The sequence below is a fragment of the Cololabis saira genome, chromosome 17 (genome assembly GCF_033807715.1).
Source record: "Cololabis saira isolate AMF1-May2022 chromosome 17, fColSai1.1, whole genome shotgun sequence".
In the NCBI taxonomy this organism is placed as follows: Eukaryota; Metazoa; Chordata; class Actinopteri; order Beloniformes; family Belonidae; genus Cololabis; species Cololabis saira.
Window position 1 is genome coordinate 1,194,020 of NC_084603.1, and position 72,089 is coordinate 1,266,108.

At 42.2% G+C, this 72,089-nt stretch overlaps 3 protein-coding genes across 3 annotated transcripts in view; 2 read left to right on the forward strand and 1 right to left on the reverse strand.

Annotated features, from left to right (window-relative positions):
* The first annotated feature begins 3,205 nt into the window (after positions 1 to 3,205).
* Positions 3,206 to 32,586, forward strand: entpd6 (ectonucleoside triphosphate diphosphohydrolase 6). Its single transcript, XM_061744795.1, has 14 exons — positions 3,206 to 3,310; positions 4,282 to 4,604; positions 8,511 to 8,587; positions 8,681 to 8,824; positions 10,399 to 10,474; positions 15,461 to 15,496; positions 20,871 to 20,959; positions 21,033 to 21,112; positions 23,746 to 23,810; positions 27,252 to 27,353; positions 27,572 to 27,718; positions 30,758 to 30,814; positions 31,061 to 31,191; positions 32,413 to 32,586. The coding sequence occupies exons 2-14, from the start codon at positions 4,301 to 4,303 to the stop codon at positions 32,485 to 32,487; spliced, it is 1,383 nt and encodes a 460-aa protein (XP_061600779.1). The 5' UTR covers positions 3,206 to 3,310; positions 4,282 to 4,300; the 3' UTR covers positions 32,488 to 32,586.
* Positions 32,587 to 33,328: 742 nt separating this feature from the next.
* aifm2 (apoptosis inducing factor mitochondria associated 2) lies at positions 33,329 to 42,155 on the reverse strand. Its single transcript, XM_061744898.1, has 8 exons — positions 42,058 to 42,155; positions 39,172 to 39,351; positions 38,112 to 38,227; positions 37,795 to 38,007; positions 36,359 to 36,467; positions 36,120 to 36,272; positions 34,795 to 34,995; positions 33,329 to 34,396 (listed from the first exon to the last, which is right to left on the reverse strand). The coding sequence occupies exons 2-8, from the start codon at positions 39,347 to 39,349 to the stop codon at positions 34,245 to 34,247; spliced, it is 1,122 nt and encodes a 373-aa protein (XP_061600882.1). The 5' UTR covers positions 39,350 to 39,351; positions 42,058 to 42,155; the 3' UTR covers positions 33,329 to 34,244.
* Positions 42,156 to 57,983: 15,828 nt separating this feature from the next.
* Positions 57,984 to 72,089, forward strand: part of ninl (ninein-like) — a 52,804-nt gene continuing 38,698 nt past the window's right edge. The window contains exons 1-10 of the mRNA XM_061746033.1: positions 57,984 to 57,989; positions 59,798 to 59,908; positions 60,076 to 60,204; positions 61,084 to 61,230; positions 61,470 to 61,676; positions 61,768 to 61,864; positions 62,086 to 62,384; positions 67,586 to 67,646; positions 69,063 to 69,112; positions 69,146 to 69,325. Coding sequence (XP_061602017.1) covers positions 57,984 to 57,989; positions 59,798 to 59,908; positions 60,076 to 60,204; positions 61,084 to 61,230; positions 61,470 to 61,676; positions 61,768 to 61,864; positions 62,086 to 62,384; positions 67,586 to 67,646; positions 69,063 to 69,112; positions 69,146 to 69,325 — 1,287 coding nt within the window. The remainder of the gene's footprint in view (positions 57,990 to 59,797; positions 59,909 to 60,075; positions 60,205 to 61,083; positions 61,231 to 61,469; positions 61,677 to 61,767; positions 61,865 to 62,085; positions 62,385 to 67,585; positions 67,647 to 69,062; positions 69,113 to 69,145; positions 69,326 to 72,089) is intronic.

The window sequence follows — 72,089 nt, forward strand, 5'->3', positions numbered from 1 at the left end:
GCAGGAACACGTTGTTTTTACAACCACTTAAACGCGAGTTTCCTTGTTTTAACCAGAGTTGGTAGTAACGAGTTACATTTACTCCGTTACATTTACTTCAGTAAGTTTTGGGAAATGTTGTACTTTTAGGAGTAGTTTTGAATCACTATACTTTTTACTTTTACTTGAGTAGATTTGTGAAGAAGAAACTGTTCCTCTTCCTCCGCTACATTAGGCTACGTTGAGCTGTTACTTTTCTTTTATCTCTTTTATCCACGTACGTGTCAATCTCATGACATCACTGGGTGATTCTTTGGGAAAAATGTTAGTTTGTGCATGTTTTGTCACATTTACACAGACTCAAACACACACAGAGTTTCTATGAGTTCATGTTTGTTCTAGTTCTGCCTGGTTAAAAAAGAAAAGTACAAAGGCTGGACATTTTGTGCTACTTGTGCTTAATTTATTTTTTTATTCTGTTATTATTTTATTATTTATTAAAGTACTTGAATTTACTTTAAGATTATTTTAATTTAAGCTATTTTTGTATTAATTTTCATTTATTTTATTATTTTATTGATTTAATTTGCCTGAAGATGATTATTTCGTACTTTTGTTTGAATGGTTGTGTTAAAAAAATAAATCAGACGTTACTCAACAGTTACTCAGTACTTGAGTAGTTTTTTCACCAAGTACTTTTTTTCTTTTACTCAAGTAATTGTTTGGATGATACTTTTTACTTCTACTTGAGTCATATTATTCTGAAGTAACAGTACTTTTACTTGAGTACAATTTTTGGCTACTCTACCAGCTCTGGTTTAAACTCACATAAAATCTTTTTTACAACCAAATATAAGTTCATATGAAGTGGACGAATTGGAGAAGAAGTGATTTCACACCAGATCTGCTAATTTAACGACAACATTAGTGATTGATTAATGTCTGATTTGTGTCATAAACAAAAATGTGAATTTCAAAGTTGTGTTTTCAAGACCTGAAAAGTGCTTGAATTTTAGTTTAAGTGCTTGAAATTATAACTGTGTCTTTCACCAAATTGGGATCAGACTGTATAGTTTAGTTATTACAAGGAGAAATAAAACCAGTAAGATGAAACATAACTAGATGTTTACAGCACGATACAATGTACATAATTGTGATAAAAAGAGGAAAAAATAATTATGAGTATACATATCAGAAAATGACCCTTGAAAGTGCTTGAAAGTGCTGGAATTTGACCTTGAAACATGTGTATTTTAGCCTGCAGCACGAGCCGCGTAATTCATCCATTCATCCATTCATCCATTCATCTCTGCTATGATTAACAACTTAGGTGGATTAGTGTCCCACTGCGACACGACTGCGTCTAAATGTCATTTATATGTAAATCTGCAGACGATTAGGATCCGGCGCCGCTTTTGTTCTGACGACAATCAGCTGATGAAAATAAAGAGGCAGAAAAAAGATTAGAGAACCATTAAGGTCAAAGCCATTACCTGATAAACAGCTATTAGAGACAGCTAGCAGAGGATAAAGAGGAAATTACATGAGGAGAGGAGGAAGAGGAGGAGGAGGAGGAGGAGGAGGAGGAGGAGGAGGAGGAGGAAGAGGAGGAGGAGGAGGAGGAGCAGGAGGAGGAGGAAGAGGAGGAGGAGGAAGAGGAGGAGGAGGAGGAGGAGGAGGAGGAAGAGGAGGAGGAGGAGGAGGAGCAGGAGGAGGAAGAGGAGGAGGAGGAAGAGGAGGAGGAGGAGGTTGGAACATGTTTGTGGAGATTACCCAGGTCTCCTCCAGGTGTTGCTCCAGCTCACTTTGTTACAAGTTTAACATCTATTTTGTTAATTCAGTTTCCTTTTTCTGTTTTTGACATCTTAATTCTTTTATTTTTTTAGATTTTTTGTGGCTCTAGTGGCCCTTTACTCCAGTGTCAGACAGGAAGAGGTAGAGAGAGAGAATGACCTGCAGCAGGTGCAGCAGGTGCAGCAGGTGCAGCAGGTGCAGCAGGTGCAGCAGGTGCAGCAGGTGCAGCAGGTGCAGCAGGTGCAGCAGGTGCAGGCCGGGATTCAAACCTGCAACCTGCAGGACTGTGGTCTCAGTAATGATCCGCTGCTGAACCCACTGATCCACAGAGAGGCTCAATCTTCATTCTTTTCTTTTTGTTTCATGAGCTGCATGATCTGCCTCTTCATCTGGGTTTGGTTTTAATTTTCTTTCTTCTTATTATTTTTGATACTTTGACTGATACATTTCTGTTGGAAATTTTACAGAAAGGTAAAAGCAAAACTATAAATTAGATCATTACAGTACAGTTCTTTAAAAACACATATCAGATTTTTTTTATTTTTGTTATCATTTAGTTATCTATTAGTTTATTCTCTTTCTTCTGTAATCAGTGCTGTCTCTGATTGGTGATGATTTGTATTTCTTTAATTTGATTGGATTTGAAGATTTTATTTCGAACATGCATGATAAAAAAAAAGAGTACAAAAAAACAGAATACAAATATATATATATATATATATATATATATATATATATATAACCCTGAATCTGACATACATTCTTACATAGAACAAGAGTTTCAATAAACTTACTTATAAAACACACATATCTACTTTACTAACTATTCAATATAGTGATATAATACTCAATTATATTTATATATAAATATAGTCAAAATCAAACAAATCAAAGCAAACAAAAGAAAACAGAACAAACCCCAGTATTTAGTTGTTACTATGTATGTATGTAATAATAGAAGTAATTATAATTATAATTATAATATTACATTATCATTACTTTACTATAATACTACAATATAATAGAGAACAATAGACAGCAATAATATAACAATATACTTTATTAACTATATAAGAGTAGATATGCTATATATACTGGTTCATATATTTACCTCCAATTATATACATAAAAATTACTATAAATCTATATATCGACATATCTACATATAACTATAAATCAATATATATTAATAGAGATATAGATATATAAATAGATCTTAAAAGATCTTAAAAGGATTACAATTTCAAATTCTTATGTAATTTTCTTTTATTTCACGTTAAAAAAAATATTAAAAATGCAATGTTAAATGTTATTTTAAATTGAAATTAAATCTTTTTTGGAGTGTTGTAAGATTTGTTGTTTGTAATAAAGTTTCTTCGCGGCCGGGGCTGCGTCGGACCGACGCGCTGACGTCATCGAGGACGTGCTGACGCCGTCGCCGACGTAATGACGTCACCGAGGACGTGTAGAGGAGGATGAGGATGAGGAGGAAAGTTGGGTTTTAAGTGAATTAACTGCTCTTCCGTCGTTTTTGTCGGTACGTAAACATTATTCATGTTTGTTTCGTTTGTGGTAAAAGGTTTGTTTCCGTGTAGTTTGTTGATTTCAGCCGCTTTTAACCGGAGAAACCGGTTCAACCAGAAAAACCAGGGTCGTTCAGCTACCTGTACCAATTAAAACTACTGTAATTAAACACATTTATGAACATACTGTTCTCCAGAAACGTCCAATGTAATCATATCAAAGTGTTTTTTATCATTTATGTCTTCTTTTTAGCAGGAAAACCGCAGAAACCTCCGCACCAAACTCAGTTCACAAACTCGCTGTTTTTACAGACACTTTGACGCGGGTTTCCTGGTTTAAAAACACATAAAATCATGTTTGCAATCAAATATAAGTTCATATGAGGTGGACGAATTGGAGAAAAGGTGATTTCACACCCAAATCCGTTCACAGATCTACTAATTTAATGACAATATTTGTGATTGACTTAATGTCAGATTTTTGTCATAAATCAGCGGAAGTCAGGAGTGAAGCTGCTGCAGAAACTCAACAGCTGATGCAAATCAAACTTCATTACCATTGTCTTACTACATTCTCCCTAAAAATAAATGAATGAATAATAAAATAAATAAATAATATTTAATAATTAAATACATAAAATAAAATAATAATACTCATTACAATACAATAAATTAATAATAAAATAAACATAATAATAATAATAATCATTACAATAAAATTAGATAAAATAATAAATAAAAGTTTAAATAAAAGTTTAGATAAAACACAAATAGGATACAAAATGATATTAATTAAAAGCAAGAATAAAAAAAGTGGGTCTTTATCCTTTTATTTAAAAACCTCAACAATCCCTGCTGAAACTCAACAGCTGATGCAAATCAAACTTAATTATCATTGTCTTACTACATTCTCCCTAAAAACATGTTATTAATGTCAAACAGCTGTCCACCGTTAAATGTCAGTATTTTTGTGTTGTTGTTTCAGCTCCACAGGATGATCCGTGATGAAGAGGCCAAAGCTGACGGGAGTTTTCCTCTTCCTCCTCTCTCTGCTCGTCTACCTCATGCTGGTGAAGCATCACTACTCCGGCCCCCGGCCCGGGTCCTACGGACTACCTCCCAACCCCCGGCCCGGGTCGGCCAGAGCCGAGGGGTCGGCCCGGACCGAGGGGTCACCCAGAACCAGAACCAGAACCAGGACCGATACCTCGGCCTCTGCTGACGCACGGTTCCAGTACGGCATCATGTTTGACGCCGGCAGCACCGGAACCAGAATCCACGTCTTCCAGTTCCAGCTGGAGGACACAGGTACTTCCTGTCCTGCAGACGCCCAGCTCCACTCTGCAATGAATGAATGAATGAATGAGTGAATTAATTAATTTCCAACATGTACAGGAGTGTCTCATAAAATTAGAATATTGTGATAAAGTTCTTTATTTTCTGTAATGCAATTTAAAAAAAAACAAAAATGTCATCCATTCTGGATTCATTACAAATCAACTGAAATATTGCAAGCCTTTTATTATTTTAATGTTGCTGATCATGGTTTACAGTTTAAGAACATATTAACATATTGCTGGTATATCAGTGTTAGTTTAAACAAATGTTTATTTTGTATAAAACCATAATTGTCATTAGATCTCGACTGTGGTGACTTTTGACATAGTTTTATTCCTATATTTCATTCATACATTGATGTTTTAGAGGTTGTGTATAGTCATGGAAAAGTCATGGAAACTTGTTGGTTTAAATGTGTCTGAACTCTGATATAAAAAATAAAAATAAACAGTAACATCTTCATAGGTTTGAAAAAGGAGTAGGAAGAAGTTTACACTTTTTCCTAGTTCTACCCCTTTATAACTATGAATTTACATTATTGTTATTATTATATCTACACAATATCCATTTAAATATAGTCTATATCAATACTACGTAAACATGCATATTACTACATAATTATCCATATAAGTATATAGAAAATATAAATATTACATAAATATTATATCAATATTTAGAAAATACAAACATATAAATCTATATAAATATACACGATATAAACTACATAAATATCCCTATATATATATATATATATATATATATATATATATATATATAAATATATATGTGCTACATACATGATAAATATATAACATATATTACATAATTATAACTATCCCTCTCAACATATACTATATACTACATAAATATCCACATAAATATCTAAACAATTATAATATACCATTTTTTCCTATTTTATTTGTTTCTCACACTCCTCGTTAACCCATTTCCTCTTCCATTTACCTGTTTATAAATCATTTTTTGTATCTCTTTTTAAACAGATTTATGTTATTACTTTGTTTCATGTAACCCCAAGACAGTATATAAAGTAATGAAATATAGACAATTTATGCAATTATAACTGAAAACTTTAATGTTTTCATACATTTAAACATATTAAAGGCAAAAACATGCTCTAGTTATTCTAATGTTCAACAAAACATTCCTTTTTTGGGGATAAACAAAAAAATACCAAAAGTTGGAATGTAAAGATGAAAAAAAATCGATCTTTAGACATATGCAGGGTTCCTATGGGGGCTTGAAATCCTTCAAAGTGCTTGAATTTCAATGTTGTGTTTTCAAGGCCGGAAAATTGCTTGAAATTATAACTGTGTTTTTCACCAAACTGGGATCAGACTGTATAGTTTAGTTATTACAAGGAGAAATAAAATCAGTAAGATGAAACATAACTAGATGTTTACAGCACGATACAATGAACATAATTCTGATAAAAAGAGGAAAAAATAATTATGAGTGTATATATTCCTGTAGATATTTTACCCCAGCGATATTAAATTGACCCTTGAAAGTGCTTGAATTTGACCTTGAAAAATGTGTAGGATCCTTGAAAAGTTGTAATGATAAAAAAAAAAATCGATCTTTAGACATACAAATCGATTTTTGAGGAATTAATATGAGAATTATTAATTATTAATCTCCAGTGTTTCCTCATGGGGAGCCTCCATGCTGGGAGTGACTCTGGCCTGCAGGGGGTCGTCCTGGGGGTGGTTCTGGCCTGGATGGTTGTGGAGCTCTGCACCACGGCTTCACCGCTGTGGTGTGGACTCCTCGATCCGTCCGGGCCGGGATGGTCTCTGTGGGCCCCCCCCCCCCTTGTAGCTGCGGACTATGAGACCTCCTGGCGTGGACGGCTCCCTGTTACCGTTTCCTCACCTGGATCCTCTGTGCCTAGCCATGTCTGCACCGTCTGTCTGTGTGTGTGTCTGTGTGTAGAACCTAGGTCAATTGTAGTGTGTTTGTGTCTGCGGGGAGGGGGGGGGGGGGCATTAATAAGTTTTATGTTTATTTGTTTTATGTAAAGCACTTTGTGTTGCATTATTTGTATGAGAAGTGCTATATAAATAAAGTTTTTTTCAACACAGTTCTATTTTTCAGGCTGAAGTGGTTGGTATTTGTCTGCTGTTCCAGAGGAGGATGTTCAGGACTCGTATTAGACTCGTATTAGACTCGTGTTGGTCCTTTCAGAGTATTTACATGCAGAACTGGAGCTTTAATTACCGCTGAAGTGGTTGGTGTTTCTGCTGTTCCAGAGGAGGATGTTCAGGACTCGTATTAGACTCGTATTAGACTCTGGTTGGTCCTTTTATAGAGTATTTAAATGCAGAACTGGAGCTTTAATTACCGCTGGAGTGGTTGGTATTTGTCTGCTGTTCCAGAGGAGGAGGTTGCAGGACTCGTATTAGACTCGTATTAGACTCTGGTTGGTCCTTTTATAGAGTATTTAAATGCAGAACTGGAGCTTTAATTACCGCTGGAGCTGTAAGTCCTGCAGCTCCAGCCAGTTAAAACCACAAACTCATCCAGTTAAGACCACACAAACTCATTAGTGTTTTTAGAGGCTTTTTAGGCTTTATTAGGCTTAGAGAAAGTTTCCTGCCGCGCTCGGCCAAATGCCTTCGTTATCGCATTGAAACGCTAAGCTGTTTAGAAGCTGAGTGCAGTTCTGGCTCCTTTGTTAGCAGCACCGCTACAGTAGCATCACAGCTATAGCATCACAGCTAGCAGCCTAATGGCACCTGGTAGTTGGAGAGATTCATGATGGGTCAGATCCATGATAAGGTCCAGGATCAGGTCCAGGTTCAGCACCTGGCTGCAGGACTTACAGCTCCAGCGGTAATTAAAGCTCCAGTTCCAAATTTATATACTGTAAAAGGACCAACACGAGTCTAATACGAGTCCTGCAACATCCTCCTCTGGAACAGCAGAAACACCAACCACTTCAGCCTGACAAACAGAACTGTGTTGAAAAGATCCATTATCCGATTCTAAATCATTGTCATATTAATTCCTAAAAATCGATTCGTATGTCTAAAGATCGATTTTTTTTTTTTCATCATTACAACTTATGGTATTTTTTTGTTGTAGGGATGAGAATTGATAAGATTTTTACGATTCCAATTCCATTGTCAATTCTGTTTAACGATTTAGTTCTTTATCTATTCCCTTATCGATTCTCATTTGGAAAAAAAGGACAACAATGAGGCAAATGGCACTAATATTATAGGCAGCGTTCGGTAGTTAATTAGTTACCAGCAATATTATTAGCCAAGGACTAGCTAACGTTGCTGCTGCTGGGCTGAGAATTACTGACATTAGTCGGAAGTGGATCAAAAACGCGACATTCGTTGATCATTATTGCTGCTGTGTACACAAATGTTTTTGCATGTTGGTAGTATTTCCTCCTTTAGACGAAATATTCACTTAGCAAGTATTTCAAGTTGCTCTGTTGTCTCTTTTTTACTGAAATGGAACCAGACTATTGAGCGTTTGTATCGCTAGGGCTCCATGTTTACTACTGACTGCTAGCTTAGCAACGTGTGTAATGACGTCGTTCGTTCCCACTGGAATCCAAAAGGGAATCGTTTGCAAAATTTGCAAACAATTCCAAGGAATTGAAACACTGGGAACCGGTTCCGGACAAGAACCGGTTCTCGATTCCCATCTTTACCAGGGTGGGATCCAGGACCTGATCCAGGATCAGGTCCTGGATCAGGTCCAAGACCTGATCCTGGACCTGATCCTGGATCAGGTCCAGGATCAGGTCCAGGATCAGGTCCAGGATCAGGTCCAGGATCAGGTTCAGGTCCAGGATCAGGTCCAGGCTGAACTTCACCGTGTCTCCATGTGTCTCTGCAGAAACTCCGTCTCTGGCCCACGAAACCTTTAAAGCCATCAAGCCGGGCCTGTCGGCGTACGCAGACGACCCGCACAAGGTAGCTTCCTGTCTCCTTCAAAATAAAAGCTCACTTCTAATGCTGATCTCCTGTCTCCAGACCCTTCAAAGTAAAAGCCTGTCCTGTCTCCAGTGCTCTCCAGGTCTCCTGCAGCTCCTGGACGTGGCCCGGTCCAGCGTCCCGTCCTCCCAGTGGAGCAGAACCCCGGTGGTTCTGAAGGCCACGGCAGGACTGAGACTGCTGGACGGAGAGAAGGCCGAGCAGCTGCTGGACGTGGTGAGAGACACACCTGGAACCTTAGTACACACCTGACACCTGGAATCACACCTGGAACATCACACCTCACACCTGTTACCTGACACACCTGGAACACCTGACACACCTGAAACCTGACACACCTGAAACCTTAGTACACACCTGGAACACCTGGAAACAAACACCTGATACAACTCACACCTCACACCTGGAATCACACCTGGAATCACACCTGACACCTGTTACCTGACACCTCACACTACTGGAACTAGGGCTGTAGCCAGAGTGTGAAAACCAGGGGGGTTAATCAGGGGGGTCGGACCCCCTGATTAACCCTTGAGCCGCCCTAGGACTCAAAAGCCAAATTTAGGGGGTCTCAATGTTGTCAAAAAATAAATAAATTAGGCTATATAATATAATGTAATGTAATGTAATATAATATGATAATTTAAAAGGATAATTTGTCATTAATGGTCAATTAAATATGTTTAAGATATCGCCATATCAAGTACCGTATTTTCTGGACTATAAGCCTCACCCGCTCTATTTAAAAAAACATAATTTCAAAAAGTTATATAAGCCACACCTGCATACAAGCCGCATACGCTCCTTTAAAAAAAAAAAAAAAAAAAAAAGGTATACAAGCCGCAGATATTTCTGTTGTTAATTAGATATTTCCTACATGTACAGAAGGATTTTGAACTGTAAATGATGTACATGTTTGTACCTAAATAGATCTTTCCTAACAGTGTCTTTTAACACGGCAGCAACTTTGCTGATTAAAACGGGACAGAACCAAGAGAAAATAACCGCTATTTATTTATCTGTTTATCTGTTTGAAATCTGCTTCTACTTCTATCTGCTAAAGAAGAAGTAGCGTATTCTTCTTTGCATTTATTTTGTCTTAGTTTTTATTCTAATTCTGGTTAGAGCGCCCCCGAGCGGTGGAAGAAAAATCCACAGAATAACCTTTGTATAAGCTGCTGGCTGAAAACTTATAAAAAAAGTAGCGGCTTATAGTCCAGAAAATACGGTATTCACAATTAAAAACTTTTATTGTTTTAACACAAGTCCTGCACCTTTATGTATGCAAATTAGCCATGTCAGTGTTGAACATGAGACAACAATATTGAAGAATTTATGGATTTCACGCTGTGATCGCTGATCGGCAGATATTGATTTTGGAGATCTCAAAATCCTGATCGGTGCATCTCTATTTAATTGAACTGAAAACTAAAAACATCAATTACCCAACATACACGTCTCTGATTGGACAAATTGAATCAAAGATTTGTTGAGAAAATTTTGAATATTTATCGAATCGCCTGGCAAAATATCGCAATATATTGCCATATCAATAGCAATTTAGTCCCCCCCCTACCCTCACCAATCACACCTGGCAGGAATGATGGGAGGAGCTTAAAAGAAAACTTAATCTGATGTAAATGTTGACCTGAACTCACAGCTGCAGCGATTAAAACTCACTGATTAAAAGAATATATATATTTATTTCCCTTTTAATGTTTGGTATTGATTTTGACTTAATTAACTTTAATTGTTTCTTGGGTGACTAAAACTGTGTTCCTTGTGTCCAGGTGAGGGCGCTGTTCCTGGAGTCCCCCTTCCTGTCCAGCCATGACAGCGTGTCCATCATGGACGGCACTGATGAAGGTAACCTGAGCTGGAGCTGGTTAGATTAGGGGTGTGCAAACAAGGGTACCTCACGATTTGATTCGATTTTGATTATTGGTGCCATGATTCTTGGATTATTGTGATTTTTAATGCTTTTTTCCATACAAGATTGATTTTGTCTTCATCTGTGGCTACATTTGTAAATAAATAGCCAATCAATTAACTCAGTTCCTCTAACAACACTCATTAAGTAAATAACAAGGTTTTTTGAACATTTGACATGTATTTTTCAAAGACACAAAATAATGTATTTTATGACTATGTAAACATTTGCTCTTTGACTTCCTTAACTTTGACCAGGGAAAGCTGCACTTGCATGAGAGCGCCCTCTATTGGTGGAAAACACTGAAAACGGTCAAGCCCTGGATTTAATAAGTTCATTAATTCAAGTAAACCAGATATGTATTTAGTGTAAACATATCTGCCATATTTCAAGTGAACAATAAGAAATGTGCATTCTTGAAAATGAAATGATTCAGCAGCTGATTCAGTCTGGAATCTGGATAGGATAACTTAAAAAAAAAATTAATTAAATTTTTTTTTTTTTCAAATGAATCAATTCCAAATCGTCACGTGACGCATCGCGATGCATCGACACATCGATGAATTGCACCCACCTCTAGAAAAGGTGTGGAGGCTGCACCGACTCTGTTCTCTACCCGGCGGTGGCCCTGGCGGTGGCCCCGGCTGTGGCCCCGGCGTCAACTGCGCTCTATGTGAAAGCAGTTTATGAGTGAGTCGTGTCGGTTGCTGTGTGGATTCTGTTCTCACTACAAACAAACCGCTCCAGGTCTGGAATGGAATCGAGCCGAGATCCTAACTGTTAGGTCTAAATCAACATTACAAAAGTTCGTAACGAGGAAAAACACAGAGACTGCTTGAAATGGTTTTAACGCACTTCTGCAGAAGGGGGGAGCAGAGGAGTGCAGAGCAACAAGGCTCTCATTGAGAACTCCTGAGCTTCCCCAAAGTTCCTCCTCCTGCATGATGGTTTTATTGAGAAACTTGACAGGAACTGACCGTTAGGGACAGTGAACAGACAGTGGGTGGAAGTGATAACATGTGATTGAATCATGACATTACAGTAGAGTGATTGAACCAGGACAGTCCAAAACCTGAGTAGATCAGGAAGTGGCTGTTGTAACTTCTGTTAACAAAGCATGTGACAGCAAGGGGAACTTATAACACACTTAATGCAAGCTTGTTAACGAGTACTTATATGTCAAGGGAGAGGCGAAAACCCAGGCTATATGGGGCAAAATTAATCTCCAACCCTCCTAGTGAGCGATCACTCATGGCCAAGACACGTTTAAGCTTAAAACATTTCACAGTAAACAAAATGAAACAGTCTACAATCCAGTTTCATCATAAACATCCTTGTCATGAGTTGGGGTTCGATGGAGTTGTAGCCAGTCAGTTTGGGCTAGTCATCTTCTTCAGGCCCGTGGCTGGTGAGTAGGCATCAGGTGAGTTCTTCAGCGGACAAAGGTTTTGATACCGTCCGACTTCCGGCCTACTCAGGGTCTGGAAAGTTTTCTACTAGCTTTCACTGTAACTGGTGAACCCATGTAGATCGTTCAGCAACCTTTACTGCTGTCGGTGTTGTGATCTGGACAACAAAGTGGCCTTCCCAACGGGGTGATGACCACGTTTTTCATTTCACCACTCAAATCAGGATCTGGTCACCCGGTTTCAGCAGTTCCTGCGTAGGAGAGGGAGGAGAAAGCGGCAGCTTACAAGAACTTTGAACATATTTTCAGCAAACAATTTTTTCATCCACATCGAGAGTGGATTTGCCTCTTTGGTTTTCTCTTGCCATGTTTCCCCTTCACATAAAGGGAGCTGGAACGGGCGACCATGCACTACCCGAAGGGTGTGATGCCTGATGGGTTTGGGATGATTCTCTTGTACATTTTGGCTAATGGGCGGCATTCAGGCCATGGTTTTCCAGTTTCTTCCATGGTTTTCCTGAGCCGTAGCTTAACAGTGCCATTAGTTCGTTCCACTAGGCCTGCTCCTACAAAAATGTTTAAGTATGTATTGGAATACTTATATTTTGTGTACCATACCCTGCATCCCTCCTGTTGAGACATGGGACTTCCCATGGCTCAATTTAGCCACCTGGGGGAACAGGTTTTTTGGGAGTACTGCTTTGTTTCAACAGGGGTGGGGGTCTCGAAAAACCGGTTCTGTAAAGTCTTTACATCATTAGCATCATCTTCATCATCTTCATCATCAGCATCAGCTGCATCATCTTCATCATCTTCCTCTTCAACAGAGCTCTCAGCAGACCCTCTAACTCTCTGACCTCCATTAAAAGCTCTGTAGAAACTGTATCATCTTCATCTTCCTCATCTGCAGCATCATCTTCATCAGAGCTCCCATTAGACCCTCTGACCCTGTGACCTCCATTAAGAGCTCTGTAGAAACTGTATCAGAACAGAATCTGAGCTTTACAGTAAAACTAAGAATCAGTTTTCCAGCGCTGACCGACCCAGGATTCCACCCGGCTCTCGGGTCAGCACTCGGGTCAGGCCCCCGGACCACTCAGAGGTCTCTCCTCCTGGGGGGTGGGGGGTAATCTGACCCGGATCAGGACCAGCAGGACTCTGATGGATGGAGGAACCGGTCCATTAGTCCATTAGGCCATTAGTCCATTAGGCTCCAGGATAATTCAGTAATCAGAAAGACATTAACGAGCTGATCCCACTCAGGGAAAAGGAGAAAACATTTCATCCTCAGAATCAGGATAATCGGGCCGGGGCTGGCCTGGGCCGGGCCCGGTCCCCCCCCCCAACCCCCACCAAGATTAACAGGACATTATCCCACACACGTAATTGCTTGTATGAACTACTTTAAAAGGATTGGATTATCGGAGGGAGGGAGTGGAGGGGGGGACGACACACGCTGCTGCAGGATCTGGATCTGGACCTGGACCAGGACCAGGATCAGGTCCAGGACCAGGATCAGGTCCAGGTCCTGGTCCTGGTCCTGATCCAGGTCCAGTTTTTTAATCATACAAGATACAATACCTCCCCACAGTAAACCCCACCCCATTGCACCACATTTTAAACAAACATGTACAAAAATGTACAAAAATAAGAAGAAGAAAGGGAGGGGTTTTATCTATACATGGGAAATGTCTGAGGTATCTCTTTCCAACCTGATCTAGAACTGGTTTCCATATAGAATAGAAGTTGAGGGCACAGCGTTTTGTAACATATCAGATCTTTTCTAAAGTCAGAAGATTCTGATCCATGGACTGAAGGTTGGAGATCTGTCTTTCCACTTAAACAGTATGATCCTTCTAGACCAGGGGTCAGCAACCCGCGGCTCCAGAGCCGCATGCGGCTCTTTAGCGCCGCCCTAGTGGCTGCTGGAGCTTTTTCAAAAATGTTTGAGCTTTTTTTCCTATTTTTCTTCTTTTTTTTTTTCCTTTTTTCTTTCCTTTTTAATCTCGATATTTCGACTTTTTTCTCGAAATTTTGACTTTTTTCTCAACATTTGGACTTTTTTCTCAACATTTCGACTTTTTTCTCAACATTTTGACTTTTTTTCTCGACATTTCGACTTTTTTCTCAAGATTGTACTTCAACATTAATCTTGACATTTTGACTTTTTTCTCGAAATTTTGACTTTTTTCTCGAAATTTGACTTTTTTCTCAAAATTTTGACTTTTTTCTCAACATTGTGACTTTTCTCAACATTTCGACTTTTCTCGAAGTGCATAATGAATAAATAAATCTCCCCCAGTTATAACTAATATAGAAACATGCAGCATGTGTGTCTTCATTCTAATTCTGATACAAGACTTTTCATTTTTTGCGGCTCCAGACATATTTGTTTTTTGTGTTTTTGGTCCAATATGGATCTAAAACATTTTGGGTTGCCGAGCCCTGATCTAGCCAGTAACACGGCAAAGCTGTCATGTTTCTGCCGTGATGAGGGGCAGAAGTCCTGCGGTGCAAATACCGCTATCATCATGGCATCATCTATGGGTTTTCCTAGCAGGTCAGAAGAGAATTTGAATATAGGTTCCCAAAACTCTGTTAATTTTGGGCAGAGCCAGAACAAATGTGATAAAGTCCCAGTTAGGATCAATGTTTGGTGTTATCTTTGCCAATCTGCATTTAGACCAGGGGTCAGCAACCTGCGGCTCTTCCTGCTCATCGTAGCGGCTCCTTTGGCCTTGAAAAAACCACCCAAACATAAATAAATGATATTTCTGAATTCATTTTTAGTCATATTATTAGTTTATTTTGTAGTTTGAGTTGATGCCATCTAATTTTAAAATAACTATTTTTAATTTCTATATTTCTATATGTATTTTTAAAGCTGCTAAGCTGCAGCTACATTTTTTATTTAGTGGGGTAGTTTTTATTTTGCTTTTACACAAATATAAACTGACATAGTCCTACAGTTCACAGTTTAATTTATTTCAAATTACGCCTACAAATGCACACTGAACTTTTGTTGTTATATTTAGTTGTTGTAACAGCTAAAATAATACATTTTAAAATAACTTTTAAAATCTCTGCTATTTCTTGCGACTCCTGACATTTTTGTTTTTGTAGAAGTTTGGGGTAAAATGTCTCTCTTGATAATAAAGGTTGCAGAGCCCTGTGTTAGACCAGTGTAGCATCTAGAACTGTATCACCTCAGGTGTTAGTGTATCCTGAGTCCTGTCTAATGTGGAGTCCCAAACATCCTCTTTCTGTTGTTTCTGAACCCGAAATGAAACCAGATACGAGATTTAAGCCTTTCAGGAGTTTTCAACACCAGAGCTGTTAACTCTGCCAAGGCTCTGTTCAGTGTTTGATAGTTTCACACCACGATCCTGCAGGAATTACATGATGCTACGACTGGGATTAAAGTTCACCGGGAGAAAATGTTACGATGAAAAAATCAATCTTTAGACATAGTTTTTTTTTGTTCCCTCGTTTATTCATCCCTTTCTTTCCTCAGGGATTTCTGCCTGGATCACCGTCAACTTCCTCACAGGTGAGAATTAAACACTTAAATCACCCTGATCTCACCCTGATCTCTGATCTCACCCTGATCTCTCTCTATATCTATATATATATATATATATATATATATATATATATATGTATATATAGATATAGATATAGATATATATTATATGTTGAGAGGGATAGTTATAATTATGTAATACATGTTATATATTATGTGTGTAGCATATATATATTTATAGGGATATTTATGTAGTTTATATAGTGTATCTTTATATAGATTTATATAATTGTCTAAACATTGATATAATGTTTATGTAATATTTATATTTTCTATAAACTTATATGTATAATTATGTAGTAATAGGCATGTTTACGTAGTATTTATATAGACTATATTTATATGGATATTGTGTAATATAATAATAGCAATAATGTAAATTCATAGTTATAAAGGGGTAGAACTAGGAACAAGTGTAAACTCTTCCTACTCCTTTTTAGAACCTATGTGCATATGAAGATGTTACTGTTTATTTTAATTTTATTTTTATTACAAAATATCATTAGGGCCCAAGCACTAGCAAGGCTTGGGCCCTATTGAAATCACAACGATTATTATTACTATTATTTTATCCGAAAACAATTGCATTTTTGAGGCGCATAACTTACTCGAAAAGTTGTGAAACTGGTCACGCACGTCCCATGTGGCGAGAAATTACGTATTCTTTTTTTTTTTTTTTTTTTTTTTTTTTTTTTTTTTTTTTTACCTTGTCTGCACACATATTATTGATTGATACCATGACGGTAGAAACCAAAAGTGTATATATGTGCATTATTACTATATGTAATATATACATATATATACGCACACATATGCGTACACATACATAAATATACACATACAAACCCAGTGTTTTTTTTTTTTTTTTTTTTTTTTTTTTTTTTTGGGGGGGGAGGGGGTGGGGGGGGGGGGTGACGACATCCACTGCCAATCCAGGAAGCAGGAACACACGGAGACACACGTCAAGCACTGGAAATCTGCAACAAAAAACCACAAACAAAGCACGAAGCCGGCACGGAGCCAACCAAAACACGAACAGCAATCGACCTAAATCTTGAGATCTGATCGCAGTCTGAGCTAAGCTATCGCTACCGCTACCTAAACCCAAAAACTAGAGAGCCAGCATGCAGGTGAACAAGCCAGTGTGTATGTCTATGTGTGTGTGTGTGTATGTATATGATCATGCGTGTGTGTGTGTGTGTGTGTGTGTGTGTGTGTGTGTGTGTGTGTGTGTGTGTGTGTGTGTGTGTGTGCATGTGACTAAATGACTATATGTGTGTATGTGTGTGTGTGTGTGTGTGTGTGTGTGTGTGTGTGTGCGTGTGTGTGTGTGTGTGTGTGTGTGTAATAAACCAAACAAAGCTCCACCTGAAGTGTATCTATAGTGGGGGAGGGGGGGGAGCGACCCCGCCACCCGCGAGACCAGAGGCCGACAAGGAAGAGCCCGGAACCCAGGCCACCGGCAAACCCCACAGAGGGGAGAAGTAGGAGGGAGGCAACCCACCGCCCGCGAGGCCCCCCCCCCGCCCGGCGGCGGCCGAGGGGGCCCGCGGGCGGGGCCCCCACAGCGCGGAAAGAAGCAGCCAGGGACCCCGCGGCGGCGGACCGCGACCCAGGCAATCCCCGGCCACCCGGTCTGGGCCGGACACGCGGCCAGGAGGCCCTCACCCTTCAGGCCAACGACCCCCACCCGGCAGGGGGCCAGCCTGCCCGGAGAGACAGAGCCGCCCCGGCCGCCGACGCGGGCAGGCGCACCCGTCCCCCACGAAAGTGGCCCTCCAAGACCAGAGGGGCGCCCCGCCGTAGAGGCAGCGGGGGGGACCGGAGACGGGCCCGGAGAGAGGGAACCCCCCAACAAGGCGACACCCGCGCAGGCCCGACAACGGAGGGCCCCAGACCCAGGCATCCCATTCATTCATCCATTCACCTATCCGATACCTATACTAATAATAATATAATATACTATACATAATAATAATAATAATAATAATAATACTAATAATAATAATAATAATAATAATAATAACCATCTTTGTATAATATTGATAATTTATTAAATTTTGTTGTCCTGCCAATGGAGGCTCAAATCCTCCATGGCAGGACCCTTCCATACCGCATTCTCACCGACACAGACATACAATCACGCACCGTTTCCCCCTCCCCGGGGGGGTCCAGCACCGCCAGAAGGCACCCCAGGCTGCACGGCGGGCCCCGCCAGGCCCGGGTAACCCGACCCACCCGTCCGAGGCCCAGGCCGGTGAGGGAACGCGGGTGATGTGGGACCCCCTCCCGCCCCTTGTGTTGAGTGCATGTGATTAATGCCATAAAAACAGGGAGGAGGGAGGGCCAAGTATCGATTGACACCGACCCCCCCCCCTCCCGAACTACGTGTCCTTGTCGAGTGTATTTATAAAGTGTTGAATGTGCAGTGTCTAGTTTGCTGTTAAAACCGTGAGGCGGGGAGTGCCGGGCCACGCGGGACAGTGCCCCCCACGACCCGGACCCCCCGCCTTTCGCCTATGTGCGTATGAATCGTGTAGGGGGGACAAGAGGGGGAGCGGAGGCCGAAGCCAGGAGGCAGGACCAGCAAAGCTGGCCCTGATAAGACACCCGCGTCCCCCCACCGGCCATCCAGTAGACGGGGGCCGGCCCCCCGAGCCGGGCCAGGGCCCCACCGTACCTCCACGGGCGCCCCCGGAGCCGCCGGAGCCCCCAGACGGAGGGGGAAACGGTCCAACATCCTCCCATTCATACTGACAACATAAGACATAGATACCTGGGAATGGCGCCACCCCGCCGCCGCGCCCGCCCGTGCACCCCCCGGTCAGGGGAGGCCCGATCTCCGGACCCGGCCCCACCCCCCCCCGAGGCCACCCCGGCGGACACCCCAAGGGTCACGGAGTCCCCACATCCGCAGGGGCACTTGGCCCCCGCCCAGCGACGGAGGACCAAGGCAGCAATGCCCCCCCAGCGCAGACAGCCACCCCCCACCCAGGCAGGACCGGGCCCTCCGGGTGGGACCCCCACGTCCACGGCCCAGCCCCCCCCAGGAGGCCCGGAGACGCCCAAGCCACCGCCCCCCGCCCGAGCCCTCCCCAGCCACCCCCCCCACCGCCATGAGGTACCCCCCCCCACAGGCCCCCAAGGCCCCCACCGGCCAGGGACAGGACCCCGCGGCCCCCCCCACCGCCCCCCAGGGGCCACCAGAGGCCCGCGCCCCAGACCCCCCAAGCCGACCCCCAACCCCAAGGGCTACGAGATCACCCCCCCCCCCGCCCCCACTAGGTAACGAGGCCAATAATCGGGGACCACAGAGAGTGCAATTCAGCCGAGTGTTGTTCAGTGGAGGCAGACATTATCTCACTACTAATATGATCTGATAAAAGATTCCTAAAATGGTTAATACATAAACTGGATTTTTGTTTCCAATTTACTAGAATGGTTTTCTTTGCGATACATAAGGCAGTGAGAACCCGGTGTGTCCAATTAGGATCTATTTGAGTGTCTCCCAGGTGACCTAATATACACACCGTGGGGCACACTGGGATTCTGTGGTCGATCCATGTGGATAAATCCTCACAAATCTCCTTCCAGAACCTCTGTACCGGTGTACAGAACCATAAAGCATGCATATAATTATCTGGGGTGTTCTCTGTGCACTGTGAACAGATATTAGAGGTGACAAAGCCCATCTGGAACATCCTTTGTCCAGTATAATGTATTCTATGAAGAACTTTATACTGTATAAGTTGTAAGTTTGGGTTTTTAGTCATAGTAAACGTATTTAAGCATATTTGTGACCAAGAAAGCTGGTCGGTATTCAGAGAGAGATCCTCCCACTTGGAGATCGGGAGAGAGACTGACTGAGAAATTACGTATTCTAATAGTGTCAAAAAGGGGCGTGGCCTAACGGCTCAACAGCGCCCCCTAGAAAACTTTGTGCCTCAAGCCCCACAATACGGTTTGACGTACATGCACAAAAATCGGTACACACCTGTATCATGTCGCAACTTAAAGAAAAGTCTCTTGGCGCCATGGCCGAAACCAAACAGGAAGTCGGCCATTTTGAATTAATCGTGTCATTTTGGCGCAATTTATGCCATTTTCACGTGTCGTACTTTAACGAGCTCCTCCTAGCAGGATCGTCCGTTTGACATAAAACTCACTCAGGAGACACAAAAGACGTTAACGATGAAAAGTTATCAAAATCGTGAGTTTTCGTGAAATGGCGTGGCCGTGGCGCCGCGTCAAACTTCAATGCTAAACAGGAAGTGATACTAGTAGCTGATTGGCCGATATGTAATTCTGCCATAACTTTTGAATGTTTTGACATACTGAGTCGTGGGTGATGTCATCGGACTCGGTATTGAGTCCTTGACCATAATTGGTGAAAATTAGCCCCGCCCCTTCTTCTAATTGGTTGTCCCTATTTTCTGCTATATCTTTTGACTGATTTAACATAGAGAGTTGTGGGTGGTGTCATCAGACTTGGTTTTGAGTCCTTGACTTCAATTGGTGGAAATTGCATGTGCGAGGTCCCGTTCATCGCTGCTTGCAGCTTTAATTATTATTATTCTTATTTTATCCGAAAACAATTGCGTTTTTGAGGCGCATAACTTACTCGAAAAGTTGTGAAACTGGTCACGCACGTCCCATGTGGCGAGAAATTACGTATTCTAATAGTGTCAAAAAGGGGCGTGGCCTAACGGCTCAACAGCGCCCCCTAGAAAACTTTGTGCCTCAAGCCCCACAATACGGTTTGACGTACATGCACGAAAATCGGTACCCACCTGTATCATGTCGCAACTTAAAGAAAAGTCTCTTGGAGCCATGGCCCAAACCCAACAGGAAGTCGGCCATTTTGAATTAATTGTGTAATTTTGGCGAAATTTATGCCATTTTCACGTGTCGTACTTTAACGAACTCCTCCTAGCAGGATCGTCCGTTACACATAAATCTCGCTCAGGAGACACAAAAGACGTTAACGATGAAAAGTTAACCAACTACTTTGGTATAACTGGTTATGGAAAGTTATCAAAATCATGAGTTTTCGTGAAATGGCGTGGCCGTGGCGCCGCGTCAAACTTCAACGTTAAACAGGAAGTGATGCTAGTAGCTGATTGGTCCATATTTGATAGTTCCTACTTTCTGCCATAACTTTTGAATGGTTTGACATACAGAGTCATGGTGGTGTCATCGGACTTAGATTTTAGTCCTTGACTTTTATTGCTGAAAATTGCACACGAGAGGGCCCATTCATCGCTGCTTGCAGCTTTAATTATTTTTATTGTTTATATACATGTTTGAAATAAATAAATTCATTAATTCACCCCCCCTCCAGGTGGTCTCCATGGTGACGGCTCCTCTACCGTGGGGATGCTGGACCTGGGAGGAGGATCCACCCAGATCACCTTCAGCCCCCAAGATGAGGTGAGACCTGGACCTGGTCTTAACCAGGACTAGACCTGGACCAGATTACCCATCATGCTCTTCTTCTCTGCAGAAAACCATCCAGACGTCTCCCATCGACTATATCAGATCCTTCCAGATGTTCAACCACACACACACGGTCTACACACACAGGTACACACACACACACACACACACACACACACACACACACACACACACACTCACACACACACACAAGGTAATGTTTTATATTGTAGCACCTCCCCTGTTAGCGGCTGTGGGACAATGTTATGATGTTCTGGTTTCACAAGCACAACAGTCATTACTGTATTTTGTTTTATTTTTATTTTATTTTGTTTTATTTCTATATATTTACAGAGGAACTGCCTCTTGTTAGTGAGAGAACACTGTGGGAGTTGCTAAGGAGCTGCTGTTAAGCCAGAAGCTGATAAAATATAGGTTTAAATAGGTGTTCCCCCCTGGAAAAATGCAATGCCCCCCACGCACATAAAACAACGCTCAAAACAGCACAGCCTGCCACTTCCAATGCAGAGGGATTATTTAGTATCCCCCTGTATTAGTATCAGTTTTTGTGTCAGTGATTAATAAAGTTACGTCTTGAGCAAAGGCGACTTCTGTGTCCAGTGGAGAAATGAACAAAACACACACTTCGTTAAATTGAAGGAAAATTCAAGGGACACCCCGGCTCCTTTACGTTGCACTGTGAGGTTTTGGGAGCTGCTACTAAATAATTGCTAGTAATGACATTTGAGAAGTTTGGATTTTTTTAGCAACTTTTATTTTTTTGTGGAATACCCCAGACTCACCCAGGTAATTTGAGTTTGAGACCCCTGCTCTAGAGACTCTTAGAGATGATTTAGACCAGGGGTCACCAACCTGGTGCCCGCAGCGACCGCATCAGTGGCTGTAGCACTAATAGCACTAATCACGAACTAGCTCTGTCTAAAATTGTATTTAATTGTGTTTCTATTCTTTTTAAATTACATTCACAGTGATGTAAACTCAAAAACGAATACACAAAAATGTAAATAAAAAAATATATATAAATCATGAAAAAAAATTAATATACGAACGCCAACGTAGTTTGGGTCAGGTCAGTCTAGTGCGCATGACCACAGCTTTGCTGAGACGCGCTGCAAAGATGAGGAGACGGAAGCGGTTTCTACCGACAAAAACATGGCAGGAAAAAGGAAGAAAACGTATCATTTTCACAGTGAATGGGAGGGAGAGTTCTTTTTTACTAACGTGAAAGAAAACTGTGTGTGTCTCATTTGCGATGCGACTGTGGCGACGGCTAAAGCCTGATTTCAGGTTCCGCGTTACACCAACGCAGAACCTACCGCGTAGCCTACGCCGTAGGTTCTGCGTTGGTGTAACGCGGAACCTGAAATCAGCCTTAAGCGGCACAACGTGGAGAGACATTTCACTACATGTCACAAGATTTATTTTAAAAGGAGTAAATTTTTTGTTAAATCTTACATGATTGATCATTTGTACAAACATGCTTCAGAGTTCATGATTTGATAAAAACTGTTAGTGCCTTGTGAAAATTGAAAAAGATTTCCTGCAAATTGTTGTCATTCATTTGAAAAGTAAACTCTTGGAAAGGTAAATAAGATAAATAACCATGGGGGGAGTGGTAGCCTAGTGGTTGCAGAAGTGGACTGGAGTCTGGAGGACCAGCCCCCAGAATGCAACCCAGGTCAACCACCCTGGGCCCCTGAGCAAGGCCCTCAACCCGGGGGGTCCCCGGGGGCCGTTTATATGGCAGCCCACTGCTCTCTAGTCTAATTAGAGATGGGTTAAATGCAGAGAGACAAATTCCACCAGCCTGGCTGTGTGGTCATTAATAAAAAAATTAAGAAATGAAATATTGCATGTTGAAATGTATCCGTTTCCTACCATGTTTAATCATTCTGAATAATTATTATTGATGAATCATTAACGATTAGTGTCTTAATTAATAATAATGTTAAATTAAAGGTAAACTGTGTAACTTTGTTATTTCAGCAGTGTTTTATCAAAGTGGTAGCCCTTTGCATTACTCAGTGCCCTTGAAGTAGCTCTCCGTTTCAAAAAGATTGGTGACGCCTGATTTAGACTCATGTAGCTTATTAGCTTCATCTTCCTGTGGTGATAATCATGTCCAACATGAACCAACACAAACAGCAGACGTGTCTCTCTCTAGTTGATACAAGTTGTAAACTATAAAACTTAGTCTTCCTGTGGAACGGGGAATTCAATCTTAAAATAAAAATGAATTATTAAGGTTTGCTAAAGCTTTAGCGGTAGCATCTGCTGCTTCACACTAGAATCCAGATGTTCAGAGCCCTGTCATCAGCTGATTGATTGATTGGTTGATCGATGGATGGATGGATGTATTGATGTATTGGTGTATTGATCGGTGTGTTCTCCCTCTAGTTATCTTGGTCTGGCTCTGATGTATTGATTAATGTATTGATCTGTGTTGATCCTACAGCTACCTGGGTCTGGGTCTGATGTATTGATGTATCTATTGATGTATTGATTGATTGATCGGTATCTCCCTCTAGTTACCTGGGTCTGGGTCTGATGTATTGATCGATTGATGTATTGATTGATGTATTGATCGGTGTGTTCCTCCTCTAGTTATCTGGGTCTGGGTCTGATCTGTTGATGTATTGATTGATATATGGATGTATTGATTGCTGTATTGATTGATTGATTCTCCTGCAGCTACCTGGGTCTGGGTCTGATGTATTGATGTATTGATGTATTGATTGATGTATTGATTCTCCCTCTAGTTACCTGGGTCTGGGTCTGATGTCGGCCCGTCTCTCCGTGCTAGGAGGCATCGACGCTCCTCCCCGTAAGTATCTGACCCTCTTTTATTATTTTATTATTTATCTTTTCTTGTTTATCAGTTTATTTTCCCTCCAACCCCAGATAAATAAGCCATTATCTAATCTTTTAATAACACACTGCAAGATTAATTCCTTTGCTGCCAGCTGTTGCTGCGGTTTATCTGCAGTAAGAAGCTGCAGCTCACAATCACAATCTCTCTGTCCGTCAGGATGGACCGCCCGGTTCTGGTTCTGGTTCTGGTTCTGGTTCTGGTTCCAGAACCAGAACCAGAACCAGAACCGGCCTGGACGCCTCATGGATAGTTAGTTAGGAAAAACTTTCAAATGTGGCTCCTGCAGCTCACAGTGTGAACATTTCTCAACATGTATGAAGTTTTTTTTATATATTTTTTTATTAACACTATTTCTCATTACAACATGTTTGTGCATCAAGTAATACACATTTGTGCAAAGAATATCTTCTTTATAATTGAAGAAAAAGCAAAAACAAAAGAAAACAAATAAAATCAACAAAATAGACAAATAAAAAATTGCATGTACATATGAGAACACGCATTTGCTTCCAAGAAAATAAGAAAGAAGGAAAAAGACAAATAATAAAATAATTCTGAAAACAATAAGGAAACGCATCTAATCTACATGCATCTACAGGAATAACAATGACTTCAGTCAAATAATGTAGAAGGCACTTATTAAAAATAACAGGGAAGTTGTAAACGTTTGTGCAGCTTCAGTTCAAATCCCTGATTTCTGACCATTTTACTCACGTTTGTAATAGTTTTTAATTTTCTCTTTTATTTTTATTGTATTATTCTTTTTATATGGTTGTTGTACATTCTGCATCGTTGTAAATGAGGGCTTGCTCTCAAAGGTTGATATATAGTTAGTTTATTTGCACATAAAAATATACAACCATTTTAAAAAGTACAGACAAACAATATGTAGAAAAAAAGGAAATAAAAAAGAAATACAATATATCAGAAAATGTGCAGGAGGAACCAGAAAACCCTTCAGGGCTCGTCGGTGTTTCCTCCTGTAGAGAAACTAATATCTACGGAAATATGTCACCAATAATGTAACACCTTATTACATTATTGGGAATTTATTACATTTTCAGGTCTGTCTTTTTTTTCCAAAACTGATAATGTAATACTTGACAAATAACGTAATATATATATATATATAAATGTTCATTTTCAGTCCAGAGTTCTACATTTAGTGTTTTAAGTATCTAAGAATGTTTTATACGCTGGATTTGAAACACCAGAATTATTATTGGATTAAATTACAGACTTTGAGTTCCAGGTAATAAATTCCCAATAATGTAATAAGGTATTACATTATCGGTAAAAATGTTATTACAATATCCGTCAGGATATTTTATTACATTATTGGGGAAGTTATTACATTATTGGGTTTTATTACATTTTCGATTGAGTTAAGTGCAAATTTTATTACATTATAGGAAATTATTACATTTTCAGGAAATTATTGCATTATAGGATGCTACAAAACACAAATATAAGTTTTATACACACTTTCTGTTTGCACTTTGTTATTTCACTAAAAATGTGCACTATTACAGAATGGATGTTCTTTCTATTGTTTTATATTAATTTATAACATTTTAAGTTAAGCAGGACAGGATTCTGTTTAAGAAAGTTACTTATTTTATTCAGTTCGTTTTGTTATTTTGTATTAAAGTGAATTGCTGGATAATAATTAGTGTTCCATGTGTTCATGTCATTCAAAAATACACATCTAATTCAATTCGGGTTCCAGTCAAATAGTTTAAAAAGAAATGTTTTCACTCACAAAAAAAGGGGCTAAAAGAATTCACCCCCCAGGAAGTTTCCGTGATTTATTTAAGGGGGTTGGAAACCCTCGTTTCAACACGTTAAAGTTAAAACGTCCAGTTTTACCAGCAGAACAAGTAATAAAAAACAATTTACCAGAACATTAAAACACAAAATATACAAGTAAGAGATAGATAGAGAAATCAAATCCAAGTGTAGAGGACGTCCCCAGATGGTGAAGGAGCTAATCGGGGTTAGGAAGGATGAAAGGAACTAACTAGGTCACTTAGAGACCCGGCAGGGACACAAACATCCTCATTGGACTGTTTTATTTCCATTTGCAACAGTTTTTAACTGTTTAGGAGTTGGTCTTATCCTCACTGACCCCGCCCACTGTGATGTCACTGTTCTGGGGGCGGGGCTTAGAAGCCTCACTGGCCCCGCCCCCTGTGATGTCACCGTTCAGGGGGCAGGGCTTAGAAGCCTCACTGGCCCCACCCACTGTGATGTCACCGTTCAGGGGCGGGGCTTAGAAGCCTCTCTGACCTCAGGATTTAACAACAACCAGACCTGCAGCATTTCTACCTCCTGTCAATCATTTATTCTGATCTAATCTGTCCAAACGTCATTATTTCAAGTTGCTGCTGAAAAACCTGAAACCACGACTAGTAACTGAAACCAGGGGCGGGGGGGGGGGCGGGCGGGACCGCAGGCCAGCACGCAGCTCCTGAGGCTCCGGCCTGCAAACATGCACAAAAGAGAAAAAAGGGGGGCCGGCACAAGAAACTACAGGAACGATGGACAAAAACGATAGCTATGAGATATTTATAATAAATAAAAATGGAAATGGAGAAGAGAGGCAGGGAAGAGGAGAGGAGAAGAAGGGTGAGAGGCACCGCCCAGCGGATCATGTCGGTCCCCCCTGCAGCATAGGCCTATAGCAGCATATCTACCACCAAGCTATATTTTTGCGTGCGTTTTTTCGTACGTTTTGGATCATGTCGGTGCCCCCTGCAGCATAAGCCTATAGCAGCATATCTACCACCAAGCTATATTTGAGACTAACTATTATAGTCTTGTTCTATAGCTGCAACTATGACTACTGACTCTAACACACTAGAGTTTACACTACCTAGAGATTTACCAACACCAGCTAGAGGTTTACTAAACACTAACTATAGGCTTTACTAAACAGAAATGTTTTAAGTTTAGTTTTAAAGGTGGAGGTGGTGTCAGCCTCCTTAACCCAGATTGGAAGTTGGTTCCATAGTAACGGTGCCTGATAGCAGAACGCCCGCCCTCCAAATCTACATTTAGATACTCTAGGAACTACGAGTAAACCTGCACTCTGAGAGCGGAGAGCTCGGCCAGGAACATAAGGCTCTATCAGGTCTTGTAAATACTGCAGAGCTAAGCCGTTTTGGGCTTTATATGCAAGTAATAACATTTTAAATTGGATTCTGAATTTTACAGGTAGCCAATGGAGCGACGCTAACACAGGAGAGACGTGGTCTCTCCTGTGTTTAGTTTCCCCTCTGACCTCTGGAGGTGGAGGGGGGGGGTTCCTGGTCTCCAGGAACCTGGTCTGGTTCTTCAGGGACCCTTGTCCCCCCAGGAACCAGACTAACCTGCAGTTCTGTGTTTCTCCAGTAGGGGGCTCCACGGAGCTGGTCAGTCCCTGCCTCCCCCCCGACTACCGGGGCAGCTGGGAACACGGAGACCTGGTCTACACCGTCAGGGGAGAGAAGGAAGGTAAGGTCTGGGGTTACCCATGATGCACCTGGGGGGGTAGGAACCCCGTGTTGGGTAGGAACCTTTGTTTTTTTTTTCCAGGGGGGCAGGTCTACGAGTCGTGCCTCTCCAGGGTATTATATTACCCATGATGCTCTTGTGTTCCAGGGGGCCGGTATTACCCATGATGCTCTTGTGTTCCAGGGGGCGGTATTACCCATGATGCTCTTGTGTTCCAGGGGGGCAGGTCTACGAGTCGTGCCTCTCCAAGGTCCAGAAGGTTCTCTACAGGAAGGTGATGAAAACCTCGGAGGCGGCAGACGGAGAATTCTACGCCTTCAGTTACTACTACGACCGGGCCCTGGACCTGGACCTGGGGACCATCGGTAGGTGGGGGGGCCGTTGCCGTGACGCCGTTGCCGTGACGCCGTTGCCGTGACGCCGTTGCCCCGACGCCGTTGCCCCGACGCCGTTGCCCCGATGCCGTTGCCCCGATGCCGTTGCCCCGACGCCGTTGCCGTGACGCCGTTGCCGTGACGCCGTTTCCCCGACGCCGTTGCCCTGACGCCGTTGCCGCGACGCCGTTGCCGCGACGCCGTTTCCCCGACGCCGTTGCCCCGACGCCGTTGCCGCGACGCCGTTGCCGCGACGCCGTTGCCGCGACGCCGTTGCCGCGACGCCGTTGCCCCGATGCCGTTGCCCCGATGCCGTTGCCCCGATGCCGTTGCCCCGATGCCGTTGCCCCGACGCCGTTGCCGTGACGCCGTTGCCGTGACGCCGTTGCCCCGACGCCGTTGCCCTGACGCCGTTGCCGCGACGCCGTTGCCGCGACGCCGTTTCCCCGACGCCGTTGCCCCGACGCCGTTGCCCTGACGCCGTTGCCGCGACGCCGTTGCCGTGACGCCGTTGCCCCGACGCCGTTGCCCCGACGCCGTTGCCGTGACGCCGTTGCCGCGACGCCGTTGCCGCGACGCCGTTGCCCCGATGCCGTTGCCCCGATGCCGTTGCCCCGATGCCGTTGCCCCGACGCCGTTGCCGTGACGCCGTTGCCGTGACGCCGTTGCCGTGACGCCGTTGCCCCGACGCCGTTGCCCTGACGCCGTTGCAGCGACGCCGTTGCCCCGACGCCGTTGCCCCGACGCCGTTGCCCCGATGCCGTTGCCCCGATGCCGTTGCCCTGACGCCGTTGCAGCGACGCCGTTGCAGCGACGCCGTTGCAGCGACGCCGTTGCAGCGACGCCGTTGCCCCGACGCCGCCGTTGCCCTGACACCGTTGCAGCGACACCGTTGCCCTGTCTGTCTGTTTTAGTCCGCTGTGGTGTAGAGAGTTTTAGTGAGACAAAAAGCAATTTACAGTCAGATATGATCTGTGGCCAAATGCCGTTATCGGGCATTTGTCATGACTGTCACTAAGTTGTAAATTACCCCATAGGGAGTTCTCGTGGTTCAAGTCTGTGGCCAAATGAGTTGGTATTAACATATCATTAAATAATAATAATAAAAAAATAAATTAAAATAATTATAACTGTGTGTGTGTGTGTGTGTGTGTGTGTGTGTGTGTGTGTGTGTGTGTGTGTGTGTGTGTGTGTGTGTGTGTGTGTGTGTGTGTGTGTGTGTGTGTGTGTGTGTGTGTGTGTGTGTGTGTGTGTGTGTGAGATAGTATCTATGTGTGCGTCTACATGTGCAGAATTGTTTACCGTCGTAGCCAGTACTGGAGTTGTAAAATAGAATCAGGGGGGATGGTGGATTTTATCATACGGGGACAGATAATTTGTGCTGATTACAAATAATATAATATATTACAAATAATAGCAGTGACCAAAACACCTGCAGAAATACTGCAGGAATGACATAGCAGCAGTTAAATGCAGCCTTCTGTAAGCTTTAAATATCCACTGGGCTTACATCAAATACATCAAAACACAACAATAAAAAACACTTTTCTGAACTTATCAATATGACTCTGTCCTTCACAGGATAAGTAACATGGATCACTGCAAAAACTCACAATCTTAACAAGAATATTTTTCTCATTTCTAGTTAAAATGTCTCATTTTAGTAAAAAAATCTCATTACAATTAAAACAAGACTCATCACTGGAAAAAACAACAATTTTCACCTGTTTCAAGTAGATTTTCAATTGAAATAAGAAGAAAAATCTGCCAGTGGAACAAGATTGTTTTGCTTGTAATGAGAAGATAAATCTTGTCCCACTGGCAGATTTTTCTCTTATTTCAAGTGAAAATTTACTTGAAACAGGTGAAAATTGTCAAATAAGTTATTTTTCTGGTGATGACTCTAAATTACAACAATAGCTAAGTACCGGACTCTGCATTGCTGCAATCTCAAACTTCATCTTGATTGTTCTATCTGTAGGAACTACAGCGCCCTCTGGTGGCCTGGTGTGGTACGTGTGTGTCAGAGCTGCATGTTAGTTGGTTATAGAAACAATTCAGGCATTTTAACACATGAATATTCCTAACAACCACCAGGAGTGAAGCCGTCAGCCTCTTCTTTATCCAGGATTATCTACGTTAGACCTTCGTGTGCAGGGAAGGGTTTAGTTTAAAATAGTTATTCTACTCTTTTATTTATTTTTATTGAATTTATCTGCTGCAAATAAAACCTGTCTTCCAATTCATTGCATTTTTATCCCAGTTATTTTTGTAGAAGTATCTTATCGGTACTCGGTATCGGCGAGTACACACATTAAAGTACTGGGTGTGAAAACACTGGTATCGGGGCAGAACTGCTAACAACAGGTTCATCTCCCACAGGGGGATTAGGAACTAAATATGTGTCTAGATTTGGGTATTTGTCTTTTTCCTGCTCCCTTTTTTCTTTTTCTTAGTGTTTTCTGGCTCCACTTTAGTGTTTCCTCCTGCTCATGTTCAGCTGCAGATTAATTACTGTGTTGACCAGTGAATGATGATGACGCTGATAACCAACCATTCTACCCAAAGTACATTTGGAGATTCACTTGGAATTTTAGTTTTAATCTTAAATGTGAGTGAAAATCTCAGCACAAAATATTATACAAATGATCTAATATGAAGATGTGAAGATCTCAAAGATCCTCAAACCAGAAACACTTTCTTCCCCAAAACCATCACCTTCCTAAAATCTGACACCGTCACACGGAAACCTTCTGGGTATTTTTTACATTTTTAATTATTTTGCACTTTATATTTATTTATTTATTTATTTACTTATATTGCATTTTATTTTTATGTTTTATTATCTTGCACTTCTATCAGGAAGCAGCTGAGATGAAGCAATTTGGTTGTTGAAATATGACAATAAAGAATCTTGAATCTTGAAATGTTAGAAATCTGCAGCTAAAGAACCATAAAGTTCCTTCAGAGCCGGGTTCTCCAGGTTCTCCAGGTTCTCCAGGTTCTGATTCTGTTTCTGTTCTGATCCAGATGGTTCGTCCGGAGGATCCGTCCTGGTGTCTGACTACATGGAAGCAGCTAAGAGAGGTGAGAGGACTCCACCTGGTGGTGCTGACCGGTACTGCAGCTGAACCAGAACCAGGTGGTACTGCAGCAGAACCTCTGAGACGTCATACAGAACCGTGTGTGTGTGTATTTAATGTGTGTGCGTGTGTGTGTGTGTGTATTTAATGTGTGTGTGTGTGTGTGTGTGTGTGTATTTAATGTGTGTGCGTGTGTGTGTGTGTGTGTGTATTTAATGTGTGTGTGTATTTAACGTGTGTTTGTCTCCAGTGTGCGATGACTCGTCTCCAGACCAGAACCAGAACCAGAACCAGAACCAGAACCCGTTCCTGTGTCTGGACCTGATCTACATCTCAGTTCTGCTGCAGGAGCTCGGGTTCCCCCCCCACAAACAGCTGCGGGTGAGTCGGATCAATCAATCTGATCAATAACCTGATTAATCAGAGTGAGTGAAACTCTGGATCATTAGTTTTATCCTTGTCCTTTATCTCATTGTTTCTGGACAAACAGACACAACTGGATTTCTCTTAGAATTAATTGATAATGTTTCACCTTTTGAATTAATCCATATTATTATTTTCATGCATGATTTGGAATGTTCTGTTTCTGATATTAATATAATTCTGTTACTGGGTAAGAACCATGTTCATTGAGCCAAATGGAGAAATTGTAAACTTTCCTTCCGGGTTTTTATTAATGATTTTAAGATTTCTGAAAAGAGTAGAATAAACAAAAATGCAAGTAAAATAAGTCTAGACATTGCTCGTTATTTGTTATTCTAATTTAATAATTCCTCTCCTTTTTTATGCTCCATTATGTGAATTTAAATACTTAATTTATTTTGTTATTCATATGCACCTTTTAATTCTTAGAGCGCCTTGTTTTTTAGTTTTTTGTATTCCTTACAAGAATCTCAATTTTTTTTTTATTTTCCTTTCTTTTCATATTGTATTTAAATTGATATTTGTACATTATCCTCTTTGAGAGTTTGTATATTTACAATAAAGTTTTGTTAAAAAAAAACCACTCACTCCAGGTGAGTGATCAATCAGCTGATCAATCAGCTGATCAATCACCTGATCAATCACCTGATCAATCAGCTGATCAATCAGCTGATCAATCAGCTGATCAATCAGCTGGTCATAGATATTTATTTTCTAATGTAGCACTAATGTAGGACTCCCTGGCAGAAGAGATATTGTATCTCAATGGGACTTTCCTGAATAAATAAAGGATAAATAAAAAAATAAAATTATTCTTATTTTCTATGTTTTTACTGTAAGGTGTCCTTGGGTGCTCAGAAAGGTTCCAACAAATTAAAATTATTGTTATTATTATTATTGTTATTATTATTATTATTAATCATCTGATCAGAGTTATTGATGACCTGGTCCTGATCAGAGTTATTGATGACCTGGTCCTGATCAGAGTTATTGATGACCTGGTCCTGATCAGAGTTATTGATGATCTGGTCCTGATCAGAGTTATTGATGATCTGGTCCTGATCAGAGTTATTGATGATCTGGTCCTGATCAGAGTTATTGATGATCTGGTCCTGATCAGAGTTATTGATGATCTGGTCCTGATCAGAGTTATTGATGATCTGTTCTTCTGTGTTCCAGCTGGCCAGAACCATCAACCAGGTAGAAACCAGCTGGGCCCTCGGAGCCACGTTCTCCCTCCTGGGGGGACCATGAAGACCTGGTCCTGGTCCCTGAAGACCTGGACCTGGTGCAGCTTGTGTATTTTTTGTGTATCAACTGTTTTTTACAATAAAGTTGGACTTTAAAAATGAAGCGACTTGTTTGGACCCGGTTCTGTCCCAGACCTGGACCCCCTCGGGTCCGGCAGGACCTGGACCACCTCAGGAGGGTCCAGGTCCTGCCCCAGACCAGAACCAGCACCTGCAGGAGTCTCTGATGGACTGATCACCTGACCAGGTGTCCCGGTGGCCCCGCCCCCTCCTGGTCACCTGGGACAGGCTCCGCCCCCCAGACGACCTCTAGTCCAGTAAAACCCGGTTTAATTTAATTTATTACGTTTATTTGTGTCAGGGACAATATTCAAAATGACATTAGTCCCAGAGAAAAAATTGTTTTACTGGATTTATCTCACTAGCTACTTTCCCTCCGTCGTCCCTGGGCAGGTTTATGGATAATAAAAGGTAAGAGCGTCAAATACAAAACTAATCAATCGTACACATGTACATACACTCTGGAAGAGAATCAGGGCCAGGCAGGAGAAAAAATATTTGAGGGGAAGATTTTTTTTCATTATGCACTTCGAGAAAAAAGTCAAAATGTCGAGATTAATGTTGAAATACAATTTTTTTTCTACTTTTTTCTCGACATTTCCAATTCTTTCTCGAAGTGCATAATGATAAAAAAATCTTCCTTTAAAATATTATTTTTATTTTTCTCCTGCCTGGCCCTGATACTCTTCTGTACATACACACACACATCACACACTCATGTACAAAACATATTACATAACAGGGAAATAAGAAGATACATGAGAAAATACAGGTAACATGTTTTATTAAAATTGTAAAACAGTTAAGATATAAAATTAATGTTGACAAGTCTGATTCCTTAAAATCCACTGCAAAAGAAAAAACATTGAAGTCTGCAAAGTTTCAGGTTGAGAGATTGTTCCATGATTTGATGCTTTAAAGGAGAAAGCAGATTGTGCAACGGCAGAGCTGCTTCGGGATATTTTACTTTCTCCACTAAAGACAAACCTCCAGGCTCTGACAGTGAGTTCAGAGCTGAGTTTTTCAAAGTTTTTCAATAGGGGAGGAGCAGTATTATGAATTATTTTATACACTAAACGGTTATCTGAGTAAGGCAAGGCAAGTCCAGCAGATAAACCTCATTCACGGTTTTCAGAAAGTATTTAATTTAAGAGTATGCTTAAAATAACAAATAAAATTATAAGAAAAGAAGTGAAATAATAAAAAGCACACGTTAAAAAATAAGGGCAGTAGAGTACAACATTAAATCATCGAAGCTGAGCATTTTATATTTGTTAATTATAGCACAGTGATGATACTGACGTGATTTTCTGTCTCAGATTTTCAGGGCTTGTTTGTGACCTGATGGGTTTTATGACAGATTTACTCGCCTGAGACCAACACGATACACAATAATGATGAGATAAAATCAAGGCATTGAAATAAGTTTTAGAGGCTTCAACTGTTAATGAGTTCCTGATATTTCTAAAATTTAGTAAGTTATATTTCAATATGTGACTCATTTTTTTAATATGGCTTTTGAATGTGAGTGAATGTTCTGATCAACTCGTCTATAAGAGACACGTTTTCATGTTTTACTGTTTTTATTGATCGTAAATAAAAGGCTTAAATCTGTGATGTCATCGTTTAGAGGACTCTGTGTTGGACCAGGTCTGGACCAGGTCTGGGGGGGTCCCGGTCCCGGTCCAGACCCGGTCCCCCTCAGGGCCGGGTCTGGCCCAGCTCCCTCCAGCTCTTCCACAGCAGCAGGTCCCGGCTCTTCCCCAGAACCACCAGGAACCGTGGGAGTCTCCAACCGCTGAACTGACCCACGCCGTCGTCGGGGCCCAGAGCTAGCAGCAGCGTAGCGTTGCCTAGCAACAGAGAGAGAGATGTCAATCAAAACACCAGAGCTAGCAGCAGCGTAGCGTTGCCTAGCAACAGAGAGAGACACAATCAAACCACCTGACCCCGCCCACCCCTGGATAGGACACGCCCACCTCAGGTCCTGCTACACCTGGCTACGGCTAATGTGGCTACGACTGACATAGCTAAGACTAACGTAGCTAAGACTTACGTAGCTATGACTAACATAGCTGTATTAGTCGTAGCTACTACTAATGCAGCTACGACTAACGTAGCTACAACTAGGTGGTTAGCCCCGCCCCTTTTTGGTTGACCAGGAAGTGGGCGGAGTCAGTTCCTGAACCCCAGACCAGGTCCTGGTTCCATCGGGGACCGGGTCCTGGTCTCTATGGCGGCGGCTACCTACCGGGCCGGTACTCTGTCAGCGGCCTCCCCGCCGCGGCGTTAGCGATGTTAGCTACGGCTACAGCGGCGTGCAGCTCGGCGGCGTACGCCGTCTTGGGCTCGGCTACGTCGTTGCAGTCGCCCACGGCGAAGACGTTGGACACGCCCACAACCTGCAGGTGGGCGTCGACCTTCAGGGCCCCGCCCTCCGCCACGCTGCCGGCTGGGGGACACAGAGGTCAGAGGTCACGGGACAGGCAGAGGTCACGGGTCACGCAGAGGTCATCTGAGCACCGGCGCTGCTAGGAACTCAAAACTGAGAACTAGGAACTCTTGAAATTTACCCAGAACTAGGAACTCAATTTAAGCAGAACTAGGAGCGCAATTTCTTCCATTTTCCCGTGTGGTACTTTACCAAACTCCTCCTAGCAGGATCGTCTGTTCCAAATAAAACTCGCTCAGTTAACACAAAAGACGTTAACCATGAAAAGTTATAAAAATCGTGAGTTTTCGTTAAATGACGTGGCCGTGGCGCTGCGTCAAACTTCAATGCTAAACAGGAAGTGATACTAGTAGCTGATTGGTCGATATTTGATAGTTCCTATTTTCGGCCATAACTTTTGAATGTTTTGACATAAAGAGTCGTGGTGGTGTCATCGGACTGGGTATTGAGTCCTTGACCTTTATTGGTGCAAATTGCACGCATGAGGGCCTTTTCACCGATGCTTGCAGCTTTAATTACCAGTTAATACCGGTTATTACCAGTTAATACTGGTTATTACCAATAAGTACCAGTTATTACTGGTTATTACTGGTTATTACCAATAATTACCGGTTATTACCAGTTATAACTGGTTATTACCAGTAACCACTGGTTATTATCAATAATTACCGGTTATTAACAGTAACTACTAGTTATTACCAATAATTACTGGTTATTACCAATAAGTACCAGTTATTACTGGTTATTACCAATTAATACTTGTTATTACCAATAATTACCGGTTATTAACAGTTAACTGGTTAGTACCAGTTAATACTGGTTATTAACAATGATTACTGGGTATTACCAGTTAACCAGTAATACTAATATTACTAGTTATTACCAGTAATAACTGGTTATTACCAGTAATTGCCAGTCATAACCAGTAGTTGGTGGGAATAACTGGTCATTAACAGGCATTACTGTTAATAACCAGTTATTACTTGTTATTACCAGTAATAACTGGTTATTATCAGTTATTACTAGTAATAACCAGTTATTAGTGGTGTTGACGTCCATGTGAGTATTGTGGGCGGGGCCTGTAAAGCCCGGTACGGCGGTTCCCGGTCCCCCACGTTTCTCACCCATGTGGGCCCGGTAGGCGTCGGCGTTGACCCGCAGGCCCGTACAGCTGATCACAAGGTCCACCGTCAGAACCTGGTCCTGGTCGGTTCTGACCCGCTGGTCCTTGTGGGTCACGTTGAGGTGCAGCTCCGGCAGGTTGGTCACCTTCTGCCCTGGAACCAGAGACAGAACCGTCAGGACCAGAGAGAGAACCGTCAGAACCGGGCCTGCAGGGCCGACACTAAACCGGGTCACCTACCCAGAACCAGCTCCACCCCCTTCTCCAGCAGAACCTCCTTCACCTGCTGCCTCACGCTGGGCTGCAGCTCCGGGTCGGCCAGCTCCGTTCTGGAGTGGACCAGAACCACCTGGAACAGAGTCAGAGGTCAGAACCAGAACCAGAACCACCTGGACCAGAACCATCTGGAACAGAGGACTGGTTATAACTGGTTATTACAGCAGGAGAGACCGCGTCTCTCCAGTGTTAGCGTCGCTCCATTGGCTACCTGTAAAATTCAGAATTCAATTTAAAATGTTATTACTTGCGTATAAAGCCCAAAACGGCTAAGCTCCGCATTATTTGCAAGACCTGATAGTGCCTTATGTTCCTGGCAGAGCTCTCCGCTCTCAGAGTGCAGGTTTACTCGTAGTTCCTAGAGTATCTAAATGTAGATTTGGAGGGCGGGCGTTCTGCTATCAGGCACCATTACTATGGAACCAACTTCCAATCTGGGTTAAGGAGGCTGACACCACCTCCACCTTTAAAACTAAACTTAAAACCTTTCTGTTTAGTAAAGCCTATAGTTAGTGTTTAGTAAACCTCTAGCTGGTGTTGGTAAATCTCTAGGTAGTGTAAACTCTAGTGTGTTAGAGTCAGTAGTCATAGTTGCAGCTATAGAACAAGACTATAATAGTTAGTCTCAAATATAGCTTGGTGGTAGATATGCTGCTATAGGCTTATGCTGCAGGGGGGACTGACATGATCCACTGGGCGGTGCCTCTCACCCTTCTTCTCCTCTCCTCTTCCCTTCTCCATTTCCATTTTTATTTATTATAAATATCTCATAGCTATCATTTTTGTCCATCGTTCCTGTAGTTTCTTGTTCCCCTTTTTTCTCTTTTGTGCATGTTTGCAGGCCGGAGCCTCGGGAGCTGCGTGCTGGCCTGTGGTCCCACCCCCCGCCCCTGGTCCTCCCGCTGCTGCTTCCACCTACCTACCCAACAGGAAGTCGGCCATTTTGAATTAATCGTGTCATTTTGGCGCAATTTATGCCATTTTCACGTGTCGTACTTTAACGAACTCGTCTGTTCGACATAAAACTCGCTCAGGAGACACAAAAGACGTTAACGATGAAAACCAGTCCGTCCCCCCAGTCCGTCTGTCCACCATGGGGTCTAGAGCTTTCTGCCACTCTGCCCCCCATTAAAAGTGAAATGGTGTGGCCGTGGCGCTGCGTCAAACTTCAACGTTAAACAGGAAGTGAGAATAGTAGCTGATTGGCCGATATTTGATAGTTCCTATTTTCTGCCATAACTTTTGAATGGTTTGACATAAAGACTTGTGGGTGGTGTCATCGGACTCTGTTTTGAGTCCTTGACTTTTATTGGTGGAAATTGCACACGCGAGGGCCCGTTCATCGCTGCTGCAGCTTTAATTACTAATATTACTGGTAGTAATAACTGGGTCGGTCTCACCTTCTTGTCGGGGTACCGGGTCTTGATCTCGGCTGCCATCTCTGCCCCGGTGGACCCGCCCCCGACCACCAGAACCGAGCCGGCGGCCTGGACCTGCAGGACCAGGTTCTCGTAGGCGGCCACGGCGCCGCGGTACGACTCCTCGCCGCCCAGCTTCCCGGGGAACGGGCCGGCGGTGCCGGTGGACAGAACCAGGTGGCTGTACTGGACCTCCTGCAGGGGGAGATTCATGTTCTGACAGGTTCTGACCCGCAGGGTTCTGCTGGTTCTGCAGGTTCTGACCCGCAGGCTTCTGCTGGTTCTGGTTCCGGACTCACCCTGCCTCCCTGCAGAACCACCACCTGCCGCTCGGTGTCGACCCGGTCCACTCGGCCCTGAACAAAACTGTCCCCAAAGGTCTCGGCGTACGGGATGAAGGTCTGCCGGGCAAAACCTGGACGGGAGGAGAAATAACTGGTAATAACTAGTAATTATTGGTAATAACCAGTAGTGATGAAGCATTGTGACAGCACGTGGCCCCTGCAGGGACAACGACGCCTTGCAGGTTGCCCCAGCCTCATACCCCCGCTTGACCTATTGTCACACAAGTTCCGGCGTCTTGCATCCCTGCCGAGACAGGCACCGTGGGAGTGGCTTTGACTTCCAGCCCCTGCAGAGACGAGGACCATATATGGACTTCCTGACTACTCGGGGGTAGTCCCAAAACTGAAAGATCACACCTGACTGTCTCTCACTTGGCTTGTTTATTCCTGTCTTTGTTGATTGAACTTTTGTATAAAAACCCTGTGGCCAAATCAATCTGGGTCAGCATTTCAACCAGACTTTGGTCTGTGTAAATGTGCACACCGCCGGCTACTGAATAACTCACTATACCACAAAGCGGACTTCTGAACTGGTTTTGATAAATTCCTCAACAGTAGTTACTGGTAATAACCAAAATTAATTGGTAATAACCAGTAATAACTGGTAATAACAGTAATAATCAGTAGTTACTGGTAATAACCAGTAATAGTTGGTAATAACCAGTAATAACTGGTAATAACCTGGTAATAACCAATGATAACTGGTAATAACCTGGTAATAACCAATAATAACTGGTAATAACCAATAATAACTGGTAATAACCTGGTAATAACCAATAATAACTGGTAATAACCTGGTAATAACCAATAATAACTGGTAATAACCAGTAATAATCAGTAGTTACTGGTAATAACCAGTAATAATCAGTAGTTACTGGTAATAACCAGTAATAGTTGGTAATAACCAATGATAACTGGTAATAACCTGGTAATAACCAATAATAACTGGTAATAACCTGGTAAGTACCTGGTTATTACTGGTAATAACCGGTAATAACCGGGTTGGTACTGGTACCTGGCGTCACGGCGGCTCTCAGCGCCGCCACGTTGTGGTGAAAAGCGTCTCTCACATCGATCAGCGTGAACTTTAGCCCCCGAGACTTTAGCTGCAGCGCCGCCGCCGTGCCGCCGAAGCCGCCGCCCACAATCACAACATGGACGCCCTCGGGGGGGGAGGAGGAGGAGACGCCCATCTCTGGAGAAACACGCACATAAACACACACATTAATACACAACCACCACGTGGAGGTCGGGGGAGGAGGAGGAAGATCCTCTGCCGGTGGCGAAGAGCATCTCTGTAACGGCCCGGTCAGGGTAACGGCCCGGTCGGGGTAACGGCCTGCTTCCACCTGCCTGCGGTCCCCATCCCTGGTCATCCCGCTGCTGCTTCCACCTGCCTGCTGTGCTGTTGACGTCCCTGACCCACCAGTCTGGCCTTCGGCAGGAGGGTCCCCCCTGATGATCCAGGTCCTGGTCCAGGTTTCTTCCTCCTAAAGGGGAGTTTTTCTTGCCACTGTTTGGTTTAAGGTTTTTCTCCCACTAGGGGAGTTTTTACCTCCATTGTTTATGTAATAATTGCTCGGGGGTTTATGTTTATGTTCTGGTTCTGGAAACATCCTGGAGACAACTATGTTGGAATAGATCAGGGGTGGGCGAGTAAGTTTGGCCTCGGGCCTGAATGTTGGGCCAGAACATCACATCAATCAGGCAAAACATGTTTTTTTTTCTACTAAACAAAACTTTTTTCCCCTTATCTATAGGCTACTAGTATTATTATACTATTATATCTTGTACAAAAAAGTAATTTAAGAAAGTCATTAGTTTAAATAAAGTAACTTGAATTTGCTACAGACTGTTATTAGTGTGTTATTACTGCTTTAGCTACTCTGTGGCTGCGTTATGAAACCGCTTATAAGTAACTACTTATCAGGTGATAATAATAATATTAATTTCTGCCAAGCTACTAACAAATGCAGTCCTTCTTTAAAATACACAGAACAACATTAAACACATGAAAAACCCATGATATGAACAGTAGCACAGTAGTCAGTACGTGCACACGTAGCAGCAGCTCTCTGTGTCTCCTGAAGCGAGTGAGAGGATATGCAAATGAGCCGGATTTTCCAACGTATTTTTACACATATAATGGACGTTTTACCATTTAAAAGACCAACAGCAAAACTCAAGCTAAGTTATCAGTTGTATTTTTCACATTTTAAACCACAACAAATCACTTGACACATACGTCTTACCATTTCAACAGCTTCAGGAGTTTTGCCGGGAGTCTGTGCCTACGTCACTCCTGAATATTTGTGTGCACCTCTAATTAAGGCCCCCCTATGCTACAGGTGACATGGAACTATACAGAATTGTGTGCGTCCGGAATCATGAAGATCCTACTTTTATTTTATTTTATCTTTTTCTAAATAAAGGCTTTGAATTCTCTATGAAATTGTCGTTTTGGCCCGCGGGCCGCCAGATACCGATTACTGTATTAGACGCTATACAAATAAAACTGAATTGAATTGAATTGAATTGAATTGAATTGAATTGAATTGAATTGAATTGAAGAAGCGACACCCATCACTGTACACACACATACACACACAATCACCATGTGGACGCCGTCGGGGGGGGAGGAAGTCTGGGCCCCCATCTCTAAGGAAACACACACACACATACACACACATACACACATGTACACACACATATACACATAAACACACACACACACACACGTTGCTTTTAAATTTACTTAACGTCGTCAGGTTAATTTCCTTCTTCCTGGTTATAAACGCGTTATCACCAGAGATTAGCCGTTAGCGGCGGCGTAGCTGCCAATCAGCTCTGTGTATGTAAACGAGCTAAAACCCCAAACCGCGGCGCGAGAAGCAGCCGCTGCTACGCTCATAAGCTAGCTGATCAACCCCCCGTAGGAACCGCCACCCGTTCAGACCACGCACACAAACTGTTAGCATTAGCACGGCTAGCATCAGCAAAGACGCTGCTAATTTAGTATTAGCATTAGCTTAGTTAGCGTTATTGTAAAATCGAGTCTTCTGATTGGCTGAACTCCCGTATGAACGTCCGACCGCCTGGAAACCACACGCCCTTATAAGGAAATATCCTCCGTCGTAAAGAACAGCAGGTGAGGGAGCCGGGGCCAGGTCCAGGTCCAGGTCCAGGTCCAGGTCCTGGACCTGGACCTGGACCTGGACCAGGACTGGACTTTAATAATCCTGGTTTCACTAGTCGGCGCTCGCCTCATAAACTACTAAACGCAGAAGTGGCACCGACACGGCGGGAAAGTCGCAGCCGTACGACTTTGTTTAAAGTCGTTATTGTGATTTTCTTTGCCGACGTTGCTCTCAGCGTCTCCATGGCAACCGCCCATCATCCACTCTGACGAAACAGATATTAAACTCTCAGTTTCAGGTTTTACTTCTTTAGATAACTTTATCCGTGTAAATGTTTTCCTCACAGTTAGCCTAGCAACATTCACGCTAACTGAACTCTAAATCAACAAAACTAGCGAGTTCTTTACGTCGTCAAACTGTTTTTACTCATTTATAAAGTCACATATACGCGCACACACACACACACACACACACAGATGTTGCTTTTAAAGTTGTTATTCTGGATTATTTAAATTATTATTTAAACTCCGTCTGAATCTGAACGACAGAATCAAATCTGGATTATTTTGTTCATCAAAATTCACTTTTACAAGTTTGTAAAGTTCAGATTCAGACACAAACACGGATCTCAGACTCTAAACTTCGTCACAGATTAGTTTTACTAATTAGGGTCCTGATGACGTCACAGGGGGGGGCCCCAGGAGCCCCCCCCTGTGACGTCACAGAGCAGAACTCACCTGCTGACGTCACAGAGCAGAACTCACCTGCTGCAGGTCCGAGTTGAAGCTTAAAGCTTCTCCTCTCTGCTCCGTCTCTTATGTCCTGGTAGCTCCGCTCTGACGTCACCCAGCCTCCACCAATCACAGCCCAGCAGCGTCTGCCTCTGCGCCTGCGCGGAGCAGGAGGGGCGGGCTCTCATGCTGCATTCAGGGGCTGCAGGAAATATGAACCATCTTTTATACATAAAGGCAAGTTTATCTGTAGAACAATTCAACACAAGGTCATTATTAAAGTGATTTACAGCAACATTAAAAGCTGCAAGACACAATTAAAACATAAATAACAAATAAAATGAAATAAAATGATAAGAAAAGAGGTAAATAATAGAAAGCAGCAGTTGTTAAATGTTAAAGAGTACAGCAGGTTAATCTCATTCTTACAATGACAAGAATTACGTTTCTATACGGTTAAAACGTACAAAGATCCGGTCAAATACAGGATTACAAAAGTAAAAATTAATTAATTAATTAAAAATAAAATAAGTAAATAAATACATTTAAAAGAAATAAAAAAGTAAAAAAAAAAATATATATATATATTAATAAATGAATATATATGATTTATAAAAATATATATCATATATATTATTTATTAAAAATGCATATATATATATATATATATATATATATATATATATATATATATATATATATATATATATATATATATATATATATATATGCCTCAGGTTTTTACCAACATGGTATTAACCATAAATATATATGCAGACAAAGTAAATAAAAAACAAACAAAAGAAAAAAAAAAACAACGAAAGTAATCTGTAACAATTCGTACGGTGAATTAAACCAGTTTGAAAATTGGAATTTGAATTCAGATTTAATTATTTACATTTAATAAATAAGAATGAATCAGAAATGTCCTTTTTTGTTTAAAAACCGACTCAGAAATGTTTAAGAACGAGAACAAACACATTATGTTTCCACATGACGGACCAGGAGACTGAATATTTAGTGATTTTTACTTTTTATCCAACCTTTATTTTAATTTTATCCTTATTTTCTAAAAACAAACCTTCTTGCAGGCGTTTGAATAAACTACATGATCGGCTGATGATCGCACTTTAGTTTTAATGGAATTATTGTTGTTATTGTTATTTTTCTCTTGACGTCATTTAGTCTGTTTCTGTAATTTTGTTTGTTTGTTTGTTTGTTTGTTTGTTTGTTTGTTTGTTTGTTTGTTTGTTTGTTTGTTTGTTGGTTTGTTTGTGTGTTTGAGCTCATTGAGTCCATGCTCGTCGTGTTAAATGTGCTTTATAAATAAATGTGCCTTTATTGTAAGATGTTAAACCCAATAAGAACATAAACCATGAACAAAACAAAGTCTGGCAGAAAATCTGCAGAAACTTAAAGACATGAATGAATGAAGTCTGTAGGATACGGCATAGTAACATAAATATCAAATAAAACTAAAACTAAGACTTTACATTTCTCCAAAGATTCCCTCATTTATGTTTACAGTGTTTACATGTTTTGTTCTGAATTGAAAGGTAATTGTTGAAATGGATTTGAAAAACAGGAAAGAAAAGAGTTTGGTTTTATGTTTGTGAATAATCAAGTTAATCAAGTGTTGCATTTCCTACTGTATCTTTATTATTATAGTATAATAATAGATCTTTGGCATTCAGATTTATTGGTGAGTTGGAATATAATGTGACAAAAGCTTCATTATTTTCCAAAGAATCTGGGATAATGTACATTCAAAGAGAAGTTGCCAAATCGTTTCCACTTTGGTTTTACATCAATGTTGAGACATTTGGAGACAGATGTGTTAGTGGGTAAATGTTATGAATCATTTTATATTGAACTTCTCCTTATATCTTATTATTACAGCGGTGACTCATGAAGTTTATTGCTTTAATAAAGAGGTTAAAGTCCAACTTCCTGCCTTAAATGACCTTTTATCCGTTGGAAAATGACGCTGGGAATAAAATTAATCATTGTTTGAAATTATTTATATGTAACAGGGAAGATTTTAGATGTAAGAAATTCTTCATTTCATTTCATTTTGTAAATCTTTAAAGTAGATTATTCGTTTGTCAATCCAATGTTTCAGAAATAGTGATTTATTTTTCCTAGTTATGAACTTATTATTCCATATAATAGTTTTATTTGGAGAGTTATAAGTTATTTCTGCTGCTGAAAATAAGATCATTTTAGTAGGAACTTTGAAACATTATAACTATAATTTAAGAGAAAAGGTAAATTCCAACTTCCTAAAAACAATTTGATGTAGAAAGAACTGAAGAGATTCCAGTTTACTCAAATATTCTTTTATCCATTTAGTCTTAAAGGTAAAGTTTATATCCATCTCTTCCTCTAAATGATTTGTTTTTTCAGACTAACTGAACTGAACACGTATTGATCAGGTATCTGATCGTTTATGGTTTATATTTAAACTCTAACTCCAGCTTTTATCAAAACTGTTTCTGTTTCTGTTAAACGGGTAAATGTTTCAGGAATATCTGGTATTAAATCTGTATAAAGTTTCCAATCTGCTGCTTCAGATCTGTGGTTTCAGAGCCTGACAGGCCTGAGGGCGTCGTCATGACGACGGACAAGAGACCTATTATGGGATGGATCTGGGTGACCTTTCCCCCTGTAGCTCCTATAATGTTATAATTTCACCAATAATGTAATAAACTAGCACCCTATAATGTTATAATTTCCTATAATGTAATAATTTCACCAATAAGGTAATAAAATAGCACCCTATAATGTTATAATTTCACCAATAATGTAATAAAATAGCACCCTATAATGTTATAATTTCTTGAAAATGTATTAACGCCTGAAAATGTAATACAATTTTCACTTAACTCAATCAAAAATGTAATAAAACCCAATAATGTAATAACTTCACCAATAATGTAATAAAATATCCTGACTGATATTGTAATAACATTTTTACCGATAATGTAACACCTTATTACATTATTGGGAATTTATTACATGGAACTCAATGTCTGTAATTTAACCCAATATTCATTCTGGTGTTTCAAATCCAGCGTATAAAACATTCTTAGATTCTTAAAACACAAAATGTAGAACTCTGGACTGAAAATGAACATATATATTACATTATCTGTCAAGTATTACATTATCAGTTTTGGAAAAAAAAAAGACTCATCTAAAAATGTAATAAATTACCAATAATGTAATAAAGTATTACGAGTTAAGTGCAAATTTTATTACATTTTCAGGCCATTATTACATTATAGGAAATTATTACATTATAAGAAATTATTACATTATAAGAAATTATTACATTATAAGAAATTATTACATTATAAGAAATTATTACATTATAAGAAATTATTACATTATAAGAAATTATTACATTATAGGAAATTATTACATTATAAGGAGCTACAATCCCAGATTCTCACCTTTATACATGAACGTGTCACCAGAACAGTTTCATAACGATGACTCAGCAATAAAAACTGCTGAGTCATGTGATATCAGCGTTATTATAATTATTTAACCACGAATCAAACACAGAGTTCTTTCAGAAGTGGTGGAACCAAATTTACCCAAGGGTACTATAATAAATCTATCTATCTAACCGGTCTCAAGTGTATAAGAGACTAGGAGACTGTCTGGTGTCTCAGACTGGCTTTGCTAAACTTTTAATTTCATTATCTGCTTCTTTATTTGATATTTTTCCTCCTGAGCTGGTAATTTTCCCATCAGCCCCGGCGGTCGTGGCTGGACTCGTCCTCGTCCTCGTTCTCGTTCTCGTTCTCGTCCTCGTCCTCGTCGTCCTGGACTCGTCCTCCATCTACGTGTCCGTCCAGCCGAGTGTGGAACAGCTCATAAAACCTGGAAACATCTCAGGAAACCAACCTCAGGCTGCAGGAAACTCAGCTCCTACTTTTAGTTTTTTCTCTGAGCCGTTAATTCAGAGTTCGGATGTGAAACGGAAACGTGAAGCTCCAAGTTCGGAAGTTTGTTTTTTTCGTTTTTTTTTTAAATATATTTTACTGAACACAATTTATAAACGAGATTAAATTAAATTCAATTCAATTCAATTTTATTTCTATAGTGTCTATTCCAACATAGTTGTCTCCAGGATGTTTCCAGAACCAGAACATAAACCCAGAGCAATTATTCAGACCAGGACCAGAACCAGGACCTGGATCATCAGGGGGGACCCTCCTGCCGAGGGCCAGACTGGGGGTCAGGGACGTCAACAGCACAGCAGGCAGGTGGAAGCAGCAGCAGGATGACCGGGGGTGGGGACCGCAGGCAGATGGAAGCAGCAGCGGGATGACCGGGGGTGGGGACCGCAGGCAGGTGGAAGCAGCAACGGGATGACCGGGGGTGGGGACCGCAGGCAGGTGGAAGCAGCAACGGGATGACCGGGGGTGGGGACCGCAGGCCAGCAGCAGCTCCCGAAGCTCCGGCCCAATCAGCAAGTCTCAGGTTGGGGTGCAGGGTCGGGGAAAGGTTGAGAAGGGCCAGGGATAAGAAGATGGAACATGTTTTGGGAGGAATCATGTACAAGATACATACAGACAAACAATAAGGTTAACATAAGTAAAATTAATAACAAAAACAGTAAGACATTTTAAGTCAAATATCATCGACATTTCAGAAAGAGATTAAATTAAAAGATACTTTGATATATCAGCTAATATTTATTTTGCAGTTATTGAACTTAATGTTTTTTTTAGGGATAAAAAAACGTTTGAAATAATTTAAAAAACATTGTAAAGAGGCTTCATTTTTCTCCACTTACAACAGTGTTTATGATATTTAGCCAGTTAAAGATTGACATTAACCAAGAGAAACACTGATTCGTCAATTGTATCTATTCTATTCTAATAATTGTATATTATTAGCGATTTCTAATTTTGGAATGTCGTTCATTTTTAAAGATTAGCCAATTTGTAATTTCACACCAAAAGGTTTGTGAGACACAATAAAAACATGTGATCAAGTGATTCTGCAGATTCATTACAGAAAACACAAGGACTTCAAATTTAAATCTTTGTCTCAAAAATTCAATTTGATCAATTTAAAATGAGTTTCCTTGACTTTGAGGGATTTGGGCCATTTGATATTTGTAGTTGGAGTGACTTTTTCTAGTGAAGACAAACTTAAAGACTGTGAAGTGTCAGAAAAAAACCCTCTGTGATAATAGTCATTAAATGATCTGGACTTAAAGACAGCACTTATAAACTTATTACATTCCTTATCCAATGACCCATAATCCTCAATAACTAACACAGGACGTGTCTCAATATCTCCACACATTAGAGCACTTTTAATCACGTAAATAAGTGGAGTAACTCCAATTAAAATGGACAAAATTTCAAAGGATATCTCTTCAAAATGTCCAAGATGTAAAAGAACCGATGGAACATTTATGCATATTTTTTGGGAATGTGATCTTTTAATACGTTTCTGGAAATCAATTCACTCCTTCACACAATCAGTTTTAGAAATGAATTTTGAGTTAAGCTCCAGTTTGTGTTTATTAAATGATAAACTGGATCTTCAGTTAGACCGGAAAAAAGCAGATATTAATTATGATCACATACTTTACTAAGAAACGTATACTTTTACTTTGGAAAGATGATTCTCCTCCAACTTTCAAGTTCTTTTTTGATCAAATGTCAGTTTTTTTACCATTGGAAAAATTTACTTTGGAAAAATACAATTGTGGTCAAATCTTGAAGAATTTTGGTTTCCATTATTTTCAAAACTGGAGAATTTTTCTGTATGTATGTATGTATGTATGTTGTGGTGGCAAAAATTGTTGTTCAAAAAGAATGTCAGGACACCTCAGCTGTCTTTCGAAGATTTAATGAAAAGAGGACAAACATTCAATTGAACGGAGCCACACAGTCCAACCGGTCACATGAACCGACAGTCCTGAGTGCGCTGAAGAAGATTAGCGACAGGTTATTTTATAGTTGAGAGCAGGAAAAGACAAAACATCACCCATCACCCTGGCAACCGTGCCATGATCTGTGTCAAAGGAACATGACCTCGCCATAGGAATGAAAACAGGCAACAGACAGTGTTATACCAAAATTTTCCATTACATTCCACCCCTTTTAGCATTGTATGCTAAACCATAATAAAATAGGAAATTTTGCACTGACCTACCCCGCGACCAATATGCTCTGTCGCGCACCAGCCAAACGCTAGCACACCCATTCTCCAACGCGGGAGTCACAGAAACCCCGACAGAGGATCTTAGGTCACGGGTACAGAAGAGCCAAAACCTCTCCCTCCACTAGAAAAAGGGGGAGAGTCAAAAGACTCAATCTGTCTAGCTACCCTATCATAGATAAGGAAGGAAAAAACCCCCGTAGGGGAAAAACCCATCATGGAATATAAACTAATCTACTTCAAACAATACCAAAACAAATCACATTCAGCACAATAGTCCATGAAGGGAAAAGGAGAAGAGAAAAAATAAAGGCACTGTGTGACTATGCAGTTCAAGGATAAAATGAGATAATATGTAAAATAATAATAATAATAATAATAATAATCAAAAAATGACAAAATTCTCCACATGTCCTGGCAAAACCCTCCATGTTTTAACCCACCGTACCACGGGGCTAATGCTTGATTCCCTCACAACCTGTCAACAGGACATAACAGCTCATAATCAGTTCAAAACAGCATAAATGAAAAAAACATCATCAACCTGAGGAAGGATTAATGCAGAATATAAATTAAAGTAGCTCTGGATCCTCCATGGAAGGAGGAACCCACTCATCATTGTGGTCCATCTCCTGGGCAAACCGTCCAGGTGCGGTGGGAATGGCAGAAGCTACTAGTTTCTTCACCCATGGCACAATAAAACACAGAAAAACACACAAACCCAAAAGAATAGTCAGTTCAGGGGCAAAGAGGTTGAACAGTGCAGTTTCCCACCCTGAAATGGAAAACAAGGACCTCCTCTGCAAATGCAACAATTCATTCAGGTGTCCGACAACATGTGTCACATCGATCTCGTTGGTCAGCTGCCTCGTCACAGTGGTCATGGTACGGAACCATATGTTGTCCTGTAGCTGCAACGCCGTGTTGGTCATGTTGGTCGTGTTAACAGCAGCCCTTCTCACCAGCCAAAGAGGGGTAGGTGCCGCCTCAGAATCGTGGTCAGGGGGAGGTGAGATTGTCGTGCAGTTGGTCTGTGACGTGTGATCGTGCAGGCTCTCCAACATCAGCAGAAGCAACCTCACCCCTATGGAGACGACCAGCAGGACGCTGGTCGCCACCCTTAGGCCGCATCCGAGCCGCCTAAGGGGATGGTACGGCCGTGGCCTCTCGATCAGGTGCATGGCGTGCGCGTGGATCAGGAACCCGTCGGCAGTGGCTGGCGTGGATCCACGTGGTACGTCTCTCTGCAACCTCGACTGCTGTCTCCGTCACCAGAAGCACTTGGAACGGTCTGTTCCACCTCCAAGCTTTCCAGTGTTTACGTCTGAAGTCTTTGACCACGATGTAGTCTCCACTCCGAGGTCATGGAGTTTCGTCTCTGCCGGTTTGGGGAGGGCCGCCTTAACCTGCTTGTTGATATCAGACAAAACAGACGACAAGGTTGCACAATATCGTAACATTTCGTCTTCACAAAGGCCTGTTTCTTGCTGCTGCCTCTTAAACGGGCCCAATCCCTGTTTAAAGGTCTCTTGAAACAGGATTTCAAAGGGGCTCAGGCCATTTTTGCTTCTCTGGCGCGCCACATTAGCACCACATTAGGCTGGGTGGTAGGCGCAATGTTGTCGTATATCTACGCCCATGTACTCACCGACCTGTTTCAGTGCCGCGCTCACAAACGGAGCGCCATTGTCTGAACTGATTTTTTCGCCAGAATCCCCCGGGAATCCCTGGGAATTATCAGGTTCATCAAAGCCTTGGCCACTGCGGCGGAGTCCTGTCTTGTTGTGGGAAAAGCTTCAATCCATTTAGAAAACATGCAAATGATAACCAAAAACAAACTTTTTGCCTTCACTGGGTGTAAGTTCAATGAAATCCATCTGCAAATGTTGAAACGTCTGTCTGGTGGGGGCGAGTTGTGTCTTCATATTCACTCCTATTGCGTATTTCACTCACCATCCCCCACCCCTTGACACATGAAACCGTGTGTCAATTAAGCAAAGTGAGGGAAAAAATTCTTGGGGAGACATGGCCGGCCGTCGGGCCCCATTCACACCCTGTTAATTACCCTGCAGTCCGCATCCTCCCAGGACCATATTTCAGTGTGCAAAGCCCTTAGTTACAATTCACCAATCTCAACCGAGGTCACAGCCGAGGACGGAAGTAGCAGGGAGACAGATCGTACTTTGAGAGACAAGGGTTGTTTGGACGCAGTATCTTTTGCAGCTGCGTCAGCTTGAACATTTCATTGAGAGACAAAATCAGATTGTTAGTGTGATCATCACATTTACACACAGCAATTTGTGTAGGCAGGAACATTGTATCCACGTGATGCGCTATGGGTCTACCTGTGGAAAAAATAAAAAAAACGTATCGGGGACAAAAGCCCCAAAAGCAAAACCTGCAATGTTAACTCACGTAGCAGGAGCCCTGGAAGCAGAACCAACAACAAAAAAGATCAAAGTCAGCATTGTCAATTGCAACCTCACTCAAATTCAGGTCTTGGGGAACAAAGACAACATCATTACAACAGCATCATCACTCAAATTCAGGTCTTGGGGAACAAATGGATGTTAGCGTTGCGAGTGGTTCTCCATCATCCGCTGTTGGCAAAAGGGTAAGGGTTAAGAACTTGCTGTAGCACTTGAAGTCATGTAACCCCCCTTTCCGTCCACAGTCTGGACGAAAAGTCGTGAACAGTCAGGCAGTCCAGGTAGTGGAGGCGTCTGTAACGTCAGTTTCAGGTCAGTGAAGGCGTCGTCAGCCTCGTCAGTCCAGGTACCAGGGTCTGATGCTTGTAGGCCTTCTCCATGGGCAATTGCTGCCAATGGTGCCTCAATTTCCGCATAATGCGAGACCCACTGTCGACAATACCTGGTGGAGCCCAGAATTTACATCATTTGTTTCTTAATGATCAGTTCTGGCGTTTCTCCTTTTGAATGACCGTAATTCTGCCAGGTGAGAGGGATCTGCCCTCCCCCGAAATGACATGACCCAGAAACGCAACCCTTGTGGCAACAAACTGCAGTTCGGACAGGCCGGCTTGATGCCCCTGTTCAGCCAAAATGGGTCAACAGGTCCAGAGAAGCTTTAACGCATTCGTCTCAGGACTCACTCGCAACCAAGATAACAACAACATACTGCAATAAGCACTTCCAAACTGCCTCTCAGAGCCAATGACAGTAGGCTCATGAACACTATATGGGTCAACGACATGGCATGCATATTTTGGTGTCCGGGTGCATTATTTCCCTTTAAAATAATGTTAATCAATTTATGACATATATCACTTTATTCTATAAAACCTATTTAGTTTGAATACCTTCCAGGTACATTCAGATAATATATGTTACTTTACATTTTGGCATCTCAAACCCCCAAAATGTCAAATGGTACAACCAATGTAAAACCACGAAAATGTGATTTTATCATAAAACTCTCTATTCTATTTAAAAATGATATGTATGAACTTGACAGCCAAGGTAGCCAATACAGGTGTCCAAGTAGAAGCCCGTCTAATTTAAAATTAGCTGTAAAAGTCAGGTGGCACAACTGATGTCAGGTGGTGCGACCACATAAAACATTCATTTAAACCAATAAATAATAGGTTAAAGTGAACGAATGGTTGACAACTATGATGTGAATAGATATTGTATTAAATGCATTCATTTGTATATTTGTATAATTATTATTCCGTCTTTAAAAGTAAAATCGGATGCTAAAGATACTAAATACCTGGCCACTGGAATGCAATAATCTTAGAATAATGTAGATACAACAGAGTTCTTTTAAAAATACCTTCTGCGGAAGCCTTATTTGTCATTGACCCATATCCAAAAAAAACACAGGGCACTCATTTTACGGGACGAAACCCACTCCTGACGAAACCGTCAATCAACAGCATGTGACCTCACGACAGACAAAATAAAGGAAAATGATTGATATGTAACATGCTTTTCACAATCATACACAATCATACACAGCTCAACGGCAAGAATCCAATTTCCATACAACAAAAACCAGGGTCGTTGCCCTATAGATGTAGGTTTAAAAACACTAAAATACCTTTGTTTGAAGCTTTCACATACATGTACGTGTACACTACATTTCAAATGTTTGGAAAATGGCCAAAAATATCTTTATTTTAAGTATTTTAAAAATGGGCTACTCAAAGGCCTTATACGTCCTTGACCCACAATCCGGTTCAAATACAGTATCACAAAAGTAACCTGCAACCATTCGAACAGTAAATCAACCCAATTCTGACAATTCCACATCATGAATTCCCCACACAGGGAAAAGAACGAGTAAAAAACTATTTTACTTGTATCAATTTAACAAAAAAAAAAAAAAAAAAAAAAAAATGTCAACAGAAAGGAAAATGAGATAACATCTCTCTCATCCACGCAGCCTCACGTGAACGCTCCCTGCGTGAACGCGCAGTCAGACAAGCGACACGGAGCTTACACACACCCAGGCGTTCACACACGCACACACATAGCGCAGGCGCATCAGCAGTTAATGCTGAATTTCACATACATTTCACAATCTCAACATCTCTGTTTATGTTTTTCAGGCCCATGTCAACATAGTAAAGTATCAACATAGTATCTTCACGAAGCCACGCCATCAACATCCAAGTTTATCTGGCAATTTAAATCCCTAGCTAAAAAAAGGGGGGGGTCCCAGACCCCCGAAGGTCCCTGACCTTCAACTCAACCCCTCAGCGGGACTCAAACCCACTTTAATGCATTTACAGGAATCCCAATTCAATAAACAGTTCCAGTCATGAACACTAGACAAAAACATTGGACAGGAGAACCATTAGCCAAAACAGGCAAACAAAAATTCCCATTCCACTAGATCCATCGAGAGGAGTGTCTCTTACATCAGTTACCCCTCCTCCTTGCTGGTCACCGGGTCTCCCAGACTCCTGCTGGTCACCACGGCTGCTCGACCCCAGGTCGAGCCGACCCCACACGAGGGAACGTATAACAGTTTACCATCAAAACAACAGTGTAAAATTTTACCATCAAAACAACAGCAAACAAAATTTTACCATCAAAACAACAGTAAACAAAATTTTACCATCAAAACAACAGCAAACAAGATTTTACCATCAAAACAACAGCAAACAAAATTTTACCATCAAAACAACAGCAAACAAAATTTTACCATCAAAACAACAGCAAACAAAATTTTACCATCAAAACAACAGCAAACAAAATTTTACCATCAAAACAACAGCAAACAAAATTGACTGTTAGGATGGACTGGAATGCCGAGCAAAAAATAAATAAAACTAAAACGTTCTACCGGAACCTGACAGAAAATAGTGTGTGAATTCAGGTCGAATCCATTTCACTTCTAGTCCATTTATATCACCTCATCTTATTTGTACCTCATTTTTAATTAACCGGGAATGAGGCGTACCAGTCTGGCATGTGATGCAAGAGTTTTCCTGCTGCAGAATAAACAAAAAGTCCCCTGCAACAATGTTCTAACAGCCGAAAGTATTATAATGAAGCCTTCAACTCACTAACAGTTCGGCATGAGTAAAATTACCGATACTTATTTAACTTTACAATTGTTTTCACGTAACTTGAAGTTCTTTATTCATTAATAACCACGTCTGAGAAGATACCAATCACGGGCAAGCAGCTACATCAGCATTGGGGTGTGTACCCACACGTCATGAATAACCTCACCTGACACAATACTCAATTCCAACGTCTATTAATAAATTACGTTATAATCTTAAATCATAATCTAATCTTAAACAGACAAGTGCTGATTTCCCTTCCCTTCGGACATTAAACATAAAATCCAGACCTATTAAATGAAAGACAAGGTTCTTGTGTGTATGTGTAGTATTCAGGTGCTCACGTGTTCTGCAGACCTCACAGCACAGTCGCCTCCGCGTTTCCACCGGACACCTCACCGGCTCTCCTCGCCACCCCTAGACAGTCCGGCCCCCCTTTTCGCGCGGGCCCTCACTGTGTTATGCCCCTCCTGTTGCACTCTTTCAGCCTTTTGCAGCAATAGTCTCACAATTTTCCTGGTGAAACGCAGGCTTTCTGCCAGTCAAAAATGTCCTTGAGACAGCCAGTCTTCCCAGCACTTTTCCTCATCTCTCCGATGGGTGAAACGGGTGAAGATGGGGGAGGGGTGCTCCCACGGGTGGAGTTGGGGGCAGTGGGGGGCAAACGGACGCAGCTGGTTGAAGTCCAGGCGCTGGTGAGCTCTGCCTGAGGTCCCGGCGCTAGTTGGGGGGGCGGGTGGGGCGGGGGGCGCAGAGTCCAGACCGGGTCCAGCTTCACACACTGGGGCACAGTCTGTTTGGGTGTCTGCCTCACTCAGCCACATTCCAATCTATCCAAATTTGTTTTTCATTTTTCTTTTTAGCGAGTGATAACTGGCCTCCACTAACCTGCAAAGCCTCCAGCTGCTTAACGCTCAGGCTTCCTGTTTTCTTTATTTTGGGAATTTAAGTTGTCTGACTCACAGTTCCGACAAAGGTTGTGGGTTCTATTCTTTTCCATAATTAACTATCATATATCTCACATTTAGTGCTGAAAAATCTGGTCCTTCGGAAAAATGACTCCCAGAAGGCTTGTTGAAAAACTGGCCCCCACAGCTGATTATTTGATCCTCTCAGACGTGTTGCGAGTCTACATTTTCAGGACGAGAGAAAAAACACACAAAAAAAAAACACAATGGCTAACCAAGGTCTTCCTCTTATCAGGGTTTGTGACGTCACAACAGCCGGAAACACTCGCGCAGCTCTTTCACAGAGAAAGTTGGATTAAAAATATATTAGAAAAAGTCACGGTTCAGATTTGACTGGAGTCCTGCATCTTTTAAATCCTACAGAAGCAGGTAGTACTTCGGATTACCCGTTTGCTTCCAAATGCTGCATCTTTTAAATCCTACCAGGTATACTTCGGATTACCCATTTAACTCAAACCGGATTCTAGACGCAGAAGCCCACGACATAATCAACAGGAAAACATTCCAACTCCAATTATTTCTCAAAATTATTTGTTATCCTCCAGACAGTCAAGATTGTAAGCCAGACATTAACAGACAGCTCAGAGCACAAACACAAATCCTCCGACTCCTTCTAGGATTGGATGAGGCATCCCAGGCCGCCCCCAGACCCCGTCTGGCATACTCGGATTCCCCGAATCCAGAGCCCTCAAGTTCCCGACTTGAAGTAGTCTTCCACTCTCAAACCACGGCTACAGAAGCACTCGTGATCCGTCACGTCTGGCGACCTACAGCTGATGTCGCACCGAAGAGCGGGTCTTTTCCTCTCGCAAACTAAATGGGGTCCCAGTAACAAACAGCCCAGGTACTCAGACCCTGGCTTAAACAGCCCAGGGGCTTTTCCTCTCGCAAACTGAATAGGGTCCCAATAACAAACAGCCCAGGTACTCAGACCCCAGCTGGACCAGCACAGGGGCTTTTCCTCTCGCAAACTGAATAGGGTCCCAATAACAAACAGCCCAGGTACTCAGACCCCAGCTGGACCAGCACAGGGGCTTTCCTCTCGCAAACTGAATGGGGTCCCGTTACAGCCCAGGTACTCAGACCCTGGCTTAAACAGCCCAGGGGCTTTTCCTCTCGCAAACTGAATGGGGTCCCAGTACAGCCCAGGTACTCAGACCCCGGCTGGACCAGCCCTCCCCGGTACCAAATACTTGGACTACTGGCAACATCAGCTGAGTAGGCAGAGAGGAGACGTTAGCGCGCACCTTATTTCGGCCGTTTTCTTTCCAAAACTCACCCAAAAGAACAGCGAGGCGTTTCTGAAGCCACCGGGTTCGTTCGACCCCAGTCGGTGCGGGGACCTTCCCAACCCCCCTCCGGACGAGAGGCCCTCTCCTCGACCTTCACTTGATGGGGGAGTACGAGGTTGTTGCATGCTTAAAACACCTTCGATTCCGGAGGAGAGAAGGAAAAAATCCGGCACAGATGGGGTCCCTTCGTGGTCGCCAAATTGTGGTGGCAAAAATTGTTGTTCAAAAAGAATGTCAGGACACCTCAGCTGTCTTTCGAAGATTTAATGAAAAGAGGACAAACATTCAATTGAACGGAGCCACACAGTCCAACCGGTCACATGAACCGACAGTCCTGAGTGCGCTGAAGAAGATTAGCGACAGGTTATTTTATAGTTGAGAGCAGGAAAAGACAAAACATCACCCATCACCCTGGCAACCGTGCCATGATCTGTGTCAAAGGAACATGACCTTGGCATAGGAATGAAAACAGGCAACAGACAGTGTTATACCAAAATTTTCCATTACAATGTATGTATGTATGTATGTATGTATGTATGTATGTATGTATGTATGTATGTATGTATGTATGTATGTATGTATGTATGTATGTATGTATGTATGTATGTATGTATGTATGTATGTATGTATGTATGTACGTACGTACGTACGTACGTACGTACGTACGTACGTATGTATGTATGTATGCATTTATTAATTTTTTTATTATATTTATTTAATTTAATCTTGTTCTCCCTTAATGTATGATTAGTTTTTTTTCCCCCTGGGTAATTATGGGGAGGGTAGGAATTTGGGTAAAATAGAAATTGTGAATGTGAAAATGTGAACTGTCAAAATTATTGTGAAATAAAAAGATATTAAAAAAAGTAAATAAGTGGAATGTTTACGGACTTTATCAAGTCGGAAGTGATGACTTTTTTTGTATGAAACTTTATTTCAATTTCAGAAAATACAATAACATTAAAATAAATGGTAGACATAATGCAATAATATAAAACACAAACATACATAGGCATCATCATAGTCCAAAAAATATAAAATCATTCTCTTCACAAAAAAAAAACTACAATAAAGTGTAAGTAGTTCGTGAAATTAACCATTACACTAAACAAAATACATTCAGATATCAGTAAACATTTCTTTTATGAGGTTGACAGTGGTTTTACATTTATTGTTATTAATCAATTGTATCGTCTCAAAATACATTTTCAAATTAACTTTAAAGGGAACTAAGGATGGACAATTGTTGAATTTTGTAATTTTGGTTTTCGTAATATAGTAAGATATCTTTAGCTTCTAATTTAATTCTTCAAATGTTTTCCAGAAACTTAAGTATGTTCACATTCATAAAACAAATGTATGATGGTCGGAAGTGATGACGTCTCCCCAGCCGCATCCCTGACGTCACACCTGGAGGACACGCGGCAGAAACGTCACCTGTCAATCAACTGACAGCAACAATAGTCCAAACTCCGTCCTACAAACTCAGACCCTGAGAAAAGTCTCTAACCCTGATATATCCAGAAGTTTGACTGGGTTAGGTGAGAGTTTAACTGAGTTTAACTGAGTTTAACAGAGTTTTTACTCCGCAGCATCTCGTCTCACCTGCCGAGCGTGTCTCTGGCGCCCCCTAGCGGCTGAAATCCACCTGATTTATTCACTGGTGAAGATGCTGAGAGCTGCAGCAGACCGGAACTGGACACACTGTCACAAATAAAAGCTTTTCTAAATAAATAAATGTCTTCCAGTTGGTGGTTTTGAGTGCGTTATTTGCAGATGGAAATATCAATCTCCTAAAATTCAGGTAATAAAATAATGATTCAGTAGAATGTAAGACTATGTTTTTTTTATACGTAATTTTATTTCGGCTTCATTGAAAATAGCAATGTGATGTTTAATGCAAGTTTAAAGCTCAAGGATGGACGGCTGAAACGCTGGAAAAGGAAGTCAGATCCAACATCAACGTGGATGCCTGTGAGAGATAAAATAGAAAAATATATAATAGAATAAAAAATCCATATATCATACATATTTAATATTTTTGGTCTTTCGTTGATCAAATATTTCAGTTGCATAATTTCCTCAAAACATTTAAAAATACGCCACTTAATTAACACTGTGAAAGGGGAGGGATGACTATCTTTGGGGTTAACAGACCTGGAGGAGATCTTGGTGAACTCCACATCATTAAAAGGTAAAGTTTCTGTGACTTACAGTAACCTGTTAGACAATCATAGCTCTTCTCTGACTTCACTCAGAAATATCTGACCTCAGTGAGGACCAGTGGGATAGTATGTGTCGGAAAGTCTTTATTTCACTGTCTTGTAACAAAATAATTGAACAGAATTATAAGTTTATGCACAGGATGTTCCTCACGCCGCTCCGTCTAAGTAAGATGTTTCCTAACTCATCCCCTAGACGTCATCGATGCAAAACATGGGTCAACTATGTACATCTTTTGGGAATGCAGAAAATTACAGCACTTTTGGAAGGCTGTGCATGACTTAACTGTCAAGGTTGTAGAGAAAAAAATAAGTATAGAATAAGTAAAAAAATCTGCCAGTGTCGAAATGTCAAGAAAAAAGTCGAAATGTCGAGGAAAACAGGCGAAATTTTGTGAAAAAAGTCGAAATGTAGGGAAAAAAGTCAAAATTTTGTGAAAAAAGTCGAAATGCTGAGAAAAAATTAAAAATTTTGTGAAAAAAGTCGAAATGTCGAGGAAAAAAAAGTCGAAATGTCAAGAGAGAAAAAGTAAAAATTTTGTGAAAAAAGTCGAAATGTCGAGATAAAAGTCGAATTACACTAGACACCAATACGTTATCTTTTTGGTCCAAAACTGGACAAGACACACGAAGAGGATTGCTATAATATCCTACATAGCGAAGAAATGCATTCTACTCAACTGGAACCAGCACAGCTACATTTAACCTGTTTAAACAAACTTTGAATGACACTTTACGTTTGGAACAGCGCACGTACACTCTAAAAAATAAGGGGGATGTTTTTCTGAGAATATGGCAACCGTTTAAGGAGCTCTGACATTCATCCGGCATGGCTGGCCAGGATTCTGTGCACAAAAGAGACACATATGCACTGTGACCATGGCTTATTTGACTTGATTATTTATGTATTTGGTTTATAAGTTGTCTTTTTACTTTAGAATAGAATAGAATAGGATAGAATAGAATACTTTATTGTCAATATACGCGGGTACAGTAAGATTGGAAGCAGCATCATCCCTCCAGTGCAAGACAGTGTAAACAATAAGAAATATAAGAATATAAGAAATATAAATAATAAAAAAATATAAAAAAGGTTAAGGTGCATTTGAATAGTGAAATCAAGACCTGAGATCCTATCTACAGATAATAACATATACACACATACACATGTGGTGGAATATTGCACAGATAGTCCGGGAAAAAGTATTGCACGGTAAAAACAGTAATTGCACATGAAGGCATTCACATTTTGTTCAGGGCGGTTATGGCTTTAGGGAAAAAGCTGCTTTTTAGTCTGTTCATTTTTACTTTATGTAACCACTTCTTCTTTTATTCTTTTTTTTATTTTGCTTTGTTGCTTTTGTTCTGTATGTCTTTAAAATGCTAAAAACAAATAAAAATTGAAAAAATAAATAAACGTTTAAAACGTCTCTCTAAGGGCCCGGGGCCGCTTGAGCGCTCTGGGGCTCTTATTGTGAAAGCGGACCGGAAGCTGCGGCAGCAGCAGCTAAAACGGCGTCGGGGAGATTCTCCGCTCCGTTAAAAAAACTTCTCCTCCAGCTCGGAGTCCGGGGGGAGGCCGGGCTTTGGTCCGGGTTAAGGGGGGTCGTTCATGGAGGAAACGTGGAGTTTGACCGCGGAGCAGAGACCCGGAGCAGCGCTTTTCCCGCGGTAAGACTCACTAACTCCGACACCGTTAACGGTTAACGGTTCCCGGACAGACTCTAGTTACTTCCACAGCTGGGAAAGTCGCAGCAAATGTCGCCGGAAAAACTTTGTCTTAACTTTTAGTGTCGTCTTTGGTTCATGTCGTGGCGCACGACCCTTTTGTTCTGCAGTTCCACGCCGCCGTTTCCATGGAGACGCTTCTGCGGCTCCGGGAGCCGAGCGGCTCCGGAAACACCCGAGCGGCTCCGGAAATTACCGAATCATTCCGGAAACAGCCGAGCGGTTCCGGAAATAGCCGAGTAGTTCCCGGAAAAAGCCGAGCGACTCCGGAAACAGCCGAGCTTCAGTTCGACCGTTATCTCAAGCCATGATGATGAAGTAAATACCGTAAATGTTGAGATAATGAAGTCATTTCTTGTGAACAACTAAAAAAAGTACTTTTACTCCTCAGAACCTGTTTAGTTTTACTAAAACCTCAGGAAGTATTGTTTAAAGTCCCCAATGAAATATGTCCATATAACAACGTTTTACATTAAACGTCTAACTGGACCAAGAAAGAGATGAAAATAAAAGATACTTTGATATATCAGCTAATAATTTTTTTGCGGTTATTTGACTTAATTTTTTTTTATAGAGAAAAAAAAACCGTTTGAAATAATTGAAAAAACATTGGAAATAGGCTTCATTTGTCTCCACTTACAACAGTGTAAATGATATTTAACCTGTAAAAGAGTTACATTAACCAAGAGAGTCACTGATTTGTCAATTGTATCTACCGTATGTAAAAAATAATATTAGTGATTTCTAACTTTGGGATATCGTTCATTTTTAAAGAAAGCTAATTTCTAATTTCACGCCAAAAAGAAAGAAACAAGTGATTCTTCAGATTCATTACAGAAAAACACAGGGTTCAACTTCAAATTTAAATCTTTGTCTCAAAAACTCAGTGGTTGGATACATTTTATTGATCAATTTAAAATGAGTTTCCTTGACTTTGGGGTGAACGGGACATTTGATATAGTTTGAATGGACTTTTTCTAGTGTAGACAAACTTAAAGACTGAAGTGTCAGAATAAAACCCTCTGTGGTCGTCATTAAATAAGTCATTAAATGATCTAGACTAGACATTAAACGTCTAACTGGACCAAGAACAGCGTTTTTACGGGAAATGGCGACAGAGCTGCTACTTCCTGTTCCTGGTCTGCTACTTCCTGCTCCTGGTCTGCTACTTCCTGCTCCTGGTCTGCTACTTCCTGCTCCTGGTCTGCTACTTCCTGCTCCTGGTCTGCTACTTCCTGCTCCTGGTCTGCTACTTCCTGCTCCTGGTCTGCTGCTGCTGCTGCTTAAAATACCAGTTTATTCCACTAAAGTCTAGAAATTCAATTCAATTTCAATTAAATTTTATTTATATAGCGTCTATTACAGCAGTTGTCTCCAGGATGTTTCCAGAGACCAGAACATGACGATGCATCGATTTTTCAATATTTTTACCCCCCTACAGGAGTCCCACTCTGAGGTGATGGAGGGGGCGGAGCTAATGGAGGAGGGGGCGGAGCTGGTGGAGGGGGCGGAGCTAATAGAGGGGGCGGAGCTGGAGCTGACGGAGCTCCGCTACGAGGCTCAGCTCCGAGCCGAGTTCGACAGCTGCGACTCCACGTCCACCGGGTTCCTGGACCGGGACGAGCTGACGGAGCTGTGTGGACGGCTGCAGCTGGAGAAGCAGCTACCGCTGCTGCTGGACACGCTGCTGGGAGAACACGCCCACAACCGGGTAACTCCTCCCCCACACGGCCCCACACGACCCCCACACGACCCCCACACGACCCCCACACGACCCCCACCTGACCCGTGTTTGTGTCCAGGTGAACTTCCAGGAGTTCAAGGACGGCTTCGTGGAGGTTCTGTCCCGATCCCTGGACCTCAGCACCTCGGAGGACGACAGCAGCTACCTGGAGACAGGTGAAACAGGTGAGGAGACAGGTGACCATGGTAACAACTCCCCCTCCCAACGGCAGGAAGTGCCGCTGTTACCATGGTAACAACTCCCCCTCCCAACGGCAGGAAGTGCCGTGTGGCTCTGAGTAGAACGTCCCAATTAATGCATAAATACTACTGATATTTACTCAAAAGTGTGCCGAACTTAAGTATACTTTTTGAGTATTTACTCCTCCTCTCTGCAGCTGTTCCAGAGGAGGTGAAGCCAAAGTTCATGAAGGGAGCGAAGCGTTACGGCCGCCGCTCTCGTCCCGACGGTAAAGCCGCCGCAGCGCTGAGGTTCAACTCCGAAGACTCGCCGGTTTCCACCAACGAGGCCTCAGACCCGCCGCTGAACGGGATCCACGGTGCCGGTCTGAACGGGATCCACGGTTCTGGTGTGAACGGTATCCACGGTTCTGGTCTGAACGGGATCCACGGTACCGGTCGGAACGGGATCCACGGTGCCGGTCTGAGACGGGCCACGTCTCTGGAGAGTGTGGAGGTGAGACGGATGCTGATCCCCTGAATCATTGTATTTATTATGCACTTAATGGGGGACTTATTTTTATCTCTTTGTTATCTCAGACATCTGTTTCTGAGGGGGGTTTCATTTTAGGATGATTTCATCTCACCAAGTCTCACAAAGTGGGAGGCGGATCTCTCTCTTAACACCGACCATATTTCTTGGTCACAAATATGTTTAAATACGTTTACTATGACTGAGAACCCAAACTTACAACTTATACAGAAAAAGTCCCGCAGCGGTGGGGTGGCACCATTCCCAGGTGTCTATGTCTTATGTTGTCAGTATGAATGGGGGGATGTTGGACCGTTTCCCCCTCCGTCTGGGGGCTCCGGCAGCGCCGGGGGCGCCCGTGGAGGTACGGTGGGGCCCTGGCCCGGCTCGGAGGACCGGCCCTCGTCCACTGGATGGCCGGTGGGGGAGCGTGGGCGTCCTTCCGGGCTGGCTCTGCTGGTCCTGCCTCCGGTCCCCCTCTTGCCCCCCCTACACGATTCATACGCACATAGGCGAAGGGCGGGGGGTCCGGGTCGTGGGGGACATTGTCCCGCGTGGCCCGGCACTCCCCGCCTCACGGTTTTAACAACACTGTAGACACTGCACATTCAACACTTAATAAATACATTTGACAAGGACACGTAGTTCGGGAGGGGGGGGGGGGGGGGTCGGTGTCAATCGATACTTGGCCCTCCCTCCTCCCTGTTTTTATGGCATTAATCACATGCACTCAACACCAGGGGCGGGAGGGGGTCCCACATCACCCGCGTTCCCTCGCCGGCCTGGGATAGGTGGGTAGTGATGCCCGGGCCTGGGGGGGTTCGCCGTGCAGCCTGGGGTGCCTTCTGGCGGTGCTGGACCCCCCCGGAGAGGGGGAAACGGTGCTGGACCCCCCCGGGGAGGGGGAAACGGTGCTGGACCCCCCCGGGGAGGGGGAAACGGTGCGTGATTGTATGTCTGTGTCGGTGAGAATGCGGTGTGGAAGGGTCCTGCCATGGAGGATTTGATTCTCCATTGGCAGGACAACAAAATTTAATAATTTATTCAAGTCAAATCAAATCAAACTTTATTTATATAGCACTTCTCATACAAATAATGCAACACAAAGTGCTGAACATAAAACAAATAAACATAAAACTTATTAATGCCCTGCCCCCCTCCCCCCTCCCCGCAGACACAAGCACACTACAATTGACCCAGGTCACACACACACACAGACACACGGTGCAGACATGGCTAGGCACAGAGGATCCAGGTGAGGAAACGGTAACAGGGAGCCGTCCAGGCCAGGAGGTCTCATAGCCCGCAGCTACAAGGGGGGGGGCCCACAGAGACCATCCCGGCCCGGACGGATAGAGGAGTCCACACCACAGCGGTGAAGCCGTGGTGCAGAGCTCCACAACCATCCAGGCCAGAACCACCCCCAGGACGACCCCCTGCAGGCCAGAGTCACTCCCAGCATGGAGGCTCCCCTATTGATATTATTACATACAAAGATGGTTATTATTATTATTATTATTATTATTATTATTATTATTATTATTATTATTATCATTATTATTATTATTATTATTATTATTAGTATAGGTATCGGATAGGTGAATGGATGAATGAATGGGATGCCTGGGTCTGGGGCCCTCCGTTGTCGGGCCTGCACGGGTGTCGCCTTGTTGGGGGGTTCCCTCTCTCCGGGCCTGTCTCCGGTCCCCCCCGCTGCCTCTGCGGCGGGGCGCCCCTCTGGTCTTGGAGGGCCACTTTCGTGGGGGCGGGTTCTCCTGCCCGCGTCGGCGCCCCTCTGGTCTTGGAGGGCCACTTTCGTGGGGGCGGGTTCTCCTGCCCGCGTCGGCGCCCCTCTGGTCTTGGAGGGCCACTTTCGTGGGGGCGGGTTCTCCTGCCCGCGTCTGTCTCTCCGGGCAGGCTGGCCCCCTGCCGGGTGGGGGTCGTTGGCCTGAAGGGTGAGGGCCTCCTGGCCGCGTGTCCGGCCCGGACCGGGTGGCCGGGGATTGCCTGGGTCGCGGTCCGCCGCCGCGGGATCCCTGGCTACCCTGGCTGGTGTATATATATATATGTATATTTTAGGGCTGGGCGATATATCGAGATTTTAATATATATAATATATATATATAATATATTAATATATATAATATATATATATATAATATAATTTTTTATTTTTTTTTCACATTTTTTTTTTTTTTATTATTTTGATATAGCTTATTTTGTGACAAATTGACTTGAATGTTTTATTTGAGATTGTCACAAATGTTTTGTTATTTGCACAACTGTCAACCTCAGTGGAAAAGTCTGCCTGTTACTGTCTACATTGTATTAATTACAGTGTATTTTAATTTAATTGTTATGCAGGAAAGGGATATTTGTTTTATTTTATTCAAGAAGCATTTTTATTCTATACATGCAGGCAGTTTATTTTTATTTCATTTGTTTTATACATGTTGATATTGTGCAGACCTCTGTTAATAAAGGAACCTGTGTGACATTTGGCACGAGGCTTTGTATTAAAACTGAAAAAATGAAAAAAAGGAAGCTAACAGAAATGCTAACAGAGATGCTAACAGAGATGCTATGCTATAATGCTTTGGGGGAAACCCCAATTATGGCACAGGAAAAATATCAATATATATCGAGTATCAACATTCAGCTAGAAAATATCCAGATATGACTTTTGGTCCATATCGCCCAGCCCTAGTATATGTGTGTGTGTGCGTGTGTGTGTGTGTGTGTGTGTGTGTGTGTGTCTCTCCGGTGCTGGTTCTGTTCTGGTTGTCCAGACTGATGTTCTGCAGGGCTCCAGCCTGAATACCTGAGGAGGGAGGAGGTTTGGGAGGAACGAGGGAGGAGGACTCGGGGGTTTAGTTTGGTGGTTTTGAGGCGGTGAATGTTTCAGGAAGTGGTTGATTGTGAGGAATGTGGCTGCTGGATGAACATGCTTCTCTGGTTCTGGGAGGAGTTCTGCTGGTTCTGCTCCGGTTTCAGGTTCTGTGTTTACAGAAAACCAGCACCAGAACCAGCTCCCAGAATGCACCAGTACAGTGGAAGGTTCTGGGTTTCTCTCCGGTGGGAACTCAGCTTCATCCTCAACCTTCATCTGCTTTTTAACAAACAGCATAGAAACAGGGACAGAACAGCAACACAGACACGGTGAATCCACCTGTACATGATATTTCCAGCCATCCGGGGAAATATTTCTAGCAATATTTAACAGTTTAATGGCTTGGGGCCTATTTTGTTAGCCGTCTCTGTATAAGCTTTGGAGGCTGTTGTTACTTCCTCCTAACAAACCTCTGTTGTTCAGAGTTATCCCCAAACCAGCAGATGATGCAGAAAGTTAAAACATTTTCAATAAGAGCACAATAAAACATGTGGACCATTTTGCCATTAACATTAAAAGACAACAGTTTCTTTAAAAACTACAGTCTTTCTTGGGCCTTAGTGCCCAGGCAGTCAGACCAATCGTCCCATTTAGGTTTGAGATCAAGCCCAAGGTTCTTGTATTCGGTCAGACTGGATCACCTCTCCGCTGATAAAAGTGGGCTGAAATGAATTTTTCTTCCTGAAATCAATGGTCATTTATTTCCTTTGTCTTTAAGGTGTTGAGGACAAGGTTTTCCCTCTCACACCATTTAAGAAACTGGTCCAGAACTGGCCCACGTTCCTCCTCTGCATCATGCAGGAGCCTCAGTAACGCAGTATCATCTGCGTATTTAATCTCACTAGTGCAGTATCATCTGCGTATTTAAGTACGTAAGTGCCTGTTGGAGAAAGATAAAATATAAGATAAGATATTTTGTTGTCAGCAGTAACTTAGCACACACATAGGGAGGGGTAAAAAGACTGAAAAGTCAGAAATAAAAAATATATAAAAAATACAAAAAGATACGTATAAAATATGTATAAACACAGGATATGAACAGTGTTTACAGTTAAAGGTATTGTGACATCATTTTTAACATGCTTTTAACACTATTAAAAGTCTTGGCCAACATCCCTCAAATGTGTCTAAAAGAGTGTAACAAGAAAAACTTCACTCTAGTACTCCATTCCTGGCTTTTTATGACGGTGTTTTTTTGCGCCGTGAAAAACGCTTCCTTTCCCCCTTTCCTGTCAATCATTGCGCCGCTCCTCCTCCAAACCTCCTCCTCCTCCAGCCATACGCTCACAGCAGCGTCGGAGAGTTAAGCCGGGAGCGACAGGCGAAGCATGCACGGAGGGCGAACCACAGCAAACAATCACAAAAATCCCAGAAAGCACACAATACACTGAATGTTAAAGGTTCGTTTTTTTTTGGGTGTAATTGGTGTCAAGACACCCAACAAAACACAAAAAATCAAGAAAAATGTGTTTTTCATGTCACAATCCCTTTAAGAAACAGTGCAGAAAAGCAGGTGGAGTGTTGTGAGGTAGACTGGCAGATTGGCAGATATTGCACATCTTATATTATTGCACATCTTATTGTCCACTGGCTACTGAGAGCAGGCCTGGTTGTACAAAAAGTGTACCTGGAAAGTGCTTGTGCAGGAGTTTGTGTCCAGAATAAATAACAGTGGGGATAAAACACAACCCTGAGGGGAATCTGTAGAAGTGGAGGTTTTATCTGAGAGTGATGTTCCAACTCTGACCTGCTGAGGAAAATGGAAGTGATAATAATATATGCTCCTGCAGTTCCTCTCGTGACCACTAAGGTCCGGAGCCGGACCTTCTTCAGAAATCAAACGGTGGATACGTCGATGCGTGTGGTTGCTAGGCAACGTGGGTGGATCATGTGAACGTGGATTTGTGAAACATTTGTCCGTGAGCTGAGAGGAGGAATGTTTGAGGGAATGTTTGAGGGAATGTTTGAGGGTGGAGACGTGGTTCTGGTTCTGGTTCTGGTTCTGGTTCTGGCGCCGGTTCGGTCCACAGAACTCCGGCTGACGTCTGAGATCTGGAGACTCAAACTCTGAATATGTAACAGAGGAGAATTCCTGGAGATTATTACAGTTCTGGTCTGCTGGCCTTGATACACACACACATGTACACATGTTTACACACACACACATTCTCTCACACACACACACACATCACACACACACACACACACACACACACACACACACACATGTACACACACACACACACACACACACACACACACACACACACACACACTGACCTTGTTTTCTCTGCAGAGCCTGAAGTCTGACGATGAAACAGGAAGTCAGAAGATCATCCAGCCCTTTCAGTGTAAAGGTATTTACCATGGAACACACACACGCACGCACGCACGCACGCACGCACGCACGCACGCACGCACGCACGCACGCACGCACGCACGCAGGCACGCAGGCACGGACAGGGCTATTTGCTCCGCCCATTTGCAACATGACACCCGTAGTACAATGGTGACATCACAGGGGGCGTGTCCAGTTCTTCTCAAACAAACTACACAATAAATCCCCTCCTTCCTCCTAATGAGCAGCAAAAACAGTATAAGATTTTTTAGTGTCTGAAACATTAGTACATACTCAGTAGTATGTACTATCCATACTCAATAGTATGTACTATCCATACTCAATAGTATGTACTATCCATACTCAATAGTATGTACTATCCATACTCATTCTGGAGACATGTATTAGTGTGGATTGAAGGACACTAGCGAAGCAGAAACTTCCCACAATGCAATGCAGCAGTGTTTGGTTGCTAAGTGATACGTATATGTCATAAGTATAATATTAATATTATAATATTATTATATAATATTAATATTATAATATTCGTATATAATAATATTTAGTGCCACGGCTGCGCGAGAGGCACGCCTCCTCCATAACTATGTAATAGCAATGGAGGAGAGTGCAGGATCCTGCGTGTTTATTTTTTTAATTCATTTTCCGGACAGATTTCGGTTCGCTACTCCTTCTACAGATTTCAGACGGCCGAGGCGCATCATATATCAAAACGTGCGGCTCGATCGGGAATGGTGTGCTATGACTTTTGGTGTTGAAATTCCCATTTTTCCCAAAGTTATTCCCAAAAAAACGGCCAAAAAAATCCCATTCAAAGCGGATGGGAAAACGTCTAAAGAAAAAAAAATCACCTTATTTCTGAGTCATCTAACTTTCCCATACCTGCACGTACAAATGTCATTCAAACTTCAAAACGGAGGAAAACTTCTCTTCTCTCCAAAACACCAAACAGTTTTTTCCTAAGATGTAAACTTTTCAAGATATGAGCACTCAAGCGAGGACTGGAAATCACTTTTTTGTCAAATTTTTGTTAGAATTTAGAGTCTCATTTTTTAGAGTGGGAGGGACAGTAAAAAAATTACCTTAATTTTTATTTGTAACTCGAGCTCACGACAAAACCGTGAAAGCTGGACAGATAATTTTTGGTCAGAATGTAGACATAGATGTTGGGATTCATAAAATGGGACTTTGGTAACAACTGCTGCTACGCTGCTGTTACCATGGTAACAACCCCCCCTCCCAACGGCAGGAAGTGCTGCTGTTGCCATGGTAACAACTCCCCCTCCCAACGGCAGGAAGTGCCGTGTGGCTCCAACGTCCAAATTAATGCTACTACTGATATTTACTAATATGTATTAGTTTGGCATTTCAGACGCAGCGCTGGATGAGCCGCCTTCACCGCCTGTTTTCTCTGCAGCTCGTCATCGGGAGGAGGAGGAGGAGGAGGAGGAGGAGGAGGAGGAAGAGGAGGAGCTGGATGAGGAGGAGGCGGAGCTACAGGAGGAGGAGGCGGAGCTAGAAGAGGCGGAGGCGGAGCTACAGCTCGGGGGGCGGAGCCTCGTCCTGACACCAGCGTCTCTGCAGCAGCTGCAGGGCCGAGTCAGCATGAGGGAGTTCAGGAGAGTTCTGTGTAGCTCCACCCCCGTCTGCAGCCGAGGAAGACCCACCAATCCGCTGAAGGTACGACCCCCATAAATATCTGTTACGGTGCTATGAGCAGCCAAACCTACAGGGGGCAATGTAACGAGAAGATAAAGTCATGCTAGCCAATCAGAATCCTGGAAAAAAACATCAACAAATGACACGAGTAACTTCCAGTTACTTCCAAGATGAACCAGAGTCTTTGGTTTGGAGTGACAGAGAAGTGGAGTTACTTTTAAGTGTGACTTTAGAATATAAAACAGGTAATACAAGAAAATATTGACGGTTACAAACTAATTGTAACCACAGGTGTCACTCATGACGCTGGTGACGTTTCTGTCTCATAATGTGACGTTCTGAAGAATAAATGTCCGTTTCTCTCCGTTTACAAGCAAACGTGAAGATGGAGGTTTTGCAAATCTCCACTTTGGCCGGAGTTTTCAGGACTGATGGTTTTTGGAGACTTTGAGCTTCGTTTTCGTGTAAACGAATGAACAAAACGCAGGAAAACACCAGCGTTTTTGATACGTGGAAACGGGTCTGAGACCAGAGTTCAGGGTTTCTACTTTATAACTCAAACCTGTGATGGATGAAAACTAGACGCCTCCTGAGATCAGATTTGATTTGATTTGATTTGATTTGATTTGATTTGATTTGATTTGATTTGATTTGATTTGATTTGATTTGATTTGAAAATCTTTATGTCCGAAGGGCAATTTGGTTTTCAACAACAGGACAACATACATATCCCACTTCAAACACACAATACAATAAATAAAAGAAATATAGTAAATACAGTCATCACAGTAAACCGGTCCATGGCTGTTTAAAAACTTAACCGCAGATGGATAAATGATTTTAGGTATCTGTTTGATTTGGCCGTACAGGGGAAAGTGTAGCTTCTCTTAGACATGAGAATCTGAGAAGTTGCTCTCTGAGTGGCTCTGGCTTGATAGATAATATAATATAATATAATATAATATAATATAATCTATTATATAATATTATATAATAACATGATCCAGATCATTCAGGCTAATGCCAATTGTTTTCTGGCAGAGTTTCACCACATTCCTCAGCTTGTTTTTCATTTAAAATGCTGAGGTTTCCAAACCAGCAGATCAACACAAAGGTTAAAATAGACTCAATAAAAGATGAATAAAACATTTTAAGAAGCTTCTTATCAACGTTAAAACAGTTTTCTCAGATAAAACTATCTCTGATTTGTCTTCCTACAGAAGCATCTGAGTTGATTTTAAAAGACAGTTTGTTGTAAGATCAGATCAGAGTCTCAGGAAGGAGGTTTGTGGTTTCCCAGCAGCTCCTGAACGCAGCATCAGGTTTACACCTGTGGGGCCAACCAGAGGGGGCAGGGCAATCAGAGGGGGCGGGGCCAATCAGAGGGGGCGGGGTCGATCAGAGGGGGCGGGGCCAATCAGAGAGGGCGGGGCTCCCAGGTGCTGCAGATGCTGCAGGTGAACAGGTAGCTGCTCTCACAGACAGGTGAGAGTGATCAGGTGAGAGTGATGACGGAGTACATGTCTGGTCTGATGGCCGGCTGTGGCCTGTTAGCCTGGGCCCGGATGGACCGGACCGGGGAGGACCAGGTCAGGACAGACCGGCAGGTGATTCAGACTTTAACCAGAACAGCTTATACGTCACGTTTGGGCTGGAACCGGTCAGATCTGGCAACCGGCACCTCTTTTTCTTCTTAAATTCTCTTTGAAAGTGGTGTTAAAAAGTCTTACATTTCAATCTAAGGGCCTTAATTTTAGAGGGAATGATTCCAGTCATCATTAAAATGATTATTTCATCGTTTTGAGGAGAATCTCCTGCAATTGGGCTGTAAAATAAATATTTGGGCTGCTTTTCCTGGTTTTTACTAAATATTTAGGAGAAATTATTAACAAAAAAGTTTCCATTACGTCAGAGAAAAGTAGAAACAATAAACTCACTGATATTTGATTTGGTTTAATCTGCTCAATTTAATTATAATCTTTGTCTGGAGCCTGAACTTTTTTTTGCTTCATTTTTTTATGACTTGAAATTTATTCCACATTTAATAATTGCCAGTTTTAATATAGAGAAAGTTTGATTTGGGCTGGTTTTTCATTATTTCGTCAGGTTTTACGTCACGTTTGGGCTGGAAACTGTCAGATCTGGCAACCTGGACCTCACCTGGATTTCTTAGTGACTTTTCTTTCTGCTCCTAAATTTTCTTTGAAAATGGTTTTAAAAAGTCTTAAATTTCAATCTACAGGGTTTCTACTGGGGCTGGAAATCCTGGAAAGAGCTTTAATTTCAATGTTGTGTTTTCAAGGCCTGAAAAGTGCTTGAATTTTAGTTTAAGTGCTTGAAATTATAACTTTGTGTCTTTAACCAAATTGGATAGTTTAGTTATTACAAGGAGAAATAAAACCAGTAAGATGAAACATGACTAAATGTTTACAGCACAATACAATGAACATAATTGTGATAAAAAGCAGAAAAAATAATTATGAGTTTATATATTCCTGTAGATATTTTACCCCAGCGATTAAGGTGCTGGAAGATTTAGAAAATGACCCTTGAAAGTTCTTGAAAAGTGCTGGAATTTGACCTTGAAACATGTGTAGGAGGCTGTTAACAGGTTCTTGATCGGTTATCGGTTATTGATTACTGCACGTGGAGGTTTGAGTCAAGGCAGGTTTATCTGTACAGAACAATTCAACACAAGGTCATTCAAAGTATTTACATCAACATTAAAAACAGCAAGACACAATTAAACAGTAAATAACAAATAAAATGAAATAAAATGATAATA

What these genes read in the sequence shown, in the direction of transcription:
- entpd6 (XM_061744795.1), top strand. Translation starts at nt 4,301, where the DNA reads ATGAAGAGGCCAAAGCTGACGGGAGTTTTCCTCTTCCTCCTCTCTCTG. An exon ending in CCTTCAGCCCCCAAGATGAG is followed by an intron (nt 20,960 to 21,032) that starts GTGAGACCTGGA and finishes TCTTCTCTGCAG; the next exon opens with AAAACCATCCAGACGTCTCC. An exon ending in AGGCATCGACGCTCCTCCCC is followed by an intron (nt 23,811 to 27,251) that starts GTAAGTATCTGA and finishes GTGTTTCTCCAG; the next exon opens with TAGGGGGCTCCACGGAGCTG.
- aifm2 (XM_061744898.1), bottom strand. Translation starts at nt 39,349, where the DNA reads ATGGGCGTCTCCTCCTCCTCCCCCCCCGAGGGCGTCCATGTTGTGATT. An exon ending in GAGAGCCGCCGTGACGCCAG is followed by an intron (nt 38,228 to 39,171) that starts GTACCAGTACCA and finishes CCTCCCGTCCAG; the next exon opens with GTTTTGCCCGGCAGACCTTC. An exon ending in TGGTTCTGCAGGGAGGCAGG is followed by an intron (nt 38,008 to 38,111) that starts GTGAGTCCGGAA and finishes CTCCCCCTGCAG; the next exon opens with GAGGTCCAGTACAGCCACCT.